This window comes from Melanerpes formicivorus, unplaced genomic scaffold (assembly GCF_026170545.1).
Source record: "Melanerpes formicivorus ecotype bairdi unplaced genomic scaffold, bMelFor1.0.p_v2 SCAF_2, whole genome shotgun sequence".
In the NCBI taxonomy this organism is placed as follows: Eukaryota; Metazoa; Chordata; class Aves; order Piciformes; family Picidae; genus Melanerpes; species Melanerpes formicivorus.
In genome coordinates this window covers 50,617,849-50,679,864 of record NW_027142354.1, presented here as the reverse complement: position 1 = coordinate 50,679,864, position 62,016 = coordinate 50,617,849, and the positions used below count along the sequence as shown (strand labels likewise).

Here is a 62,016-nt window from a genome sequence, read left to right as displayed (position 1 = left end):
CAAGGCTTATTCCTCTGCAACCCCAGCTGAAGTTGTCTTTCCTCATCCTACTGCTCCTTCTTTCCTGGGGCTGAGCTGGGGACAGCCAGTGCCCGCGGCCTGGTAGTGCAGCCTGCCGTGCACAGGGCCATGATGAGCAGTGCCAGCAGCCCACAGCACGCTGTGCCTCCTGGCAGCGTTGGGTAGGCCTGTGGGCACTGTGCTCTGCTGCTCACCACTGTGCCATGCTGAACATGATGGCAGGGGCATGGCACAGGCACCCTGCGGGCAGGAGCACAGTGGGGCAGTGCTGGGGGCTGAGTGCTGGGCTGGGGACCCCAGCATGCTCCCTGGGGCAGCCCCAGCACCTGAATCTGTGTGGGGCAGAAGCAGAGCAAGCTTGTCCTCATGGGTGAGAGGAGCTGAGCAGCAAACAATGAGGCACAAGGCTGAGCTCTGGAGCCCTTTCACCATCCTTTGACCTTGGCCAGGAGGCAAAGCAGAGCAGATACTGTGCAGGGGGAAGCCCCAGCTGGGAGGGATGAAGCCCAGAGCACGTCCTGTGGCTGCAGACCAGCGGGTGCTGGCTGAGCACTTGCTGCTCCTGAAGCCTGAACTCCTTTGCCTGCCCAAGACCATGTATGTTCTCCCCTGGACAGTGGGGATATGCTGTATGCCCCTGCTGTTGGGATGTCATGGGGAGCCAGGGCAGTGTCTGCCTGCTGGCAGAACACACCAGCCAGGCTCAGGGAAGTCACAGGGGAGTAGGGTCTCCTTCTCCCCTATCAGCCTCCAAGGAAGTCACTGGCTGGGAGGTTCCAGTGCTCCCCCAGCCCTTCAGGGCACAATATCCCTTTGGCTCAGGGAAAGCACAGCAAGTGTGGGACCAAGCTCATACAGCACAGTCATATATTCAAAGAGCAGAGACTGGAGTCAAGAACCCATGTGGAGCCAGGGATGTGGTTACCTGGGAGGAACTCTGACTTTTCTGTCCCACACCCCAGCAGCACCAGCATGGGCAAGGAAAGAGCCTGGTGAGTGCCCTGGGCTGCCTCAGGAACAGTCAAATGCCCACTCAGCCCATGCAGCAGGCAGAGCAGAGCAGAGCACAGACTTGATGTGACCATGCAAGGCTGTGCCAGCACATGCCTGGGGGAGGGAGAAGCAGTGGCATTGGGGCAGAGCTGTCTGCAGAGCAGCATGCAGGGAGCTCATCCACAGTGCTGGTGCAGCAACGCTGGGCTGCAGCTGCTGTGAGTCGACATTTTCCCACTGTTGGGTGAAGGATGAAGTTGCTTCGTACTGATGGACAAGCTGAGGATGGTCATGTTGCTTATGGGGATGGGGAGAGGGCCCCTGGAGGGCTGATAAGCCCCTAGTACCAGTCTTGTGCCCACATTAGGTGCAGCTTTCAGCTGGGCTGGTGAATGTGTGCAGTTGGGCTGAGTGAGTTAGACAGCCTGCCCAGGCTCTGTTTGATGTGGGACATTGAAGTAGGAGGTGCTGAGCACCAACATCTTCCCCTTCCCGGTGCTGCTGAAGTAGGGAAGCATGGTGCCATGCAGTGCTGGAGCTGCAGGAGATGATCAGTGTGCTGGGAGGTGACATGCTGTTGGGGCTGCCCAGGGCACAGCCAGCTCTGCAGGGCACAGCCAGCTCTGCAGGGCACTGTCAGCTCTGCAGGGCACAGCCAGCTCTGCAGGGCACAGCCAGCTCTGCAGGGCACTGTCCTGCTCAGGGCCGCAGGCAGTGCTGCCTGCCCCCCAAATCGGCCCCCTGTGAGTCTTGTGGGCTTGGCCCTGGCTGAGGCTGTGTTGGGATGGGGCTGTGACAGCTCTGCTAAGCCTCTTCTCCAGCAGCTGGAGGGAGGTGGGATGTGCTGGAAATGCTAGGGGCTTCCCACCCCGGGGCAGTAGGGTCTGTGGGTGCCAGCCTGCAGCATGCAAGCAGCCAGGTCTTTGCCCCAAGGCTGGTGGGAGGGAGTGCATCTCCCCTGCTCTGCAGGGCTATCCCTGTCCTGGTGGACAGAGCTGGAAGGTGATGGATGGCACTGCCTCTCCCAGCAGAGGATGGGAGGTGGATACACAGCTTCCCTTGGACAAAGGATGGCAACAGACAGGGCCTGAGGATGGGGCTGTGGGACACAGTGTGCCACACATGAGGCAGATGATCCGTGGTTGGCAACAGGTCACCCTGGTGCTCACTGTGGGACTGACTGGCTAGTCACTGGTACATAGGGCAAGGTCTCTCAGCTTGGCTTTCTTATCCTCGTTGGGATCCCTCTTTGCAGATCTTCTCTTTCTTTCTTTTCCCTCCTTTTCAACCATACTTTGTAAATTTATTGTATTATTGCCCACCTCTAGCCCCCATGAGCCTGGCTGCAGCTGAGCAGAGGCACTGCAGGGAAGAAGTGCTTGAGTATCAGCCCTGATGTAACTTTCATGCTGTACTTTTTTCCCACATCTCATCTTATTCTTGCTGGGAGCTCAACCATTTTATGGCATTTTCTTATAGCATCTTTTCCTGCTCAGCTAGGTGGGCAACAGGCAAGGCTGGGAAAGCTGGGGCTTGCAGGGGAAGTGATTTACAGAGTGGGCTCCACACACAGCCCCACTGCCTGTCTCCCTTGCTGGAGCAGAGATAAGATGACAAAGCCCAGACAAGCAGCCAAGAGCTCTGGCAGCTTAATAAGCTCCAGCCGCACCATGTCTGTGCCTCCATGAGCGGAGAAGGAGCCTTGCTGCTCCCTGTCTGCTCCGGCTCCAAGATCTTTGCTGGCTTTGTGTGAGCTCCTGCATGCCCACCATGCTGAGCAGCATCCTCTTTGCCAGCTCCTTCAATCAGCTTGGGCTGGAAGCCAAGCGAGAGCATGGTGAGGACCAGAGCCCAGGGAGCAAGGAGGATGCTGGAGCGGCCGCCCCACACTGCTTGGGAACAGTGTCCGCGGGGAGCTCTCCCTGCAGCGCTCTGGGTTCCCACCAGCCCTTCCCAGCAAGAGCTGGAGGCCAGTGACGTGACCGCCTGTCCCCACTGGGACTTCACCCCTGCACCACTTCCTCTGGACCAGGAATGTGACGTGTAAACAGAGGCGGGAGGGCTGGTGCCGGCACCCGCTCCCACGCTCCGGGAGCCTCGGGGCCAGCACCAGGCACACCACGCAACAGCCCTCACCCACCGGCTCCCCGCACCTTCCGGTGGCGAGCTAGGGAAAGGGCCCGGGGCTGTGCCACCCCATGGAGGAGAAGGCAACTCTAGGAGGAGGAAACCAGCTAAGGATGAAGAGATAGTAGTTGGTGAGCTGGGGACAGTGAGGAAGAGCTGAGGCTGTGGGAAAGGTGGTGATCAGACTGCTGTGTGCCTTGGCTCTTACTTGCTATGCTTCTTCCAGCCATGACTCTCCTTCCTGCTGCTCCTGCCCCTCTGGAGACTCTTTCTTATTCCCAAGACAGGCTCTAGTGTTGCCTGGACAGTTTCACCCCCTCACTACAGCAGATGACAGCAGTGGCTTTGCAGGAACCAGTAGGTTCTGCATGGTGGCATTGGACTGGGCACAGTGGTGGCCAGGCAGGGGCAGTGGGGTCCATCCTCTACTCCAGGGTGACAAAAAGGAAGATGTCAGCTTGTGTGCACAGCTCAGAGGTGGTAGAGGCCTTGTTTGTCCCTGAGGTTTCTTCGACCATCTCCACCACACCACCACCCTATGCCTCAAGTGGGGCCCAGAGATGCCCAGCTGTCCACAAAGACACCAAATTAGGTGATTTCTCCCTTGCTCTGGCACCAGCGGAGGGACCGCCTGCCTGGGTGGAGGAAGGAGCACAAACCAGATGTGCTCTCCATTCTGCACCCATCCCCTGCTCTCAGCCCTCCAAACCTGCTCCTTTGTTCCTGGCATTATAATTTATCCCAGCAAAACCCAGCAAGAGAGAGCAGCATCCCCCTGGGCCCCCTTGGCTCGCCCCCAGCATGGGAGATGGGGGCCGCTAGGTCTCCAAATCTGCCTTTTTGACCATAAAAGGGCAGGCACGCTGCAGCCCCGGCAGGAGGATGGGAAAGGGAAGGCAGAGCTATTTATAGCTGAGCATCAGGACCTCAGCCTGAACTCAGGGTTAATCAGCCTGTGACCAGATTAGGATCTCCCTTGGCCCCTCCATTTTCTCATAAACCTTTGATTTAATACCAGCGCTGGTGAGGGAGGAGGGAGGAAGGGAGCGAGGAGGCACCTCTCCTCTGTGGAGGCCACTGCGGTCTGTAAGAGAGGGAATGGAGATGTTGGACAGGATGGAGATGCTGGGGGAGCTGGAAGGCCCCAGCAGGAATGAGCATTGGAGCTGACCTGCCACCAGCTTGTGCTGCAAAGCGACAGCAAGCAGCATCCCCGTGCAATCACTGCCTGCAAGGGACACACAATAGGCAGCAGAAGCTGCTCTGGGGTCAGTCCCTTCAGTCTCTAGAGAGTTGAGTGAGTCCTTCCAGCAAGAGCGTATTCTCCTTCACCATTCTAGTCTTCAGCACCTAGGAGGGGACACCTTGGGGGTCCTTGGGCAGGATTTACCTTGCCTGGTATCAGCCAGCAATGACTTCCTCCACCAGTGGGAGGTGGCGCTTCAGGGCTGCTTGGGTAGTCGATGGCCAGAGTTGAATCAAAGCTTAGCTGTGGCTCCAGCGCTGGTGGAAATCAGGCTTTTTTTAGGGGCCAGGAGGAGAGGAATGGGCACCTGCATGGCACTGGGCATCATCCTGTATCTCCTGCTCTTCTACAGAGAGCAGTGCACCCCTGAGCCACTCGAGGCAGACCCCTTCTGGCCAGGGGGTTCAGCCTTCCCTCAAAAGCCCAGGTCTGGCCTCGGGGCTGGCCTTGCACGGCTGGGGAATTTCAAGGAGGAAACAAATCCCAAGCGCTATTAAAAAAGGACATTTCCTGCAGAGGCAGCCTGCTGGAGAGGGGAAAGGGCGCTGTGTTGTAACCGCGGGGAGGGCCGAGCTCTGACGCAGCCCCGCACCGCTGGGGAGGCAGCTCACGGCCCCCGAGCACTCCCCCGTCCGCTCCCATCCTCCCGGCACCCACCGGCGGCGGCAGGGCAGGCCAGCAGGGACAGCGGCTCGGCAGAGGCGGAGGCTGGAGGTGAGCAGCAGCGGGTAGGAGCAAGGGCAAGGCCGGGCAGAGCTGGTGAGATGAAGGAGCCTGAGGACTGTCCTGGGTGAGCACACTGTGCCCTGGGTACCCCCAGAAGAGTGGCGGCCAGGGGATGTGGTGGCAGCTGGTGGTCGTCCCCGTGCTGGCCGGGCCAGGAGTCCAGCCATCGGGTATTCTGGTTGCTCCTGAAGCCGCTGGGCGTGTTCGCATCCTCGCAAGGGAGAGGACAAGCAGCCCGGAGCTCTAAGCTCTCCCCCTGGCAGGTACGACTCAGGGGACACTGGGTCCCCCAGCACAGAGCTCCCCCAGTAGCAACAGAAGTGCTGGGAAGTGAAGGGTGGAAGCCACATGGCATGGTGGTGGCAGCCTCCTTTCCTCAGGAAACTGAGACAAACCCAAGAGTGGAGGCAAGAGGGAAGGGGCAGGCCTGGCAGCACTGGCTTTTTTGCCCATCTTAGGGAGATGTGATGGGGACATTAAAGTGAGGATTGGGGTGCCTCTCTTTCCATGAAGACCTCCCCTTGGGCAAGGGTGGGCAAGCTCTGGCAGAGGTTTTTCCTGCAGCCCAGTGGGTTGTGCAGCCTGGTGCATTCCTCCAGCCTGTCTCACTGCTCCCCAGGGACTGCAGCTGAGCTCTGCCGCCTCATACCACAGGGGGAGAGAAGGGTCTGCCCTGTCTTTTCCCACCAAGACCAGGATGGTGGCAGGGAGAAGACAGGGGCTATGCTCAGGCATAGGACATCCTGCATTCCTGGGGTCCTGCCAGCTACCACTGTCGGGAAGGAGTATGTGCCCCACACCCTCGGGCTTTGCACACACATGGCTTCAAGTAACCCCAAAGGAGACCTTTGAAGTGGCTATTGTAGTGTTTCTTGTGTGCACAGAGTTACTGGCATTGCTGTTCTCAGGTGCTGGGCAGCCAAGAGGGCACCATAGCAGCTGCCCAGGAAGGCACTCACGAGCTCGCAGTTCCAGAGCAGTCCATACTCAGCTCTACACCACCACACTGACTGCCATACTCTGTCTTACAGAATTGTCAGCCGTGGGAGCCCCTGGGGACATCGAAGCTGCTGAAGGCATGTGATGACTATACAGCCCTAGAAACAAGGCCAGCAATGAGATGGGTAGATCCAGCACGGTGCCAGCACAGGCACCTCACATGCTCTTTCCCTGGGCACAGGCATACACGTGCTGTGGGGAAACCTGCCCTTGTTCCCAGGAAAAGTGGGGGGCTGGATCCCAGGGCACATATTGCTCCTTGCTGAAAGCATGGCAGCCCCTTCCTGGGAGTGTGCTTAGGGTTGGGGCACTGCCCAGAGGGGTGAGCAGTAGGGCAGAGGCTCTGCAAAGGCATAGGGTGGGAGGAGGGTTCCTGTGCTCTTGGTCCCTATGGCCATTCCCACACTTGGCTAGAGCTCAGGGCTGGCCTGACCACGGCTGGTCTGGAGATATCCTTGTACCAGCCAAGGCTGCTCCCGAACTTCATTCCCAACTGACAGCTGCTGCAAGCTTGGGGCACCACAGGGCTTTTTTACCCACTCTTTCCTACCAAGAACTGGATGTAGAAGAGAGCCCAGTACACTGCACCAAGGCAGGTTCTACCCCTATGCCCATCTGGGTGCACCCAGGCCAGGGGGCTGGGCTGGATGCAGGGGCTCCCACCACAGATGCACCATCTGCTTCTTGTCAGGCTGCTGGGAGCGCCGTGGCTGCTGGAGCCAGGCAGATGTGACAGATGGTCTGTTTATCATGTTCCTGCTCTGCTCAGGATGTTAGTGTTTGCCTGCAAAGGACATTTTGGGTCTTGGCTGCTCCTTCCATCCTCCCTCTCCTGCTTCCACCTGAATCCTTGCACTTTGGTCTGGATGGGCTTCAGCTGAGGGTGAGGGTCCCGGAGGCATCTCTCCTACAGCCCATAGTCCTTGCCCATGGGAAGGGTTGGGCTCAGCCCTGCCACCCTGGAAATGGATCAGACCAGTGTCTGAACTTGGGAAACTGAAGTGTTAGCCTGCTGCAGGCTCTCCTTTGATGAAGACTGGGACAGAGATAGAGGTGGGGAGGAACAGCAGAAGCTTTTGCATGCTCCTCTTATCCTGGGGCAGGGAAGGGTCAGAGGACAGGGAGGGATGTGCTGTGTGATACCCACAGCTCATACCGTCCTGAGGTGCAGGCACACAGCTCTGGAGGGGGCAGATCTCTTTGCCTGCACCCAGCCAGGCAGGCAGACACATGGCCTTGCCGTGGCACAACCTATAAGCACATGGCAGCTGCAGTGAGGGTGACTGTGGGCTCCTCCATGTCTCCCAGCCCAAGGTGCAGTGCTGCATCTCTGGTCAACTGGGAGTCTGAGATGAAGCACTGTAGCTCGGGAAGGGAGGAACTGTGCATCCTGGGGACCTCCAGGCCCACCCACCCACTAGAACGAGTAACACAAGGCACCTGACCACTGGCTACAGGAAAGGGCTCACCCCAAAGCTCCAGATCTCTGCAGAGAGCAAGGGGAAAGAGAACAGTGTGGCAGTTTCTCCTCGCAGCAAAAGGATCCTTGTGTCTGCTTGGCATCCCCAGCCCAGTGCTGAGCACCAGCAGGAGGAGTACCACAAAAATGCAAGATTCCTGTGCAGTGAGGGGGGGCAGCAGGGACACGGCAGTGGCGACCCCCATAGGCCACACATGGAGCCCGGCTGGCGGTGAGGACATCCAGGGCTGGTGGAGAGCCTGGGAAGCCGTGCCCTCAGGGTCCAGTTTTCCCAGGAATCCCTTAGGCACTACATCGGGGATTCCTGGAAATACTGTTCTTGGGGCCATGGCTCGGCAGCTGGAGACAGCCCAGCCCACAGGGAGCCTGCAGAAAAGCCAGTGACCAAGGTATGGAGCCAGCTGGGGGGGCTGCAAAAGAGGGAGGGGGGGAGCCCCTGAATACCCCCTGAAAACATGGGGATGGGCAACCCTGCCCAGGCAGCCCTAGCTGCCCCATGCTGGGGGGTGCCGGATGTCACCATGGGTCACTGCTCAGTGCAAGAGGATGCGGGTGGTGGGCAGGTGGCCTTAACACACTACTCCAGCCCCACACTTGCTACCCAACCACCCTGGGGTCAATAAAGGTCTCAGCTCCAAGTGACTCTGTCTTGGCCAGTCCTTAGGAAATGGGAGCCTTTGGTCTGGTGTCAGCACAGTTTGGGGTGGACAGGAGGGACAAAAGTCCCCTGTGGCGTCCCCCCCGGGGAGTTTCACTCTCACTCCTACACTGTCCCACCACGAGTTTCCCGTTCCTGGCCCTGCCATGCTCCTGCAAAGGGAACCGATCCCTGGTCCCTCTCCCTGAGAGCATCCTGCGCAGTGGCTGCCTTGGCCGGGAGCTGGCATCTCCTCCGGCAGCCCCCCGCGCACTGGGGTCCACTCCACACGGACCACATCCCTGCCAGCACGGGAGCGTCTGGCTCGCTGCTCTGCCCCGACCCCCGCCCCGGAGCAGCGAGCCCCGCGGGGCGGCGCTCGGCGCTGCGGGAGGTGCGGCGGGGCGGGCGCAGGCCGTGCGGACGGCAGGTGGCGGTGCAGCCTCGGCCGGAGCAGGCAGGAAGGGCTGCGCGCCCTGCCCGTTCCTGCTCCCCCTGCCAGCCCGGGGAAGGGCAGCACCCACCGGGCAAGCCCTGCGGGCAGGGGGCGAGGGGCTGCCTGCCCCCGCTCCAGGCACTTCCAGCCCACGCAGCAGCAACACCGTTCCCACGTCACTGGAGAAACAGGCAGCGTCCTCTCCTTCCCCACACACCGCTGGCCTCATGTCCCCTCCCCAGCTCACACTCTGCCTGCCCCGATGCCAGCCTTGGGTACGGGAGACACACTGGATGAAGCCCCAGGGCTGTGTCGGGCAAGGTGCAGCACTGGGTGCCAGGGGACACTGAGGGGTGGCAGGGCTGGTCCCTGTTTCCCAGCCAGGACAGGTGAGAGGGCATAATCCTCCAGCCACCCCTACTTGCAGCCAGACCCACCCACAAAGTGGACAAACATCCATTTTGGAACAGGTCCCCAAGGATAGTCATGTGATGCCCACACTGCCACCATGGCTCTGGCATGGCACACACCGCAGTTCCTGCAGCCCAGTTCCCACCCAGCCCGCTCCAAATCCCCAGACCATGATGTAATTCCATGGTCCCAGCCACCCCCACACCTGTCCTGCTGACTCAGCAGGGTGCAGCTGGCAGCACCCAGCCCACCCAGTGGGTCTCAATCCTAATGCAGGGCCAGGCATGGCCACACACCCCCTGCCCTGCCCCTCCTCAGAGGCAGCCTCCTCCTCCCTGACAGGGAATTGCCAGGCAAACCACGCTGCTGCCGCCCCTGCTCAGCTTGCTGCCCTCTCTGCCAGGGCCCAGAGGCTGGCAGACCATTTGAGGAGCTGGAAGTGGCACTGGGCTGCTGCTATTTGGTTTCCCTAGGCTCCCAGTGGGAGTTGGGGTGCCTGGGATGGGCAGGTGGATGAGATGGGGCTGGGAATCCAAGAAGGCCCCTCCCAGAGAGACCACTCCAAAAAGGGGCCCAGAGTGGGCTAGGATAGGGGAAGCCCTTCCTGCCCTGCATGAAGGAGGGAAGTGGAAATCAGAAAACCTCTCTGCAACTGACAACCCAAAACTCAAACCCACCCCGGGACAGCACTTCTTGGTTTGCTGTGGCTCCAACCACCTCCTTTCAACCCTTTCCAAGCAGTTTGTTTTGATGTTGGTTGTTGTGGGGGTTACAAGACATGCTGGTGCAGAATGGAAACACACACCCAAATGAAAAAAAGACAGCACTTAGCTCAGGAAATGCCAGCTCTAACAGCTTTGATTGATTCCTTCTTTCTTTTCCCTTTTGTTGGTTTTTTTTTTAAGCCAGAAAAAAAAATTATCAAGGCTGATAAATTGTCCCTGAGAGAGGTTTAGGTTTGACCAATATTGGTGACTTCTAACCAAAAGTAAGCCTTTTATTTGAAGAATTCCTGACCTGCCCCCCAGCTGGTCTGTGAACCAGGTGCCTCAGCCCTTGTGCTGAAGCACAAAGCCTCCTTGTCACCAAAGCAGGGCTGGGGTTCACCTCCCTGCCTCTTCCTACCAGCTTCCAACCAGGCAGTTGCAGAGCCCACCCTGGTGGCAGCAACAGTGCCAGCAGCTGTGAGGGAGACCGGGGACTCCAAGCCTTGCAAATGTTCCTCGTGGGACTCACCAATGCCTCTCCTAGCCTTGTGTCCATGGGTTACAAGGAGATCCAGCGTGTCTGGCATAAAGCCTGGAGCACCAACCCATCTGTGTGCCAGGAAAACAGAGGTACACATCTCCTGCCTTGAGAACAGCATGGCCAGGGCTCTGCTGCCCGCCCCAGGATGGCCAGGGAGAGGATAGCTAAAGCTTTGTCTCTCCGTGAGGCTTGGCTTGTGATTTGCAGGGTGGGCAGGGCGAGCACGGGGGTGAGGCAGGCAGCCAAGCACAGCAAGGGGAGTCACAATGCCCTGGGCAAGATGCCACCCTGGCATCACTCACAGGCACTGCACGCTCCCTGCCTCAGTTTCCTCACTGAGGTGGCGCTGGTAGAGAGCTGCTCAGACACTTTGCACAGCTCAGCCTCCACCAGCTCAGTGCCACTGCTGGCCCGTGCCCAGCCTGCCGTGCTGGGAAGGGTGGTGCCCTGAGTCAGCTAGCACAGCCAGCACCACCTGGGAGCAGCACCCACAATACAGCCCCATGCCCGAGGATGGAGTTGGAGCTGCAATGTGGCAGCAATGGCAGAGTAGGGCTGCTTCCACTGGGCTCCTAGGCAGACATGCTCATTCCTTCCCTCTGCCTGGCTTGAGGAGCCCCCCTGCTCTCTAGAAAACATCCAGGAGGGGAAGCTGAGCTGCCACACTTCCTTTTTGGGGCACTTTTCCACCTTCCACCCTTTCTAAGAGTCCTGCATGGTTATCACCTTTACAGAAAGTGGGTGGCCATAAATCCTCCTCTGCTGGTAGGGACTGTCTGCTTGTGCTTCCCTGCCTCTTCTCCATCATCTCCCAGAGCCTGTGTGGCACATGCCATAGCCCTCCAAAAAAATTAAAAGGGGTCTCTTATGGCCTAGCTAGAGACAGAAGGGGCACTGTGCTGGAAGCATTTGCAGCCATTCTGCTGCAACACAGGGAGGCTCCTGCCCACAGGTGCCCAGGGTGGAGGTGGGCAGGAGGGTGATTGTCCCTGCAGGCCGTTATGCTGGGGCAGGACAAGGGCTGGTCACCCTCAGTCCTAGAGGCTGTTGAGGCTGATGAGGCCTTACAAGTCCTTGTGGCAAGACCAAATGAACTGGGGAAGGGACAAATCTCATCCTGCCCCGCTGGGGTGCAGTGCCAGTCCCATTGCGGCTGCACTCCCTCCTCGATCCCGCAGCCGCTCAGGCAGCCACAGCCGATACCTTTGTGCTTCCCTAATAGGCAGCAGCAATCGGCTTAAAACTAATCCCCATGTCCTGCACTGGCCTTGGGCACAGCCCTTCGTGGGGGCTGGGCAATGCCACCCACTGACAGGGCCTGAAGGGAAATAGGGTGATTTTAAGCAAGGAGGTGAAGGGTGCTGGCTTGACAGCCCTCAGACAGCCACTGACATCCATGTGCCTGCATGCAATCGTCTCTCCCCAGCACCTATGGCAGGGCATCTCATTGCCCTCCAAACTCCTGCAGGCTGGCATAGCATGAAAATGCCTAGGTGCCAGCCTGGTGTCCAGCATGCTCAGCATCGTGGCCCTTCCAGTACTGTACTACTGCGCTTCAGCACTTGGCCCCAGGGTGGTTTGGAGAGCTCTAGCTTATCTCCTGCCTAGGGCAAGGCCCCCCTGAGCTGGGGAAGGGCTCTCAGGATTAAAGCTTTTTGCATATGCAGATTTTCAAAGAACTCAGCAGGGCTGGGGGAGGGCCAGGCTGTGTGCTCAGGCACACACACCCAGTGAGAGGCAGACAGGCAGTGGAGACCATCTCTGTCCTAAGGGACTTGCCTGCTCTGCATGGCCCCTGTGGGACCTTCCACAGCACATGCCCCACCTGCAACATCCCTGGCTCCAGAGAGCAGCCCCCCAAGGTCACACTGTCGATCTCCTCTACTCCCCAAAGCTATGCTGACAATGAGGATGTGGGCTTGGGCAGCTCCATTCAGGCAGGACTATGTCCTTCAGATCCTGGGGGGCTCCCAGTACCCCAGGGCTCCCAGCTCCAAAGCAGAGCCTGCAAACCCAAGCCAGGGTTGATCTGCCCTTGCTGCTGCAGCGGGAGAGGATTAGTGTGTGCTGGCGTGGGAGAGGGAGGGGACAAGCATATGCCCCCCCCAGGAGTGCATGCCTGCCAGAGACAGAGAGAAGGGTGCAAGCATGGGGGCAGCTGCCAGGCCATGCACAGGGCTAGGGGATGCAGGTGCTTGTGACAGCCGAAGGGCTCAGCCTGCCCTACACCCACAGTCTGGGCTTGAAGCCACCCACCCTGCTGAGTCAGCACTCAGGAAGGCGTTGTGGCAGCCATGCTTGCCATGCCTGCCCAGCGTGCCTGAACCCCTGCAGGGCAGGAGCTCAGCAGCCCTGCCCTGGTTAAGCAAAGCACAGGCAGGCAGTGTGCATCACCAGTCCCACATCACCAGTCCCACCTACCCCTGCTCAGCCACGGCAGCACCAGGGATCTGGTTGGGAGTCCCTGCAGCACAGCCCTGCCAGCCCAGGAGCAGACCCGTTGGCACCTAGAGCCATGCCCAGCCCAGCCCCGGGGCAGAAGGCACAGCCCTGCACTCTCACTCCTGACCGATGCACTGCCCCAAAGCCCCTCTGTCAGCAGCTCCCAGCCCTCCCTGCCCCAGCGAGCCTGCCCAGCAGCTCCAAACCTGCTTGGCATGGCACAGCACCCAGGCGGGGCTGGCTCACGCTGCCCCGCTCCCCCACCCCGGCAGCCTGGGAAAGCAAACTGCACCCAGGGAGAGAGGAGTCTGTCGCCAACAGGGGAGTTTCCCACTGCCTTTCCCTCCTCCCCTGGATCCCCTGGGGCCTGGGACCAGGATGGGCTTTGATCCTCCTCTGGCTGGCCTTGCCCTGAGAGCAGAGACAGCATCCAATTCACTGCACAGAGGGCAGGGGGGCAGCCGCTACCTACCCTGCTCCCCTCGTGACGATTGCCCACGGGCTGTGGTGAACCAATACTAACAGAGGCACACCTCGACATTGGCACCAGAGGCCAGGCTCCTGCTCCATCATGCCTCCTTCTCTGGAGAAGCAGCCCAAGCCCTTGCACTGGGTCCCAAAGCTGCATGATCCCCATCCCAGGGCTGGGCAGGAGCTCCCGCACAAGATAAAACAGCTTGGGGCTGCTTCAGCCACCCCAGACCATCCAGGAGCAGGGAGGTCCTCCCTGGGCAGCAAAAGGTCCTGCAGCCACAAGCTTGCTGTGCTCCCAGCTGAACTTTGGTCCATGGAGCCAGGAACAAGAGACTGCAGCTGGCTCCCTCCATCTGCCCTTGTTTGCATGGAAACAAGCAGGGAGAGCAAACACACACATGCAGAGAGGCTGGGAGTCAGAGCCTGCACAGGACAGGAGCAGGCAGCTGCTGGGATAGGCCCCACAGACTGCCCAGCTTGTGGTGCCCAGCTGCCTCAAGATCCCCTTACGGCTGGGGCACTTGCAGGGTCTGCACAGCACAGCAACATGCACCACCAGGAAGGTAAAGACCAAAGCTCGTACTTGTCCCCTCTCCCTAGCACTGAGCCCTTCATGGAGTCTGCACCCACACTGTCACCTCTCCCAGCACCTGGCCTGGCCCCAGTGTTCCCATGCTAAGCAGTTCTCAAGGGCAGGAGCACACACACTGCACTTGTTTCCTCTCTGCCTCGGAGGAACACAGCCCCATCCCACCAGAGCAGGACTCCTCCCTCCTACCAGCCACAGACCAGGCTCCTGCTTTTACAAGATGATCTTCCTGCAAACGAGGAAGGGTTGGGCTGTTGCAAGGCTGTTAAGAGTCAGCCCCAACCTGCTCTCCCCGGCTTCACACATCAGTGATCAAAGTCCTGGAGCTGGAGAATCCAGCCAGAGCTGCAGCAGCCAGCACGGATTTCATCACTCAGCCTTGCCCCAGGTCTCACAGCTCCTGAAGTGGGTCTGTCCAGCCTAGGAGGACTAGAAGAAACAGAGCAACTTTGTACTTGTCCTCAATTAATGAGTGACCTATTTAGAAGAAAATCTGGGCTAAGTGGGATGAAGGAGCTGGAGCTGGCTGCTTAGGGGGGCATGGCACAAAGCAGGCCAAGCCTGGGAGCTCCAGATTTGTGTGGGACACAGAAGGCAGTTCAGAGCGTGATGAGAAATGCCTTACAAGTTTTCACAGGTGGGGAAAAGAAACTCAGTCTGGAAATGTGGTACCCTCCTTCCCGAGCCCACGAGGAAGAGGAGGTTTCCTGCCACCAGTTTGGGCCCAGCCAGCCCTGGTGCCCTAAAGGCAGGTAGAAGGATCTGGAGTGAAGTACAGGATGGGAGCGTGGAAGATTCAGCAGGGGTAGGGAGGCTCTCAGCCCCTTTCCTGCCAGGCACCATGGAGATGCTCTCAGGTGGGGGTTTCTCATAGTGCAGGAGTGGAGGCTCCCAGGTGGGCAGAAGAGTTCAGCTGATGAAATCCTGCTGAGAGCAGCAGCAGCAGTGTTTCACTTCAGCTGGCAGCCATGAGAAGTAGGCGTCGCTCCTAACCAGCCAGCACGTTTAAAGCCGTGCTTATCTAACAGGACCTGCGAGTCAGACGTGTGGATCTCCTCCTAGAGACAGCACTGCCCCAAACTGGCAGCCTCTTCTCCTGCTCCAGAGCCTGGGAAAGCCAACTGCCCTAGTCCAACCTCAGCAGCAGCAGACACCACACCTGGGGGCCCTCTGCAGGAAGGAGACTGGGAGGCAGCTCACACGTTTTTAAACCAAGCGCTTCCCACGCTGCTCTCAGCTTCCCATCAGCAACACCTCCAGACGCCAGCTATCAGCAAGGCCAGACCAGACACTGGGGATTTACCATGCTCCTCCTGATGCAAGCTGAAGCAGGGAGCAGCTTATCCTCTCTTTATCTGAGTGAGCAGCAGCGTTATTTCTCAGGCTGGACTCTGGGGACCCAGGAACTGGATGGGTGGGTTTGAGCAGGCAGCCAGACCAAGCCACCTTACTCAGCACCTTTGAACAGTCTCTTTCAGTACTCCATGTTGAACCTGCTGCAAAGCACCACAGGCATTTGCTCATGCTCCAAATGGCAGCAGCAAGCTAGCCAAGCAGGCAGAGACAGGGCTGAGCTGGCAGGTCCATAGAAACGGCAAGATCTAACCCATCTCTGCCATGCTCTGCCCATGCTGCCAGGCTCTTGCAGCAGAGCTAAGACACTTAGCAAGCCTCTAATGCCTTTGCTAGGCCAGCACAGTGGCACTTTCAAATGCCCCTCAAGACAAAGCACTGTAAAGACCCTTTCTCTTGTGGCAAAGATATGGCAGGTCCTCCAGCAACCATATCATTTAGGCTCCACAGACTGCCACAGCCGTGGCAGCCAGGCACAAAGATGATCTTTTCAGTTGTTTTGTGTTCACCTAAGACCATCCATGGGCAGGTTAGCTGAATCAGGGCTTTCCCTAAGGAGGCTGCTGATTTCAGAGCTGCAGGTCCAAGGACACCAGGCAAACCATGGGGAGCCAGCCCTGAAGGGGACATCATCCCTCTCTCATCTCTGCGGGAAAGCTGCCCTGACAAAGCCAGAACACTCACAGCTGCTCCCTGGGCACCAGGGTGAAGGGACTGGAAATGAGCAGGGTGCAGACAGAACTGAGCTCTGGGTTGGGCCAAGGCTTTTGAACACACTCCAGAGCAGACATGCAGATCTCCAGACCAGGGTAACCACCTCAAGACGCCAGCAGTCAGCCCCAGGGCAGCTGGAGAGCTGTCAAGAGAGCTGACGTGGAGCTGGTTCAGCCTTTAACTCCTAGGATATTGGCAGACAGGCTGAGATCAGGACTTCAGCCCCAGGTCTCAATTACCACAGTGAGAATAAAACCAGCCATAGATACACAACAGGAGCCTGCCCTGCCGTTCCAGAAATGGGATTTGGACACAAGACTTCTTTCCTGGAAAGTCATCTCTGAGGTTTGGGATTCCTTCCCATCCCACAAAGCTCCCCTCACAGCACTGATCCCAAGTACCTCATATTCTCAGAGGACTACAGCTCAACCATGTTAACAAACATCAGCAGCTGGAAAGCTATTTAGAGTAGCAGGATTGCTTCCAGCACCGCTTTCCTCTCCCATTACCTGCCAGAGGCACGGCCTGCCAGCACTGGAGGCGACAGCCCCACACATGCTAGAACTTTGCAGGCTCCACACAAGCCCCCACGTCATGCCAAGGAAGAGACAAGTGTGCAAATAGGCATGGCTGTTCCCTGCTTGCTCTGGTATCCTCTATTTCTAAACTAGAGCTTACAGGAAGGCTGCTGTGAACTGGGTGTTTCATAGAGAGCATGGCCCAAGAACACCAGTGCTCGATAGGCACCGCAGCTGATGCTACATAGCGGCTGGCCAGCCCCAGGGAGGCTCAGCACAGCTGCTCCAGTACCAAACTGAATGCCAGGGTAAGAAACAAGCCCCTTCCCACACCCAGCAGCCCCCTGGGTCCCTGATGAGGGTCACCAAGGTGTGCCATACATCTGGTTAGGGCAAGGCTGGCTGCCCTTGCCCACGGGCTGGAGCTCACCATGCCCCAAGCACAGGGCCATTTGCCCCTCAAGCTGGGTCCTTTGCTGCCACCCCAGCTGCTGGGCTTCACCAAGCACAGCTATGCCTTGACTCTGGGAAGGGGGGCAGAGGGCAGCCAGTCCTCCCCCATGCTGCCTTCACCATGTTTACGTCACCCAGCAATGTGCCCAGGGCAGGGCAGCAGCTCTGTTTCCACAGCTTGCCTGGCTGCTGAAAACCAGGAACAGCAAGACAGGACACAGGGAGGGAGGCCAGAAGCTGGCAATACCAGGCTTTTCCTCACGAGCAGATGGGCAGCACCCCTGGGACTTCCCAGTGAGGGGGACACAGCAGAGTCCTCCAGGAACAAGGAGCAGGCACCTGCCTACATGATCTTGGCACTGGTACCCAGCTTGTGTTGGAGCAGTTGCTTCTTTCCACTGTGTCCTGCCCTGTGGAGGACCATAAATACATTTAAACACACCCTGCACTGCATGGCCCATGGTTGCCTGGATATCCCTTGTCATTCAGGTTCAATTGCTTCTTTGGATAAGCCAGCCAAGGAAAGGCTGGCTGGCCACAACTGAGCCAGGGTATGATGATTCCACCTCTCCATAACCACCAAAGGGATCCTGCCCACACAAGCTACCCCTGCCCGCAGCTGTGGCTTTGGGAGGCACAGCACAGGAGTGGGAGCTGTGGGCTGACAAACCTCAGCAGCCTTCACTAGGTAAGGCTGAGTGCAGCACAGACCAGGCCCTGCGAGCTGTTTGCACTTTGGGAAGCAAAAACAAGCCACTTCCAATCAGCATCAAGTTCCCAAGCCTGTGCTTTGCTCCTGGGAACAGGCTGCCAGACTCTGGCAGCGCCTGCTGGTTGCTGGCACAGGAGCTAGCCCCAGCTGCTGCTCCATGCCCAGCTCACATCCCACCTGTGAGCCCCCTGCCAGCAGGTACAGGGAGGGTCAAGAAGTGCAATGTAAAAAGCTGTCAGCAAGAGGGAGAAAGGTCACTGAGCAGTGACTTCTATCCGTGATCACTTGATGGGATTTGTTAACAGCTTCAGGCGAAACAGCCGGGAGCCGGCCAGGGCCACGCCAGCTCTGCTTGCGCACATCGGCGCCGTCCCACGCCGGGGGGCAAGGCAAGCCGGGCTGAACCCTGCGCCTGGGCTGCAGCGCAGCAGGGCCGCTACAGCGAGAGCCCGCGAGTGAAAGCCAACAGCTCGTACCTCTCGGGCAGCCCAAGGGAAGAATGGCCGCGGCCGGGCTCCGTGCCCTTCCTCCCCCTGCCCTTGGGAAGGCAGGCAAGTGCTTCTAGGTGAGCCAGCAGGGATTTCTGGCCACTCCTGCTGCTGTCATAGAGCAGAGGTCCTCCTGGTGTAAAAGAACATGAACCCTTTCCACTGTGCACACTCCTGATGCTGTTTGCAGGCTTTTCCCCACCAGGTAACCCTGAGCCAGGCATGCCTGCTGCCAACAGTCCTGGCACAACACCAGCTGCTGCCATGCCGGCAGCCACCGAGGAGGAACAAGCTCAGCACAAGTCAGAGCTGTGCTGGGAGGAAGCCTCTGGCATGCAAGAATGAGTCCATTTGCTGCCTAAGTGATTTTCCTCAGCTGAAAGGACGTGCACCAGTTTCTAGCTTGACCTCTCTGCTCCTCCCCCACTGCCTGGCTGTACCTGTCTGCAGACCAAGGCAGGCAGATGCTTCCTAGCTCCTCTGACCCAGGCAACGCCCTACCTACAGCTGCAAGCAAATGAAGATGTGGCAGATCCCATAAGCAAAGACGAGTCAGCTTGGCCCAGCCACGAGAAAATGCTTTTGGACACCAGAGCCAGCTGCAAGCCCCAGGCTGGTCCCACTAGGTATAACCCACTGTACCTACCTGGGGACTGTGGGCTTATGGAACATCAGTCCTTGCAGCCATATAGAGAGGGGCTTGAGGATCTTTACAATTACCCATGCTACTGAGAAGCAGAGTTACCAGCTGGTGTACAAAACCCACGAGAAAAGCAGGTGCAGCAGTGAGGGTGAGCCAGACAGACATCAGGGTAAGCTGTGCTGAGAAGGTGACCAGCCTCAAACCCCAGGGGTTCTCAGTTAAACACGTCTTATGGTCTCCTTTGGAAAAGTCCCACTGCACTTCTTCAGCATCAGCAATCCATGGTTGACTCACCAAGGTACAAAGAAGGGAAAGGGGAAGATTAGTTTGCTGTGCCCCTGGTATAGTGGATTATGAGGTCCCACAAAGCACTGAGTAAAGCAAATTGCACTGCCCCACCTCTGCCAGTTATCTGAGCTGTGCAGAGCCAAAGCACCTGCCCTGTGTATTTACAGGGCTGTAAAGGATAAGGCCCAGACACAAAGGTTTTGGCTGTGACAGGGAAAGCTCAGAAGCTAGTCTCCCCTGTCTGACAGCAGGTACAGCTCCTTCGTGGTCTTCTGATGATCTGAAATTGCTTTCACTCAGAAGGTTCAAAGTCCACAACCTGCAACACAGCTCAGGGCTCGCTGCTATTTCGAGGGTGGTACAGGGAGCCAGGAGCCTGCTCTCTGGACACCACCAGTGCACAGAGCAGTTTTGAAAGAGCTTCTCCATCACCTAGGCTTATTGCTGCTATCCTTCAAACTCGTGGTGGGTTAGAAATGAAGTTAATACCAGCTGCATTTAGAACAAACAATCTCCATTATCAACAGGAACAAAAGGCTCCTGGGGACAAACCCAGAAGAGTTAGGACTGAATGTGCTCAGAAACTTCCAGAAGCAGCCTCCTGTCAAAATGCCAAGATGTTCTCTAACAGGAGCTATACCACTCTTGGTTATTTTCTAGACACAAATATTTGGAAACCTTAACACTAACTCTAAGACCACCTCACAAAGTCATTAGTATCTTAATGATTCTACACCTTTATCCCAGAGCTTTGCAAAACAGCTGAGCCCACGGTGGCTCTTTCCAAAACATGGACACAGCCTTCCCTCTACACATTTCCTTCATTGCTAGGAACAACACAGTCCCAGGTCTACTCTGAAAAGCTTTGTTCATGCAGCCCAGCCCGATGAACACCCCGGTGTCTGAGCACAAGTCACTCTCAATTCTCTGCACACAGACCTGGTACCTGCTCCCACTTCCTGTTTAGCCCTGGGTAACAAGGACTGCATTAAAGAGCCACTTCCAGATTAGAACACGCCATGGACACAGTCCTTCCACTCAGGCTCCATTAGAAGGGAGGGCACTTCCTCTGTGTCATCCCTCACCTCACGTTTCCAGAGGCATTAGTGCTCAGAGTAGAGCTCTTCCTCCCAGCCCATTTTCCCTTTTTTGTCTGCCATGCTCATAAACTTGTGTTACAACATCAAGCTGATATGAAATCATGATGATTTCACTCTGATTAAGGAGCAGATGGGGCTGATGGAGCTGGCTAAGCAACAAGTCTTCTGAACTGGAGAAGGCTGTCAAGAGAAAAAAAAAAGCCTTAAGCCACACCAGCCTGGGATTACAGAAATACTCGTCCTGCAGGGAGGCACCTTGCCCAGCCTGCTCCAGACAGCAACTGGGCACCTTCACTTCTGCTGCCATCCATTTCAGGACAAGCACAGCACACCAGGAATGTACAACTTCCACGAGTTGCATGCAAGGCACCTGAAGAAGCCGGCTGAGAGCAGGCAGAGGTGTGCAAATGCAGGGCAAGCTGACATCCAAGCTTCCAAACCAGCCCCCACGCTGAGGGAATTCAGTGGAAGTCAGCAAAACATGATGAGGCTGGCAGACACTGGACAGGCTTGACACACCTATCAGAAGCACACCTAGCTTTCAGAGGCTGACAGTGTTTTCAACAGTCAGGGCTTGCCTCGATACCAGCACCCAGCACAGGAAGCAAGGTGGCAAGAGCAACATGACTAACAGCTCAGACCTAGAGCTGCCTCTTTCTTTCAGAGCCTGTTACGGAAGATGAAAAGACTCTAAATTGCTTTTAACAAGGAATGGCTTAAATAGGTTAAAAGCAATGAACCAGTATGCTGCTCATGAGCACTCCATGATCCAATTTAAGTCATCTTAAGATGGCCTTAAGATGCCTCTCAGAGTTGTTACAAGGTTAATACATTGCTGGGAAACTGTGCACTGCTTAGTAACATGACTAAGAAGCCATGGTCACAGTCTAACGTCATTACCTGGATTCTAGCACTTTCCAGGGGGCACGAGGGTGTAGTGCTGCAGCTTTTATGGCCTCTGTTAAAACGGTAATTACTTACAAAGGGCCCGAGATGGCTTGCATTAGCTTCTGACTTTGCACCAGGACAGTAGATAAACCTCCCAACACAAAACCTTTGCAGGGCTGCAACCAGAAGTCAAGATCCACACAGCTTTTAATGCTTTCAGGTTTAAGTCTTTGTTACAAATAAAGAAAATTATACAGCAAATGGGTGTCAGTATCACAGCATCTCCTAAAGGAAGGTTGCCATCCTGGTCATTGGTCAGCACAACTGGTGCAGGCTGGTTTTCTGCAAAGCAGCACCACATCTGTCACTTTAAGCTCACACTTCTACACAGAAGCAAGCTCACAGTGTCTGAAAGATTAACTGGACTCCACACTCCTGCACAGGAGAAGGCCTGCAGTGAAGGACTGCATTTTGATGCCCCTTAACTTAGGAACTGCTCTTGCTTACAGTGCTTGTCAAGAGCAGTTGTTTCTAGTATTTTACAACCCTTCTCAAAAGCCATGGGCAGAGGAAATAATTTCTTCTTCTGAAACCAAATTGCTTCCTCTGACATCCAAATATCTGATGTCAAAGCAAGAAAAACGGTGCCAGAATTCCAGGCAGCCACCCTGCCAACAGCTGCCAAGAAAGCATTTCCCTTCTGCCAATGCATGTTGTCAGAGGCATTGCCTAGACAGTAGAAATCATGTATAAGGACCTAACATAGTACTCCAGATACCAGTTCTTGGAAACATGGCAGTTTTCATGAGGCACTGCTTTGTAAAGCATCCTTATTTGGATGGGGCAATACTTAAGAGATGAGAAAAACATGCTAGCCAGAAGAATGAGCCGCACCACTTCTTCCAGCTTCCAAGTACCAGAGAGCTCTCTGACTCAGAAGTTTCCAAATGTGCACCAGCATCTCTGAAGCCTGACACACTTTTTGCCTCCCCGTGCTCCTAGATTATCTATGCAAACGTTTATTAGCACACAATGTTCTCCAGCTAAAATTTAACATCTTCTCAGGGCAGATCCTTCTCGGAGGGAGAGTGTGCACAGCGACTGCACAGCGGTACAGCCCTGATCCAGATCACCGCTCTGTGATGAGCACGCAGTGCAAGTGTTCTGATGGTGAAGAAACAGCTTTCAAAACAAAAAAACAACCCTCTTCAAACAGCAAAACCAGAAGCTGGGAGCAGGAACTCTGCTACATGCAAGGAAACTTGTCTAAAAAGCTAACAAACGAACAACATTACACAATAGGCATCTGGCAGCATTTTCAGACATTTTTTTTTAATTTATTCTGACATGCTATAAAGGAATAAATTACACTGTTAAAGAATTACCAGCAATAAAAGTATTTCTTTCTTTCAGCTGGGCTAGAATAGGAGTGAGAAGGGGAGACAGCCCGGGGCAGTAACCAATGTGAACTCTGCGTGGTGCGAGGCTGTCCCCAAGAACAAGAGTAAATCTGGTCATAGCCACTTCACAAGAACTTGAAAAGAAAAATGCCTTGGTTTAAAACCATCCAAATAACTCCATTCAAACTCTTCTTAAAACTAGCAATCACAAGTCAGTCCAGCCGAGGCGTGGAGGGGGCACCGCCCGCGGGCTGCTCGCCCCGAGCCCGCGCAAGGTGCCGTTTTCCTTTTAAGATCCAACCTCAGTACGAGAGAGGGGCTGGTCTCCAACAACAAAGTTATATAAACAAAAAAAAAAAAAATAAAAGCAAGACTGCCCCCCCTTCCCCCTCAAAGGGAAAATAAAAATTACAAAATGTCTTTAAAAACAAACAAAAGAAGAGGAAGAGTTTTACCACCACTACATCTAAGGATGACTTAGAAAAGAAAACACGCGGCTGGAAAACGCCACCGGCCTCAAACCCTCGGGTTTGAAAGGACAGGGGGAGCACGGGGGGGGAATCTCCTCAAACTGAATTAAAACAAGGCAAATTAAAAAAAAAGGGAGGGGGGGGAGGAGAAGGGGGGGGAAAAAAACCCAATAAAATAATAAATCATCTCATTTCCTTACAGAAACAGGTGTGGGTTGGTTTGAGTTTTTAATGAACTTGTAAACAAACAAAGAAACAAACAAACAAACAAACAAAAAAAAAATAATAAGCTCCCGCTTCAAAATGAACCCAAAAAAAAATATCCCAGGTCATAATAGATGTTTACAGTGATTACATTTATCTAAGCAACTTACATACAGGTTCAGTTGTAAGATGTTAACTAAATTTTCGTGACAAATATGCTGCTTTGTATTTTTTTTTTGCCTTTTTTTTTTTCTTTCTTCCTTTTATACCAAGAACATTATAAGAGTTAATGCAGAGTCCTAAAGATTACCTAGTAGTCGCTAAAGTTTCTCTTTTAAAGTCTTCCACTTTTTTAGATGCTGTTATTTTCTAGCACAGGTAAGCAGGCAGAGTCTTTCATACGCTTAAAAACTGGAATCTTTGGTTACTACCATGTCAGCTGGCTTGGTATGTCGCACATAGAAGCCAACAACTTTTAAGAATGTTTTAAGTGTACAACTTCTCAAATAAAAACCAAACCCCAGGGAGGAATTAACCAGAGAGAAAAAGAGTGCACAATTGTGAGCGCTTACGATTTATCACAACTGTTGCCGAAGACTGTTCATGCCATTCTTCCAAAACAATGAGATCTCATAAAGCAGTGTAGTTCAAAAGTAAAAAGGTAACCCAAAAAAAGAAACAAACCCAAAATATTGGCATATGCACAATTTTCTCCACTTGTGTGTGTCAACCATTAGTTTCAACTTTTCCACTTGAAAAAAATGCAATAGAAAACTGGACACCATGTTTCACTATCTCAGTAATATTCACAATTACAGCTGCTACAACTCCGAGCGCAGCGTCGCCGACGCTGCCCGGGGCCAGTTTATACTGATATTAAGTTCTTTACACCAAGTAAATGGTTGCCCACAGCCACTGGCAAGTGTACGTATGAACTAAAATTTCTAGGATTTGGGGAGTGACAAGTCCTGCTCCGATCTGCTCTGCTCTGTCCCATCCTCGCCACGCTCAGAAACCTGCAAAACAAACACAAGGGCAATTTACTGATAGGGGAGGAGAAGGAAACACAGCCTCCGCGGCAGGAGAATTAAACGTCGGTTACGGACGTTCAAAGGGGAAACGCCGCTCCCTCTCAGAACCCCAGGGTCCCTGGCGCCCATTCCCAAAGCTAATCGATGTTGCCACCACCCTTTTGCTCACACACACACACACACACACCTACAGCTGCACTGGTAAACAGGCTCATGCACCAGCTGGATGCCACATTCCTCAAGGAGGAATTCAGACCAACAGTTTGAAAACAAGATGTGCTATTGCCAGTAGGAAGCAGGATGTAATTTCATAGGATTGTTTTCTACTTGTCTGCAATGTCTCATGTTTATATCCTTGAATGTCAAACTGTCATCTGATTGCAGTGGTGCTCCTCAGCGCAGCAGTGTCACACAGAAGGAAAAGGAACAAGAGTAACTTACCTTACAGTAACTGGCGTTCGCTACATGCCCACATGTATGACACAGGGCAAACCCGATCAGAAGCAAGGACCTTTGACAGTGACTGGGAAACCAGCATGCCTTATGTCCTTGGAAGGGCAAGTGAAATAACTCATGTGACAGGGGAGACGGGGTGTCAAGAAGAGTTCTTTAAAGTTCAGTACTCCAAATGACAAGTTCAAGACACTGTGGAAAAGGGAGAGTGAAGGAATACATCCACAGATGTCAACCAGTTACTGCAAGCTAAGCCAGTCTTCCCTTCATGTGACTGCTTATACACTCCTTTGTGGTGACTCAGGTAGTAGCACTGTGCTTTAGAGCTAACAGGAGTCTCAAGCGAAGATTACTTTGCCAAGCAAGCTTCCCTTCTGGATGCCCTCCAAACAGCATGGTATTCTGTTGGTGTACAAATTCATCTGAGCAACAGCTCTGAGTTCTTGCCACAGAAATCTCTCCACAGTGAAACACAGACAAAGCTGACCTCAGCTATAGCTTGTGCTGTCATCCAGAGAAGCAAGTGCAAACAAGTTTTAAACAGCCTGACATTCAGTCAAAAAAAAAAAGGAAAGAAAAAAGTATCTGGATAGCACCCAGAACACAGCTTCAGCTCTTCCACAACTGGCTGAAGATACTTTAGAAGAGACTGAAGAGCTTTGTTTGAGCCCCATCTTAATGCACTGAAGGACAACTCTTTATCCAGCACTAGCAATTCTGTATCAAAACCCACACAACAAAACACCCTGCGCCAGAATTAAGACAGCCAATCCCACTGGAGAGCAAATTCTCACAGAGGCCTCAGTGATTCCTTCATTCCACTGGCATGAAGTTGTCCACAAAAGTTACTTGATGCATCCAACCAGAAGTTATGCTGTTTTTCCACTTAGTCTTCAGCAGTGAACACTGACTCATCGTTTGAGCCACTTTCTCCATCCAAGCAGCCAAAATGAAGTCGTCAAAGGAGGAGTGTGCTCCCAGTGTGGAAAGAAACAGATCAACTCATTGCTTTAGAAGCCTGGACATTTACAGATCAAAAGGGGATCCTGAACCTGAGGACAAAGGACATGCTAACAAATGATATGCTGCTATCTGTGAAGATACCTCTAATCCAAGCTGTTATGGGGCAAGAGAATGTCTAGTTCTACAGACAGCAACAGCGAATGGGATTCAACCCACAACATCCCTACTGAGTCCCTGTAAGACTACACAGGAGTGTTCCCAACTACAGCTGTCAGTGAGATTTGAAACAGTCACACAGCATACAAGACTGCCAGCATGGAGAACATGCTGAAGAGTTTATGGTGGCATCTCTCTAACAAATCTTCAGTACACACAGGGCCAGCTCAAATCTGCACATTCATCACTCCTTGTCCCTACAGGATGTTACCCAAAACTTTGATAATCTCAGTGCTATGTGAGGGATACTCAGATTGCTTTATTATTACCATACTGCAGATGTGATCATCAAGGGAAGACCAACTGTACTGTCACATTCCAAAGAAGCTTCTCTACTTGAGAAGTGTTCCAATTTTTTCTTTAATAAGTAACTGCAGAGCCAAGCAGTGAAAAGCATTTAGTTATCAACTAGCTACACCTCAAGTAGCAAACCAATAGTCTGAGAAACACTGCCATGACCACAGGTGTCCAGTGAATGTTAATGGTACCTCATACAGGTTTACAGAACCCTACTTTGAAGTGAATTCAAAACACCTCTCTCAAATGGAACCATAGACTTTACCCTGGAGATTGACTGCCTGAGTCAATTTTATGGCTGCAGGAAGCTGACTGTAAACATTAGCAGACCTGAATGACTGCTGCACTGTTGAGATCAAGAGCTAAGCTTCCCAGAGTCAGCAGAGAAGCTCTGTCGAAACAATTCACCTCTCCCAAGTTCAAAAACCAGGTGATCTTGCAGTTACAGAAAACACTGCATGGGGTTCCAGAGGAGGACAGGAAAAAAAGATCAAAAAAGCCCACTGACAGAACAGGCTACCCTGGAAGCAAAGAAAATATTCAGCCTGAATAACCTATAGGACTCAGTGAGATAGTTTAATGTGGAGTGTCTATAAAATGAGCACACTGTCCAAGCAGTCTGGCTCTGGACACTATCTCCCCACCCTCCCCAATGATAAACATCTTCAACAGGACTTGCACTTCATACAGTACACTAAGATTTTGATCAATCAAATGAACCTGTAAATTGCTATTTCCAGTACTCCTGTTAAACTGGACATGGTTAACCAAAGGGGTATAATTTGATGAAGCCTTTCAAGCCACTTCAACAGAGGCTTTGCTACAGCAACTCCCTAGGAATTTAACTTAGCTCTGGAGAAAATAAGCAGGTAGTTCATGAATCTTCAATGGGGCAGCAACATGTGACCCCTACAGCCTCCTGCTGGAACGTAGCTGGTTTCAGAAAATGTTTTAACAGGCAATATTCCCCACAAAAAGGTGTATGGAGTATTTTAGAAACCCAGAATCTTCACTCTGATGAAGAGCTATTTTAGGAAGCTGGGGAAGTCCTCTGATGTTTGACAAGCACTACTTCAATGCTTTGCTGATATTACAGTGCGATCAATCCAAAGGTCAACAACTTTTCTTCGTGATGAGGAGGGGAGAGGAAGAAGTTGTTCCCCCAGAAGGCTGTTATTTCATGAAAGAGTCAGTGAAGTTCTGCCAGAAAGCAGCTTCTCCATGGCTTCAGTAATGGGCCTTAGTACCACAGGACAGTACAATGAGGAATCTCCATCAAGAAACAGAAGTGACCGGTAAGGTGCAAGCGTAAGGCAGCTTCCCTGCTACTCGTATTTGTCAGCTGCAGCCTTGCACTCTGTCACTGAATCATGACAGTAAGGTGAAGGCAGATAATCATTAGAAAGACCTTTTCTTCACTTATGGTATAGCACTTGGTCAGAGGCCGCCTGAGTCAGAAGAGCAGCGCCATTAAACCTCAGAATACTTCACCAGCAGAACAGTATTTCCAGTGCATACAAATCGATCTTCTGGGCAGTACAGATCATCACCTCCTTCAAGACTTCAGCTTTAGGCACAAGATGCTGTGAAGAAACTGCATGTTTGCTTAGCTTTCTCCCTGCTCTAACAGCCAATCTCTCCATATCCCAGCGCTGGGCTGGGCTCAGTAGTGGATTGTGAACTTCAGTCAGAGCGTCTGTGTTTCAGGAAGCAATCTAAGCCCGGGTGCTTAATCACAAACTCTGCTACGTACTGGTGTTTCAGCTGAAGGAACTGGTTTGCAGCTTTCAGTGTTGTAACACCTGCTGGGTCCAGCAAAACGAGTTGGACTCTCTATGCCACAAAGAATCTGCCATTAATGGTACCCTATGGATTTTTTTCCCCCCCCAGGAAACTAGCCAGGGTGGCAGGTAGCTCACTCCTTCATTTTTGTGGATGAAGCCCTGTATTTTTGGACAGCTATTGTGACCAAAGCCACCTGGCAATGTTTGAATGTTGCCACAATTGATGAGAAACAGTGTTTTGGTTTATTTAAAACATCTCTGCATTTCATTTGACTTCCTAGTCTGCCATGGTAGCTTACCCTTTTGGTTTATACATATAAAAGTGATATGCCAAGACAAGAATGTACTGAGGAGCAGCAAGTACTAGCAATGCCTCAGTGTACAGCAAACCCAGCTTCTCTGTTCTCATTCATACAGCCTCATCAGCTTCAGCCTTAGCCATGGCTCATCTTAAGGAGTACTTCATTACAAGGCGGGCTGTAACAGTCACTAGCTGCAGCAGCTTCATGACATTGCCAGGTTTCCATCCCAGACAAAAGAAGTAAAAAATTTCTAGAATGTGTAAAAAAAATCCCCAAAGAAAATGAATGTGGCTTTTGAGAACTCATTCTGCAGCTTTACACAATTACATCCTGAACATTGCACAACATTCCCCTTTGAAACCACAACCTTAAATACAGTGAAGAACCTGAAGACCCACCCCAGAACATCCAGGTACTTCAGAAAATTGTGACTTGGCAGTCCACAGCAGTTTGGGGTTACTCCTCCTTTCAGGCAAGGCATTTTGAGCTCAGTGGTCCTTTCTTTTAACTCTGGACCAAATGTCTCAGTGTAATCCCACTGGAGGAAGCCAGCTGATTCACAATTTTCTGTTCCCAATGGTGGAAGCATACAGACCAAAGGCAAACCCCCAGCACTGTGTTTGGCACAGCTGGAACAGCGCAGAACCCAAAAGTCTCTAGATCCTTCCCTAGTTCATGAGAATTACCCCTTCAGAAGTGTTAGGTCTAGGATTTTGGATTGTAGTATGCATTTATATATATATAAATATATATATATATATAGGTATAGAGAGAGATTAAAAAATAAAATACAAATGTCACATCCCCAACACCAAGTCAGTTTCTGGTTTGTTGGAAAGTGGTTAATGCAGGAGCAAAAGATGCAGTGGTTAAAATGACCCAATCTCCCCAGAAGAAATGATATGAAGAACAAGGACATTTTGGTACAAAGTTAGTAGTCAAATTCTCCAAGGACGTCTTTTGGTTTTTGCTTTTCAAATTGACAGCCAAATGTGTTTTTGAAACCACCTCCTTGATCTAACACTTAAATTGCTGACAGTGTCCAAATTAGTGGAATTTATTGTTTTCCTGTAACGTCACTTGGTTCTTGGCTACTAACCTTTCATGTTACTCTTGGATTTGTCAGTTTGCTTGCCTGTGGGGGTTTGGGCCTGCTGCCCCTGCCCACTGGAAGAGGCTGCCTGCTGTGCTGCTTTCTGCTTTAACATTGTCCAGTCGAATGTGTAGTCGTATTGGTGGTTCAAGGTCCTAGAAAAGAGCAAATTGCTTTACTGTGACACACCATTTCTTTACTGCCAATAGCAACCCCCTGCTGAAACTCCAGAACTAGAGGTTAGCTCTTTTTGTAAGCTGCTTTGGAGATTATCAATGGTTTCTACGTGCTAAGTATTACCAACTCAAAGGGATTCTTGAAACAAGCCCAAACACTATAAGGCAGTATTTTCTTCATTGTTTATGCAAAAATCTGCATCTGCAGGAGCAGCACTTGCTCACAGCTCAGCTTACCCACTGCCTGCACTAAGGTTCTCAGCTTTTTTGTGGGTTTTTTCAGTACAGTTTCAAGGAAAGACTGCACACTATTGTACATCATCAAATAAAAACTGCTTTGAATTCCAGAAACCTGAAGGGACTCTTGGGAGATCAGACCCAGGCCTTGTTCTTTTGATAGATGCTGTTCACTCCACAAAGTTGAGTTTATGTCCTGGTTTCTCTAACAAGCTCAATGAAACAGCACTACTCCCTTCCATTGAAGTCCCTCTCCTGGGCGTCACTGCTAGTCTCACCACCAACCTCCAAACATGAAAAGCTTTAAATACTCCTACCAAGGGGTCAATTTCTTGCAAAAGAACTTGAAGCATGGGCTCAATCCTCTAGCATTAGTGGCCAGACCATTCAATGCAAAGACAAGGGAATCTTTTCCCTCATGTTTAACACTGCACAGCATTTTTCAGGTCTTTTTACAGAGCTTTTCCAATTTTGAAATAAAGCAAGGTGCAGAACTGCCTAGGTCACACATATATGGAGCAACTTTCTGCAGTGCAAGTCTCCCTCAGCAGCTGCCAACCAGCAAAGCAGTGACAAGTTTTCTGTACTTTTCCACTTTGAGACTGACCTGAAAAGAATACGGAATAATTGCCTCAGATACATGTAGTCTGGTGCCTCTTCAAAGCGCAGGCCACGACAGTAGTTCAGGTACATGGCAAATTCTGCAGGGAATCCCTGTAAATCAATGTGAAACATGGCTTTCAGCAAAATGCTACTAACAAACCCTGTAAGAAAGCAAAAAGTTCTCTTTCTGACTATAACGGCAGAGGAAATACTGGTTGAAGGCTCCTAGGTGCAAATGCCACTTTGCCTCTAGTTACTCATTTATGCTGTATTTCAGAAAGTGGATTTCATCAGCAAGGTACCAGGTACACATTCATAGTATCATAGTATCAGTCAGGGTTGGAAGGGACCACAAGGATCACCTAGTTCCAACCCCCCTGCCACAGGCAGGGACACCCCACACTAGATCAGGCTGGCCAGAGCCTCATCCAGCCTGCTCTTAAACACCTCCAGGGACGGGACCTCGACCACCTCCCTGGACAACCCATTCCAGGGTTTCACCACTCTCATGGTGAAGAACCTCCTCCTCACATCTAGCCTGAATCTCCCCACCTCCAGCTTCATTCCATTCCCCCTAGTCCTATCGCTACCTGAGATCCTGAGAAGTCCCTCCCCAGACTTCCTGTAGGCCCCCTTCAGATACTGGAAGGCCACAATTAGGTCACCTTGGAGCCTTCTCTTCTGCAGACTGAACAGCCCCAACTCCTTCAGTCTGTCCTCACAGGAGAGGTGCTCCAGCCCTCTGATCATCCCTGTGGCCCTTCTCATTCCTTCCCCAGAACTGTTACTTAATGCATGCTCTGCAATCACAAGATCCCTGCTACCAAAACCTTCAACATGTATTTAATGCACTTCATTCATCCCAATTAAACCCAGTTAATAAACCAGGTCTCTGAAACTAGTTGTAAATTGTCTCTTTAAAGATCCCACTCATGTTTCCTGGATAATCTGAGCACACTGGAGAAAATTTAAGAGTTACCACTCAAATGTGAGGATTTAACCCACAAAAACACTTTTCAAAGACTCCCTGCTTTGCATATTTAATGCTATGTTAAAGCCTACATGTGGTTAGTAGCATGTAACATACTGCTGTGCTACAAAAAAAAAAGAACAAATAATAGTCCAAGAGTATGGAAGATGCTGTCAGGGCATATAAACATTCATGACTAGGGAGTGTAGTCCACGGTGCTGCTGTTCAATGTGCTAAAATACACTGTGTATTCTCAAGGACCTTTGTTAATAAGCATATGGCTGTCCCAATTCAAGAGAAATCTTAAGACCTGAAAGACAGTGTTGAAAAAAAGTAATTCTGCAACGTGGCTTTACAGGTCAGTTGAGACCTCACTCTACTACAGCCTCTTTCAGATGCAGAGGACAATGTGAACAATCTTGAAGAGGCAGAAACAAGTGTATCACAGTATAACTAAGGTTGGAAGAGATCTCGAGGATCATCGAGTCCAACCTATCAACACAGACCCCATGACTAGACCATGGCACCAAGTGCCACGTCCAATCTCCTCTTGAACGCCTCCAGGGATGGTGACTCCACCACCCCCCTGGGCAGCACATTCCAATGATGAATGACTCTCTCAGTGAAGAACTTTCTCCTCACCTCGAGTCTAAACCTCCCCTGGTGCAGCTTGAAACTGTGTCCCCTTGTTCTGGTGCTGGTTGCCTGGGAGAAGAGACCAACCTCTTCCCAGCTACAACCACCTTGCAGGTAGTTGTAGAGGGCAATGAGGTCACCCCTGAGCCTCCTCTTCTCCAGGCTAAACAATCCCAGGGGCAAGCTATGCAGAAGACAATGTGAACAATCCTGAAGAGGCAGAAACAAGTATATAGGGACGAGCTATCCAGCTCTACCTTGGTTTTATTTATCCAAAAGGCCACATGTAGAACTTTCACAGAAGTTGTTGAAGGAATGAACAAGCCTAACTCAAGAGAGCTGGGGAGCTTGCACAGCCAACAGTCACCAAGAACTGCAACGATGGTGGCATGAATTATGCCAAGCAATAGCAGCAAATGACTGCTTTGTTACGTTCAGTCTTGCTGGGTGGCCAAGCACAAGGCACCCGTGACTGCCAGAGCAGCATTATTCAGCAGCAAATGCGTGTGAGGCTATCGAATGTATTGGCTCTAGCTTAAAAAACAACTCCCAAGAACAGAACCTCCATTTCACAGCATGACATCATTTGGAAACTCTTACCTTACACAAAACCTCAACAGGAGTGGACATTTTCTTTTCACTGATCTTTTCATACTTTTGCTTCTTTGTTGCAGCCTGTGGAACATGTAGGTCACAACGTAAGAGATATTGCACAACACCAAATTAACAAGGACAGTAGTTAAAAGGAAAAAGAAAAATAAATGACAAGAATCCTTTGGTCAACCAGAAGTATTTTATGTGAAATCTCCAAGTCCCACACACTTATTGCAAAGAGAATGAAGGTCAATCTGGTATTAAGATTTGGACACAGTTTAATACCATTTGTCGCAGTCTAATGCTTCCATCACATGGCACAGCTCGTGTAGTTCTAGCTGCTGCTTTTGTCCATTAAACAGACCAGACTCGCATTTACATTTGCCAAAGTTCTATTAATTCCCACTCAGTGGCCTATTCAAGGGCTGCCTGCATGTTTCAGTAAGCAGCCATTACATTCATTTGCAGCTGAAGAGTTCTAGTGTTTCACAAGCTGCCTGTCTTTTTAGAAAACTTGCAGCTGCACCACCATTTGAGTTACACAACTCTCACATGGAGGAAGAGCAACAATTAAAACATGAAAACAAATCACTGAAGTCTCTACAAAAGAAGTAAGAAGTATTTCCATGCTTGTACTTGGCTACCATACATGAAAATCATAGTATCAGTCAGGGTTGGAAGGGACCACAAGGATCACCTACTTCCAACCCCTCTGCCATGGGCAGGGACACCCCACACTAGATCAGGCTGGCCAGAGCCTCATCCAGCCTGGTCTTAAACACCTCCAGGGACGGGGCCTCAACCACCTCCCTGGACAACCCATTCCAGGGCTTGACCACTTGGAAGAACTCTGTTGCAGCTAATTATTATCCAGTTGTGCCACCAACTGAAGGTACCACTGAAGATGAACCTTACAGGCGAGAGAGATTATTTCCGTGCTCTCTACAGATATTCAAAAAGCCACCACCAATGGGATTTTCTACCTCCCAAAAAGGGCCTCAGCCTACAAGACACTAATTTGCAAAGATGATGCAAGATACTTTTTAGCATAAATTTAAGACAATCAAACAACACATATTTTGCCTGCTGCTCAAGAAGCAGAACAAACCTTTCTTCTACCTTCTATAAATACCATGCTTTGTAGAACTAAGCTGAACATTCTACACAACCACATACCCAGACTAGCAGGCAGCACAATACCCAAACATGGGAAGAAAAAAAAAAAAAAGGGTGGGGAATAAGCAACATAACCTACCTTTAATCCTTGCCAAGGCAGACTGGTCCTGTTAAAGTACATCAATACATAACCTAGAGACTCCATGTCATCCCGACGACTGCAGAATGAAGAAGCACACACTGAGTTATAAACCTTGGCAAGTCCTACTTGATTCCAAACAGTGCAAGCATTCCAAAATTGAAACAAAAATTAAGGCATAAAACCTAAGTTTTGGTGCAAAGGAAGGTCTCTTTCTAATACAGCTAAGACATCTAGGTGTTCAGGATTCCTCTGGCAAGAAGTCTTCAAAAGCTGGAAGGAGATCCTATTGACTTTTCAGGCAAGGCATTCCAGCAGGCATTGTGCTTAGGAAGTTTCCAGCTGCAGTTACATTAGAATGATTTGGGAAACAAAAACTTTGAACAATAGAAAGTGAAACATTAAATGTCTTCCCATTCACTTAAGTAGCTTGGATAGAAACTAACATTTTACCTGCAAGAACCACAATGTGTTATATGAGATGTATGACGTGAGTCTTAACTTCATTAAAAAAGACTTCTCCTTTAGCCTTGTCTCAGTCTGGGCCCAACACTGGACACCTGGGCCCACAAGGTTGTAACTTTTCTTCACTTCTGTCAAAAAAACCTTGAACTGCCTCCATGGTTTTCAGAAGACAAGCAATACACACAAGTGTATGCACCAAGCTGAGAGGTGCCTCTGCTTTCTTCCTACAAGAAGTCTGTCTCAAGGCTGCTAAAGAACTCCTAAGTTATCCATCCATAGACTTCAGTGAGAATTTGCACAGAATCTCTCATATATGCTGCATATGCTCCAGATCTACACTGCAGCCACACTGAACACCACAATACTTTGCTACTCAGCTTTCTCAACCACTGAAGCTAGTGCAGTTCACTGAAGTGGAAAAAATGCTCCATGATTTTTTTTCCCCTCTTGGCAAAGTTACCTATTCCCAGCTGTGGTAGAATCAGATTTTACCTCTGACTGCCCCTCTGCAGCTGGCATCTATTTAATATGAGAAAGAAAAATAACTTGGTCTTCCCCTCCCAGCTCCTGTATGCAGAGCCTGAGAGGTATTGCTGTTGCTTTGCCACCTAGGCAGATCTGCAAAAGCTTTTAAATAGTGAAAGAAAAGATTATGCACCTACTACCCTACAAGGGAGCAAAAGGCTAACAGTGGTATTGCAAACAGGGTGATACCTGTGGGTGAGGGTAAACCAGCTCCCTTTAAGTGAGAACAATCTGTAAGAACCTGAACAGATATACCTTCAATTCCTGATATGAAAGACATAGTAGATGATGCTTTATGCTATAAAAACTACTAATACCCACCAGAATGCTTGCCTGTCACACCCTCAACTGGTGTTACAGTTCTCTGGCTCTTGGACAACCAGCTCAGGAGTTATCCCAGAGAAAAAAAAGCAAAACAATCAGCTTGGCTCCCTAAACTATTTCACCAAAAGGCCAACAAAGCACTAGCTGCACCCAGGGGTCAGGGAAGAGAAGATTGGTTCATTCCTCTTTACAGCAGCTAGCTCTGAGCTGATCTCAGCTGGAACATGAAACCACAGACAAAGACAGGGGGATGAAAAATGACACAAAGACCACAAATTCCTGCCTGAAAAACTTGCTAAGGCTATTGGAATTGCAGATTTTAATCAACAGGATTCAGCAAACCAGTATGGAACCATGACATGAAATTACATTTTCTGAGAAGGCAGTGGTAAATTCAGAGGCAATAAAAGGATGAATAGCCTCCATCCCCCATCCAGTTCATTGTCTGAATGCTTAATTTCAGGATTTTGTAGCAGGAAGCATTTATTTTTGTAAATCTGTAATGGGTATGTCACATCTGAGCACGTACTGATAAAAGTGATTTTCAGGATTGGGAAACACAGGACAACTCTCCCCATTACTACACCAAGGAAAGGACTGCTGTCCTCTCAAGCTGTCATTACATAGAGGAAAATATGTTCTCTGAGCTGAAGTACGGCACCAACAGCTGAAATATTTGGTCATAAATTTCAAGACTGGTTTCTCTTGAATCCAGGATAGTTTGCCTCATTGTTGTCTTGATCCAGATGTTTAACAGCTTTTAGCATGCACCAAGGTACATTTCTAGCTATATTAGAATTCCCAGTACCAGCAGAGATGGCACAAGGACTAAATTATAAAGCAATCATTCTTTGTAGTGCCCCTACTTCACTGTGAGGTGCTAGAACATCTATTTCCTTACCAGAACAGCTTAAGTTCTATGAAATGCACTCATTTCAGAAATGACATGTGCTATTTACCATTCTTGACCCATAGGCCAAGTAGGCTTAAATAATAATAGACAAAATACACTTAAGGAACCTTAATGAAATTAAAGCAAAGAGGAAACATGGAGCATTTTAAAGCACTAAATATTTGTAAGTTACATCCTCTTGAAGCTGACCACTAGCAATTCTGTCATTCCCATCTCTATTAAATTGAAGGTCAGAGGCATGGGAATTCATGGAAGTTTTAACTATGTCCAAGCAGCCTCAGCATCACATAGTAAAGACACACTGCTACACATTACAGTATCTGGGCATAGAAATAGGTTAGGAAGAGAAGAGAGGCATTGTTTCGTACCCTATGAGTACCTAACATATACTTCCAAACAACCTAAAGTGCTACTGTACTAGCAGTATGCTTTTGATCCAGATGATAACATGCCTGTTGATTAAACAAAGCTCAAACATAACTATATCCAGACATATACACATGGTCACAACTATGACTGTGTATACCAGAAACCCAGTGTGAATGAAGTATAAGATGTTTAAGTCTTGCTTGCAGGCAAAAGGATAAAGTTTGCTAACTGGAAGTAGAGAGAACAGGACACACACCAGTTTGGGAATATCCCTCCTGGCTAGAGAATGGCATTTCAAGCCAGTCAGCTGTGGCATCCACAGGTATCAATACCATCAGGAAAGTGCTCCATTTTATTTGTGAATTACCTGGCAGATTCACAATGAATGTACAGCTTACCCTTTAAAAAAGCCAAACAGCCTCCACCTCATGCCTGCAAGACTGAGACTCTCTTCAAGAAGCAAATTAGGAGCTTGCACAGGCAGTCAAAAAGAAAAGCACTTGCAAAGGGGTACACACACTTTTCCACATAAAATTAGTTCAGGCACTTCAGAAGCTTACAAATAAGATCATCTTGCAGCCTCCTTTCAAAAGCACAGCAGTAACCTCCTTGGACTCACCTCTGCTCAATGCCAAGATGTGCATTGATACTGGCATACCGAGCTGTGCCAGTGAGATTTTTGTCTTCTCTGTATGGTATGTGTTGCCTTGTCCTGTTGTCCCGGTACTTTTTGGCCAAACCAAAGTCAATAAGGAATAACTTAAAGAAAAATGAAAATAGATTATATTCCCATGCAGTGCAAGGAAATAGCCAACCTCTTTCACTAAGCATTAGCTACATTGTACGACATCCACACAAATACAACAGCCTACAGTTAAGAGGAAGCAAAGTAACAGTGCAGAGTCATGGCTAGCTTTAACTAGCCAGTTCAAAAAACTCAACAGTGAATTAGTTCAAGCCTCTTCTCAATCCAGTGGAATAGATTAGATTGTGCTACTCAGCATCTGTAACTTAGTGCTACAATTATTCTGTGTTACTGTTGTAGTCTGTATCACATTAGCTTGACAACTACAGTGCACAATTTAAGAAGGAAACTGGTACGTGGGAAAGCACCCTCCACAACCCCCCACTCACACTGCGGCACCTCACACACACAGATCGTTAAGGGCAGCTCAGCAGCTCCATGCAAATGATGCACATCCTGTTTTGCTCTCTAGGTCTCAAAGAACACTGGCCACTCTGCAGAGCGTAAGACCAGAGCTCTCACGCAGCAAACAAGACGTCCTGCTTCCAATCACACGCTCAATTTAGGACCACCAGAACACTATCACAGCAGCATGACACACTTGATGATATCAATACAGGCAGGAAGCTAGAGCCTAGTACACAGAACCCAATGCAGGTTTCTAATAACTGAGTTTGCCTGATTTGATACTAAGCAGTAACTGAGTGTGTGCTAATTAGTGTGCTAACAGCCACCCTATCTACAAAGGTTAATACTGACTGTACCTTCTTGTGACAAGATTTCAGGACTAGGCAAGAAAAGCTGAGGCAGAAGTACATAAGGAACATTCCAAATTCTAGCAAGCAGTCTTCAAGCTACAAACCATCAGGCTGAGCTCTGGATTCCAATGCTGACTACAAGTCCTGCAGATCAATGGATTTTGTAAAAGTAACTTGGGTAGGGGAAGGAGATGATGGAAAGGAGACCTGAGTGAGGTTCAGTTAAGTTCTCAGTTGAAACCTATTTGGTATCACCTTAAAGGTGATTCCAGAACAGAGGATGCAGCTTTAGATGTAAACAACTACTGGAGATTAATATGCAGGTATATCTACATCCAAGACTGAGACGAAGGATCGCTTTGACACACTGGAAGCGCTGTGATGCTCAACATGGAAGTATCAAAGCTGCTGGAAGTTTCTAAATTGCATGGCAGCAGTGTTTTAGAACATTACTGAAAGAAGGTTTTCCAACTATAGTAGTCTAGGAAGGATAAAAACACTAAAAACCTCTTAAACTGTATGTCTGAGTAGAACACCTTGAGTTGAAGTCTGGCTGTGATTTATGTGCAATCACAAGCACATTTGCTTTTCTAGCAAAAGTCACCCTGAAAGGCCAGAATGCTTTGAGCAAGAGGATATAAACCCAAGTTTAAAACCAAAGGCACTCCTTAGTTTAGTAAAACGGGGATCTGGTCTTTGTTGCACACGCCACGGCTACCACTAGAGGTAGTAATTCACTTAGAGCATGGACATGTTCTCCAGCTACCAGGAAATGAGCGATTTTGATACTAAACTCCTAATGCAGACAGTATAAAAGCTTCTCTGTGATTAATATACTGCAAATGCAACTTTCCTAAAAGCAAAGCCTGAGCTAAAATGCAATCCCTTGTTTTGCGATCAGACCTTTCCAATCTGATGACAACCTCTGATGTATAGTTTCCAACTGCTACTTTTGCAGGGCCTTTGCCCATTAGTTTTAAGCACATTACTATGCCTTGAGGAGGGAAAACCAACCACTATATACATTGGTCATTTTCACTGCACATTCAGTTACAAACACTTTGGAGGACTCAAAGTCTTTATGTGCTTTCTGTAATCCTGAGGATCTTGCTGTTGATGGTACAAAGGGACAAAGTCACAGCTCATGAATCAAAACAGGTAATACAGAAGAGTGCCTCTAACAAATAGCTGTTGTCTCACCCTGTTTAGAAGAGTTGGTAAGACTACTGTCTTTGATAGAGTTACAAAAGCAAATGATGCTCTGCTTCTTCCACCACCCTAGGATCTCTGGATATTAGATCTGAATGATATGATTCTGCGTTTTCACAAGAGGTATGGGTAAGAACTCCGAAACACCCAAAAAAGGAATCAATTCTGCAGCACAGGCATATTATACACTAGACAAGCAAGTGGATAACATTTTACAGCACTGATTTCTCTAGGGAAGTTTACTCTGTTTCTTAGTTTACGCTCAATCTGTATTTCCCACTCTAGCTGGATGGAATGCGAAGGATTAAGTCCACCTTGCAAAGAGTTAAGTTGGAAGATACAGCCTGATTTGGATGAGCACAGAATGTACCAATGCCAGCCAGCAGGAACACAGATGCATTCCCACAGATAACCTCGTACCACCTCAACTCTGTTTGTTGCACGATCAGCAGGAAACTGGAGAAGTAGGGCAAAATTTTTGCCAAGAGCAACTATAGAAGTAGATCAAAGTCTCTGCCTCAACTGATAAGAAAGTTTCAGAAGCAGACAACAGAAGCCTGTCAGCTTGCGTACAGCAGCTAGCTGCCTGGGATTGAATACGTGAAGACTGTCGCTGTGGAAAGCTACGGACCGATTCTATGGCCAGAATCCTGAGCTATGATTCATATGCAGCAATTTCCTGCTAAGAACCGGCATATGTTTTCATTTCTCTTCAATTCATCTTCTCTTCAAGAGTCAGGAGTACTCCATTTAACACCACAAGATAAGCTCATGCTTCTCCCAGACACAGCTTGTTGATTACAAAATTCCATTTGTAATTGCAAGGGATGGAAATGTGAGCGTCCTCAGTACACGTTTGGAAAGGTTTGGAAGCAAAACTGCAAGGCACAGAGTCTGGCTGAAGCAGTACCAGAACTTCTCCACATGTATTCATAGACACTGCAGGAGCCCTACAGAAAGGCAAGCAGAGAGCCCTATGCGGAGGCCACGGTATTTCACTAGGGTGAATTCTTTGACAGGGTTTTAAAGGACAAAACTCAACTCTCTTTCTGCATCTGAACTCAAGCACGTACATTGAGCCCTTTTTAATATCAAGTTTAGAAGTAATTCCACCATTTAAACAAGCGCCACAGGGAAACATCTTAGTAATGTTACATGTTTGCCAAGTATGTCTGAATAATGCCAACATAAGAGGTGCTTTTGCAAGGTCTACATTCTCCAGGAAAAAAAAAACAAAAAGGGGGGGGGAAAGAAAAGGAAAAAAAAAGGGGGGGGGGGGAAAGAAAAGGAAAAAAAAAGAAAGGGAAAAAAAAGGGAAAAAAAAAAAAAGGGGAAAAAATAAAATGGAAAAAAAAGAAAAAAAAAGGAAAGAAAAAAAAATTTAAAAAAAGAAAAAAAGAAAAGGAAAGGAAAAAAAGGAAAGAAAATAAAGAAAAGGAAAGGAAAAAAAAGAAAAGGAAAGGGAAAAAAGAAAAGGAAAGGAAAAAAGAAAAGGAAAGGAAAAAAGAAAAGGAAAGGAAAAAAGAAAAGGAAAGGAAAAAAGAAAAGGAAAGGAAAAAGGAAAAGGAAAGGAAAAAGGAAAAGGAAAGGAAAAAGGAAAAGGAAAGGAAAAAGGAAAAGGAAAGGAAAAAGGAAAAGGAAAGGAAAAAGGAAAAGGAAAGGAAAAAGGAAAAGGAAAGGAAAAAGGAAAAGGAAAGGAAAAAGGAAAAGGAAAGGAAAAAAAGAAAAGGAAAGGAAAAAAAGAAAAGGAAAGGAAAAAAAGAAAAGGAAAGGAAAAAAAGAAAAGGAAAGGAAAAAAAGAAAAGGAAAGGAAAAAGAAGAAAATGAAAGAAGAAAAGGAAAGGAAAGAAAAAAAGGAAAGAAAAAAAAAGGAAAGAAAAAAATAAAGAAAAGGAAAAAAAAGAAACAACAACAAAACCAAAACAAAAATAAAAGCACATGAATTTGGGGGTTGAGGTTGGAATAGGAGACAGTTCAGACCTGGTTTAATCCTGAGAAAGATGGGTCCTGAGAAGTACTAACAGTCATGCTTCTTTTCCTCTTCCCCACTGGAGATTCTAAACACTGAACAAACAATAGAGGGTGGCAGTGCATCAAACAGTATTGCTTACATTGCAACAACGGCTGGCGCAGACAGGCAACACCGAGGCGTTCGAGAAAGAACAGGGTAGCCAAATGCCATCCTTCTTCCACCAAGCACTGTACTTTTCAAAAAAGCTAGGTATGTTCTTTTTGCCTTTTTGTTTTTTTGCCTTTTTTTTTTAATAAATATTTTTTTTTAATTACTTGTTTTCCAAGGAGAAAATTTGAACGATCTGAGAAGATCAATTTCAACTTTGAGCCGCTCCAAAATGGCACTGCCTTGACCAGGGATAGCAATGGTGACATTTGGCTCTATTAAAAAAGGAAATTGAAGTTTTGCTTACAGAAGCATCCTTTGGCTCCACAAACTGCCCTTGCCCCAAAAGACATTTAGGAAAAAGTAAATCTTCAGTAAGGAAGAGGTAGAAGGCATTTAGTCACCTTAAAGTTTACTTTCATAAGCATGCAGGGCTTATTTCTAGCAGAGATGGAAATTTTAGCTTTTAGGGTGGGAGCAAAATTTCTCCCAATCACCAAATTAAAATTTGAAAAAAAAATCAATTGATTTTTGGTTTTTTTTTTAGAAAAACAGAACTGCCAGGAAGCTACTGGAACAAGATTACCATGCTGTTCTAGTTCTTTGTGGCTGATGCTCTTTCAACTCTGCATAGTCATCTCTAAAAAACCCCAAACTACACTTAGGAAAAGAAATGAAGTACTGCATGGTGGCAAACTGTTCCCTAGATAGGGCACTTGGTCCCCAACTGAAACAACCCCTTCCTCATTTTGGTTGTGTATAAACCTATCAATTTGCACTTATGTCAAGAACTACCTCCCTATCTCTAAAGCCTTGCAACAGTAATGAAGCCCAAGCCCACAGACAGTGTTTACCACCGTATCTTTGGGTGGCTCCCTAACTAGTTTACTAATGGGGAAAAAAACCTAATGGTTTACAGGCAATTTTGGCTTTCATTTCAGCTGATGCAAATCTAATGTGTTCCTTCACTAAAGTAAGCACAGCAGCAATTTCTAGGCCATTAATCCACATCAAGATGAAACAAGAGTGCAACAATGCCAACCTCGCATGACTGTGCAAAGTATAGAAAAATGGCCCAAAAAGAACAATTGGAAACCAGAAACTAAAACTAGGAAAAAAAAAAAAATACTTGGAAGTTTTCAAGTTCCACTCTAAGTCATGCCAGAAAATTAAGGAGCCTAATTGCTCGACACAGCAGGGAAAAAAATAGAGTTCTACAGAGTGAAAGTATGAAACTTGGGAACAAGCAAAGTTTAACAGCAACAAGATTACATGAAGACTGCCTTTCAGCTGGACTCACGAGCTTTTCCAACAATGGCTGGACCTAAACATTCAGTGCACTGCACCTCTTCAGACAAGAGCTGATATCTCATGTTAATCAAGCTTTCCCCTTCTTATATTCATGGCCCTGAAGTTGGCATTCATACAGGCAAACAAAGGTAAACATTTTAAACACTAGTAGTGCCTACAGAGATGAGACATTCTTGGACAGCATATAGAGAAGATAAGTGGGAATCTTGCTTCCAATAAACAGCTTTATCACATACATTTGTCCTGAAGTTAATTTCTATTAAGTAGCATGCTTAATGCACTGCCAATGCTGCCTGTCTGCCCGAGCTCGACATACAAATTGCAGGATTAAGTTATATTTCACTTATGAGAACTAAAAATAAAAAGTTTTTGCCTCTATAAGGTTTTCAACAGGAAACATGCACTCCTGACTAGGTTTACCCATCCAAACAAGTGCAACAACCTCAGTCCACCCCCTGCTTCCCCCCAAAACACAGAGAGCAGTTTGTTGTATAATGTATTCAGGTACTCTGCAACTCAGCAGTTTTCAATCAATATATTTGCATAATTTCATTTCTATAAAGGCAACTGATCTACATGTTAGCTATTAGTTGGATCCACATTCCTGATGGCTGAAGAGTTGTCTTTACCAGTCTGTCACTGCAAAATTTAATGCCCTGATGACTGGTAGGTCAGGAGCTCCCACGTTGGCACAAATTCTTTTCATCCCGGGAAGCCAGCCCCAAAACCAGGTAAGATTTGACCTCATCATTGAGGAAAAAAAATGCTATTACAACAGTCATCTCAATAATGAAACTCCAGTATTGAGAAAAGGAGCCAAGTACTAGCTAGGGTTAGTTTATCCTGCTGCAAGTCTAGAAATTATTTTGCAACCCAGTGCATCTCACAGGTTCAGAGGCCCACCTGTGCCTGCCACTGCATTTAGAAGCAGACACTGAGAATCCATGTTCTCACATCCAAGAACTATGGTTTAGCATCCAAAACATCAGTTTTAGCAATGAGCTTTAAAAAGGTTTTGCAGTGTGAATCAAGTACCATAGCCATTCCCTTTGGATCTTTTAAACAAAGAGCTTTAGACTAACCTTATTACAGTGACGCCCAATACCCATTAGGAAGTTATCTGGTTTAATGTCTCTGTGTATAAAATTCTTTGTGTGCACATATTCAATTCTACTGATCATCTGTGAAAAAAAACAAACAAACACACAACAACATCCACAACAAAACAGTTAAGATTTCACAGTAATGCAATTCACCTAAATCTTCAATAAAAGCATGAATTTTTAGTATTACTTTCCTCGTCAACTTAAGTTTCTTAAAGAAAACCAAGGGGTTATTTTATGCTGTTCAAATAAATCTTGATGTTAAAAGTCCATAATCCTGGTCAGGAAATGGCAAATTAAATACCTGAAGCCATTTCCTAGGCATAAATGTTCAGGTCCTAACTGTAATGTCCCACTAAAGAGCAGTTTTTCTTACTCCAAACTAAGGTTTTCTGCACCTACCACAAGGCAGTTTTAAAGCTCATTTCCTTCCCCCTGTAGCAGTTACTCATGTATCTGGGCATTCATCATCATGTGTCACTTTTCCAGGTAGTAGTTTTCATGGAGCATGTTACAACTTGATTGTGGCCTGCACTGTCCTATCTAGGCTACCATGATCCAGGAGTAACAGTCATCAGTGAAGACAGAAAAACTCTGGCACATCTGTCCTAGCATACAGTCATGCAATTTCCTGTGTGTGAGATCACAGCAGACATTTCTGTGGTAGAGCTTTCCAGCTACTAAAACACTTTTTAGACAGTCTTTAGCAAGTTGAATTGTTACAACATCATACCCTTGACAGCTGTCCTACTGGACAATGCCCTGAAAGCCAGTTCTGTGCACTGATATCACACATCCCGTCTGTGTTTTCCCAGATGACAACCAGTTAGCGTTTATAATCCAAAGGAATACTGCACAAACCCCATGCAGATTCCCTGGAGATGCTGTAACATCCAGGCTGTAGCTAAATGGGCAGGCAAATGGCTCTCTAAAGCAAGCATACCACTCTCTTAAGGCAGCTGAGAATAGGGACTGCTGACCTTGTCTCCATACAAATGCCTTGGCCAAGAGCCTGGGATTCTACAAGCATCTGGCCAAGTGACAACTTGGTACTAACATCAATTACGTAATATTAAATGAAATTTAAGCTACCATTGAAAATTCAACTTGAGAAACCCTTTCAAGTAGCTGAAGACAGCACAACCCAAGGCATTTATTAAATTGCAAGGAAAAAACAACACAGCTGGTCATTTCAACTGCTGTACTCATGACCACATTGAAAAAAACATGAATTGCTAGAAAAAGACTTAGCAGGCCCCAGCTTTAGAAGCTTTGATTAAATCTAAGGTAGAGTGGCATCTCCACTAACAGCGTTAAGAACTGCTTAAGCACTGCAACCAACAAAATTGTAGTTTCTAGGTCACAGTCTGGTACTAGAAGTTACAGGAGGCTGTGAGCACAGTGATATTCACTAACAACAGCCTCACAGATTTACACATGGCTCACCTGTCACCACAGCTGGACAACATGCAACAGGTTTCCATCCATTATATCAGAACCACCATAACTGGAGAGTGCTTCTAATGCCACCCCCATGGCTGATACTGGGTGTGAATCCAGCCACATGAGTTTCAATACATTGAAGCTGCACTTGTTAGATTTGCAGCATCAAGGAAGTGGTACTTGTGCTGCATTTCACTGTAGGTCTACCTTCATTTTCTATGCCACAGCACAGAGAAGCCACCATCACTTTGTTGCTGTGCAGGTCAAGTGTTCACTTAGCTATACACAACACTGAAACAGAAGATTTAATCACGCTACACCAAGTATTTCAGAGGTTTCAGCTCCCTCTGGTAAGGTTTGTACATACCTGGTCTGCTAACATAAGTACTGTTTTCATCGTAAACCTGCGAGAACAGAAGTTGAATAGGTCTTCAAGGCTGGGCCCAAGAAGATCCATAACTAGAACATTGTAGTCCTTTTCTTGGCCATACCACCTGAAACAAAGAAAATTACCCAGTGTTAGCAGGAATCCTAATGCCGCCCAGAATACCATTAGACCTCTTGGCTGAGGGCCACATTGCAGATTACTGTTCAACGTTGACAACTGACTTAGAAACAAGGCTAGCTGTAGCTTATTTTTCCTGGAAACAAAGTCTGAGGACAAAACAGAATACAGACATCAGTAAGTGTGTGTGCACATTTAATTGTCCCTCAAAAGGAAACACTCCTATGCTTTAACAGCAACTGAAATATCAAAATACCCAAAACAAAACGCAGTAAAAGCAGAAGCCAACTCATGTCCACATACTGCAGCCTGTGTACAAAGTCTAAGGGCAGGAAACCTTCCACTCCCACCACTTTCCTGTGTTTAGCTTCACAGAAACATCTTTACCTGCTTTAGGTTTTGTTTTCAGGTATGACTTCTCTGCAACACAGCAAAGCAGCTCATGAAGCTAACTCATTTGCTACCTCTTCATTCATTTAGTCATCCAAACTCAACTAATGGCAGTCAAGTTCTGTGTCCTACTAAGTAGAAGATTAAGGCTCTTTTATCAGGTTTTAGCATCATAAAAGGAAAAACCCTTAAGTCTCAAAGCAAAAATACAAATGCAGCAAAATATTGCCTGCAGCCAAACAGCGATACCCACCCCCAAGCGTCAGATACAGCAGTCTGGGGCAAGAAAATAAATGTCAGTGCTGGGAGGAACAAGCAGAAGGCCCTCCCATGTACATTTTCCTTTTAATCCTTGTGTGGTATTTCACAGTTATTTCACCAAGGTGGAGTCACTTCTTCACTTCTGCAAATCTTGGCTGTGAATTTACATACTTAAAGGGGCACTCAAAGACAGAACCTGAACGTTCTTTACTGTCCTTCTGTGCATTCCAGATACTTACAGTTAAGTAAGAGGTGTGTGTGGAAAAACCTCATGGACCTGTGCTGAGTACCAGTGTATCATTGAAGATTAAACACCTTATGGATCAGAAGGCTGTATTTTGCCTCTGCTAGGCACCCAGTCCTTACACCAAGGGCCTCGTGCTTGCAGTCAGTGGACAAGGCAGTGACCAGCTCCCTCTCAGAGCAATCCTGAAGTTTCCAAGAACAGTGGTACAGACAAGATACAACAAGAATATACCTCATAAGAGGAAGCTGATTAAAAATAAAGAAATAACCAAGATTCAGCTCAAACAGTAGTAGTGGGGGCTTGAAGATCTGTATAGACATTTTATTTCCACTTTAGGCAATGAATCCAGGAGGCTAATGCCTAGTTGTCTGGAAAATCATTACCACTGATAAACCCGATAAATGCCTTGGTACTCACAGGATTCCAAGCTCAGCCAGAGTAGTAAAGTAAAATGTTTACTAAATTGCAGAGAAAAGATTCTATATTTGGATTTGTTTCAGGAACTACTGGCCTGTGCTGTCCCACTGTCTGCATTACAATCATGCACTTTGTAATGCACTGTTATAAACTTCACTGAAGTTACACAGGCGGTGGATCATACCCATTGTTTTACAGGTCAGCCTAGGACCTTTATTCATGCCCTACATAAGAGGGGATGCAGAGAACACATATGTTGAAAGCAGTCATTCAAATGGAAGAAAACTATTGACATTTCAGTGTTTATGATCATACCAGTACTGTAAGTACTATTTACCAGTTTTTCCTTCTAAAAATTCATTCAATATATACTGTACTGTACATAGATAATGTACAATAAAAACCACCCCAACCTACAAGTGACTCAACTAGGAATGCATGCTGATTGTATTATTTGATAAAGTCTGTCCTTTATGTAAAGGTTAATACTCACACTGCAACCTGGCACCAAGCCATGAAACGTAGGCATTTTGAAAAGACCTGCCCTAGCTAGGCCCTTTTAAGGAGTGATCAGAAGCTAGTTCCAACCTCAAGAGCAAGCAAGAAGAGTGTTTAAAAAATGCAATGCAGAGGTGAAGAGTCAAAACGAGACGTTGAGCAAAGTCCTTAATCAACAACAAACCAGCCTCAGTTCAAGAATTACTGACTATGCCTGTAAAGCTACTTCTTGGTTCCTATCAAAGTCACCCATGCAAACCACTGACTAGGTTTGACAAGGTTCTATAAACAACTCCAGAGGTCACAGTCGAAAATGAAACATTATGGTCATCCAGTGTAATGAAAACTGAACCAAATTACCTGCCTAGTTATTCTGTCACATGAAATTTAGGTTTGCTGGGCAAAAGTCTAAAGAATGAGCTGAATCGAAGCACTCTAAGGAGTAAATGAGGGCCTAGACAAAATATGATTTTCTTCAAGAAACAGAAGTCCAATTGAGATGTTGAGTGTGATTGTTCGGTACAGCAACGGTTCAGTGCCCACGAGAACGCGTTGTAAGGGAAGGGATCAAAGATCAGTCTTCAGCAGAGCTAAGGAAATTTAGTTACAGCACTGCAGAAAAAGTGAAGCTGATGAAAAGAAGCCTACCCTGGGAGCTACATTTAAAAATGCATTTGGCTCCTCTCTCTCTCTCTCTCCTTAGTAAGTGCAGTACTTCAGGTTGATTGCACAACCTCCATTTGGCCTATTTCTACATACATACAAGGAGATTTTAATCTCCTGATCATTTTGTACTGGTGGAAAGCAGAATCAACTCTGCAAGACAAAGAAATAAGAAGGGACCTCTTAACATTTCATTCTCTTCTTTATCTACCTGCCTGTAACTCCTCCCAGATGACTGCTGAATCATTTAATTTCAGTACTGGCAACTGAAACTTCTGCTAAGGTACTGGAGTACTTTGTGCTTTATTTACTTTGCTAACACTCCAAGTAAGTTTTCATTTCCCTTGGAAGATTTCCAGGGAAAATGAGATTAAGAAGTAAGGCTACATCATGTCCATTCAAAGTGTAGTAGCTGCTACTATTGGCAGCTCTGAGTAAAAACGTTAGAAGTCTTGGCTCTCCTTACAAAACCTTGGATTCTATGGTAAGTAAGAGCATGGGCAAATCCTCTTTACTCCCATCTTCACATCACCAACATAAGATGGCATATATATTCACCTTCTGGATGAGCACAATTTTTGAGCACTTTGGCATGTAAGTTCCAATGGTACTGGGCTAAAGTACAAAACAATATGGCAAGAAACCAAGCAAAATTCTGGGGGAGGAGGGGAAATTCAAGAAGAGTACCAATGTCTCAAAGAGATCATCAAAAGTTCTAATGTTGCACCAGCAACAGTACTTGAACTACTATTATGGAGCAATGATCCACACAAAGCCCTGGGCAACTATTGTATTTGGCACTAGGACCTCAAAATACAAGTAACCTATATGTCTGTCAGCTCCATGGACTTTTCCTGGCTAAAGCACACTTGGGAGTCCTCTCTCCCATACTAAAGTCAAGGAGACAATAGCAGCGAGACATTTTAAATAGGAAGAGTTTTGGAGAGGAGTGGAAAGTGGAGCAAAGATTTAACTACTTGATGGTTCACTTCAGATGGGTAATGACCCTGCAGAGTTACATACTGTCCGTTATTTCCAGACATAAAGCTAAATTACTAGACCAGGAAAACTAATGCTTTCCCTGAGTGGTTTCTCTCCCATTGACACATATATCCTAGAGAATGTAGTCTGTAGCATAGGTCCATTTACACTTATGTCAAAAAGCCCCACACAAAGCATGACTATCAGCTTTCCCAAAGAACAGCGTGAACAGGATGAATACACTGAAGACAACAGAAACTATTAAAAGGACACTATTCACATGAAGAGCTAGGATTTATCCTTGAACTGGCAGCACAATGCTAACACCTGATAGAGCTGTTGAGAACCCTAGTCCCCATTTGAGCTGTAAGGCCTGCCCAAGCTCACAAAAATGCTTTGTCACTCTACCTCATCTCATCTGTTTAAAGCTGCAGATCACATTACTGCAGATCGCTTAGAATACAGGAAGTATCCTTTATGAAGTTCTCTATCAAAGCATGGTTAAACAGTGACTTCAGTGACTCATCTAAAGTGAAAGATCAAGACTTGCCAATCAACTTTCCAAATCATGTTTAGCAGCTTGCTACATTGTCCCAGTACAGGCACACAGCTCATTTTCCCAGTGTCTTGGATGTCCGTATTTGTAGCTCTATGGTGAACAATGAAATCACAAGACACAGCAGTTCCATGCTGGACCACATGATAGGTGCATGTTTGCTTGAACTCATGTGGGGTGTTCTTTCAAATTCCCTTGACTAGCCTTTGAGAGGAGCCAGTGAAGGACTGATGCACATGTAGCACTTAGTAGAAAACACTGCAGTCATGTCTGGCCAAGCCCCTGAGTTCAGAACTACATCTTTCAAAAATGGTATGATGTCACTTTCAGCCACCATGCATTTCATAATCAATGTCAATGACAAAATAAAGGGTTGACAAAATGTTTGTTGATAGCTTGATTTGTTGCCTCTTTTTTTGGTGGGTTTTGTTTGTTGGTTGATCTTTTTGTTGTTGGGTTTTGGTTTTTTTTGTTTTATTTGTTGGCTGATCTGGGTTTTTTAACTGAAGAAACATTTGGTTATTATAATATTCTCTTCAGATCTGCTGTATCTGCCTATAAATATACCTTAATGCCTAATATGCCTTATTGCTGTCTACAACTACCTGAAGGGAGGTTGTAGCCAGGAGGGTGCTGGTCTCTTCTCCCAGGCAACCAGCACCAGAACAAGGGGACACAGTCTAAAGCTGCACCAGGGGAAGTTTAGTATCATAGTATCAGTCAGGGTTGGAAGGGACCACAAAGATCATCTAGTTCCAACCCCCTGCCATGGGCAGGGACACCCCACACTAGATCAGGCTGGCCAGAGCCTTGTCCAGCCTGGTCTTAAACACCTCCAGGGACGGGGCCCAACCACCTCCCTGGACAACCCATTCCAGGGCTTCACCATTCTCATGGTGAAGAACTTCCTCCTCACATCCAGCCTGAATCTCCCCACCTCCAGCTTCATTCCATTCCCCCTAGTCCTATCACTACCTGAGATCCTGAGAAGTCCCTCCCCAGCCTCTACTAAAACTGTTTAGGCTGGATGTTAGGAAGAAGTTCTTCATAGAAAGAGTGATTGGCCATTGGAATGGGCTGCCCGGTGGAGTCACCATCACTGGAGGTGTTTAGGAAGAGACTGGATGGGGTGCTTGCTGCCATGGTTTAGTTGATTAGTGTTGGGTGACAGGTTGGACTTGATGATCTCAAAGGCCTCTTCCAACTTGGTTAATTCTATTCTATTCTACCATCAGGCTAAAAGGGTCAAACTGAGTTAGGTTAACTAGCAAAGGGGTGGGCAACAGGCTAACAAAATTCAGACACAAGCCATGACATCACAGGCCATTCCAGAGTATTGTACCTCTTAGACAATTTTAGTAGAAAACCAGTAGTTTTATCCATTCCACTGGCACTTGTAATTACAACAAAAAGGTAACAAAACCAGAGCGATTGTCAAAGCTGTGCAAGCTAGACACATGAGTACAAGGGTTTGGAAAAGTCACATTAAAAAATGTGGAGTTCAGATTAAGATAAACTAAATTACTGGGTAACTGGAGAACTGTTTATCACTGATACAGAAGTCCCAAATTCCATGCATTTTGAAACCACAAAGACAGTAAAGGCATTGTCACTGTTAGAATAATAGCAAGACATTTTGTCTACAGCTTATCATACACAAAACCACAACATCAGCTCAGTCTCACAAGAAACTGTTCCTACTACCACAACAACTGTAGCAAGAATATTTTCTACCAGCTTCATAAAAGTTCTCCTCCATCAGCACCTGCTTTGCCAGGTAACCCATCCTACACAAAAGGCTTCTGCCCATTTGATCACAAACTGCCCAAGTGGAGGTTGTGGCAAATCAGAATTAAGCACAGAACTGCAGGTGACTATGCTTTCATGAGACCAAAAAAAGAAAGCATCTCCTGATGTCTCACTGCAAGGAAATGCAATGCTTCTGTGATGAGACTTGGATAGCTCATCTTCAGACTTCCAGAAACCTTTATAACTACATTAACATCAATAACAAACAACAAAGAGATCTGGACTTCATCAATATTACATAAACTTCTCCACTTTGATAAATCACAATGTGACCCTATGACTATTCTGTGTAGCCCTATGCAATTGGTTTCCCAGCACCTGGGATTTCAAGCATCAAGTGGAAGAATTCATATGACAAAAATGGAGATTGTTGGAAGAATTAAGGTGGCTAAAAAATACTAATAAAAGTGTATTGTGAACAAGCAAGCTGGAAAGCACTTATTACTAGAACTCCCTGAAATTATCTTATTAGCAAGTTTGACAAGTCAGCAGGTACATGAAGGTGAATATGCAAGTCTGCAAGGACTCATGAACACAAAAGGATTCAGACATCCTACAGAAAACCAAATGACACTGAACTGATGAACACTCTGGAACTGTATTCCATTTCTGCAAGCACTAAGTCATTTATACAAGTCTCTGAACTAGACATTAGTCAGATGATGTGACTAAAGAGAAAGCACAGACCTCCCTATAATCATATAGCTCTAACATTAGGCATCACTGAAAAACAGTAAGCCATCCTAAGCAGTAAAAGTTTTCTACACAGAAATTGTGAAGCAATTGGTATCAATGCTAAAGGCACTGACATGTAAGCCCAGTCACCAACATTCAGGAAAGGAAATCCAAATTGGAACAAGGACAGAAAAGAGACTTCAAGAAAGATGGGGAGGTGGTGACCTCTGTAATCATGTATTCCAACAGCTCAGCAAGGCAGCTACAGAGTTATGCAGCTATTCTTTACAGAAACATGAGGACTGCAATAAGAAGGTTACTAACAAAACAGGAAAAAAAAGGAAAAAGAAGTAAATAGGAGCTGACTGCCTGTGGCTACAGGCATTTATCTTTAGGCACAGCAGCTTGCTTTCTATTCAACAACAGAATCATGAGTACAGCCCTGCTAGCCTAGAAAGTTTTAACATTAGACCTGATTGATTCACAAAAAGAATAGCACATAATCCAGAACAGGTGCTGGATTTGGACCAAAGTGGTCCCTTCTGGTCCCACATTCCAGACATCTCAGGACAGAGATCTCCTGACAAATAATGATGTTTCAGACACACTGGGAAGTCAAGTCTGCCTGCAAAAATACACTAATTTGTGTTCTAATAGATTCTGAAGCAGTACCCAAGAAAGGTAAACTACCATCATAAGATTAATGTCTAAATTGGCATTTTGTGTTTCTAGTTTATCTCCCCTAAAGCTGGAAAAGCACGTTTTACCTGTTAGCCAGCTAGGAGAAATGTAAATGAAGCTAACACAATATGGCATGACTGAAATACTGAAGTGGAATATTTAGCAGATGTCATCTAACAGTTGCCATGGTGAGTATGAATTAGGCCACCAAAGTACTAAATAAAGAAACAGCAACGAGCACCCTACACTATGAAGTTAGATAGACTCTATAAATAACATTCTGTATCATTTTTTTTTGTAGTTATGAGAGAAATACAAACACATGAAGTATGCCAGTGCAACTCATCCCCTACACAGTAAGGCCATTTCATCTGCTTAGTGTCACGTCGCATACATACTGCCATGTAGCTGACTCGCTGCTTTGCCGGCTGTTTGTTGGAATACATTACACCTGGTAGGGCATGAGGAGAACCTAAGTCAAGTTTCTCCCACAGAAATCAGAAGGTAAGCCATTAATCCACATTAAGCACAGGAAACATCACTGAGGAAAAGTGTTTCAGTAGTAGCTCCGCCGTCGCCTGTTCCAAACAAGAGTAGCATTGAACTAAAGCTTCCTACTTTTGCAGCTGCTCTGCAAGGGCTGAACCAAAGCAAGGAGAAACAGAAAGAAAGGAGGAAAAAAAACCCACCAAAATCCAACAAAATGAAAAATGGACCATTTGTTTTCAAACTGTGGTCTCTCTTGGATGTTTCCAAGGAATCCACAGAGACCAGTTAAGGAAGGCAGAAGTTTGAACTGCTATAAAGCATGAAGGAGATTGTTTAAAAGGCATTCTTCTCTCAGCAGAAAAATTTCATGTATTAAAATACTAGCTTCCAATTTTACTCTGAGCTACCAGAACAAGAGCCTTCCTCTTATCTAGATACTAGAGTGGTTCTGACCTTCAGTTTGCAGCCTTAAGTAATAACAGAACCTTCCTCCCCCATGCTTTCAGGGCTAGATGAAAGTGTCAGCTTTACCCATGAAAGGAAGATAGGAAAAAACTTTTCAGACCTTATCTGACTGCCAGTTTTGAGATTGTTTGGGGTTTTTTAAGGGGGAAGCATCAAGATGTTTGGGGTTTTTTGCCTCTGGGTTTGGTGGGTATTTTTCTGGTGGTGGTTATGGGTTGGGTTTTTCTTTTGGTGCATGTGTGATTTCGTTTTTCTTGAATGCTCTGGGAAGTTCTTGGGGAAACAGTTCAAAATGAAGGTTTTTTCAGAGGTGTATTTACAGATTTTAAAGTACTGTTACAGAGATCTAAATTTGAAGTGCTCAGGGAAAAGTCCACTGTGAGAACAGCCCTAAGATTACCACACTTGACCATGTTTTTCCATTACATGTACTGCTTAGTGCAGATGAATACTGGCAGAGTCTGTTATTAACAGATTATCCAAAAACATGGCAGTAAGCAACCAGAAGAACAAAGACAGTGGATCATAAGATGTTAGGGGTTGGAAGGGACCTCTGAAGATCTCAGAGTCCAACCCCCTTGCCAGAGCAGGACCACAGAATCTAGCACAGGTTACACAGGAACACATCCGGACAGGTCTTTAAAGTCTCCAGAGAGGGAGACTCCACAACCTCTTTGGGGAGCCTGTTCCAGTGCTCTGTGACCCCCACAGTGAAGAAGTTCCTCCTGCTGTTGAGGTGGAACCTCTTGTGCTGTAGTTTATATGCATTACCCCTTGTCCTATCCCAGGGTGTAACTGAACAGAGCCTGTCCCCTCCTTCCTGACCCCCAGCCCTCATATACTTAGAAACATTTATTAAATCCTCTCAGTCTTCTCTTCTTCAGACTAAAAAGCCCCAGGGCTCTCAGCCTCTCTTCACAGGGCACATGCTACAGTCCTTTCATCATCCTGGTGTTTTCTGCTGGTATCCAGGGAGAAAATTCACTCTTGGAGAATTTGTTGTTAAAACTTGTTATTTTGATCTGAAAAGTACAGATTTTCCCACCAAGCACAATGATACATATGGAAAGGCTTATTGTAATAGCCACCATTGTGCTTTATTTTATGAAGTACTGATGGGTTTGCTCATTTTGCATGGAGGCAAAGCAAACCAGGAACTGCATTATGGAAGATTTATGGAAAATGAAGTTATTTTAAAATCCCCTTCGTTCACCACCACCTCCCCTTTCTCACCATATCTGCCCCCTTTCCACCCCACCTGCCCCAAATTCTCCCTTTTTCCTCTCAAATCCCAGAGCACCTGAGCTCTGTTGGAGTCTCCTCCCACCCCAGGTGTGGCCACTTTGCCCTCCCCACCCACTCCCCTTTTTAATCCCCCCCCAGGAGAGGCAGAAGCCCCAAGCTGAGCCCGTCTGGGCTGAGGGATCCTCCTCTCATCTCTGGTGAGTCCCCATGGTGCACACTGGGTGATGGTGGTGGTGACAAAAGGCCGGGGGGCCTGGTGGCCCCCCGGTTAGGTAGGAAGAGCATTGATGGTCACTCAAATATCATCCATGGGTTCTAGCTAGGCCTCCTTACTGGGGCTGAGCTCCTCTGTGTGGTATCTTGGCTGGTTGAGGGCCTTGCCCCAGGCTCTGGGAGAGGTGCAAAAACGGTGGTGGTGGAATAGGAGCTGTTTAGGCAGAGTAGAGGATGGTGTAGAGAGAGCAGGAGCTGCTTTGGTAAGATGATTTGGGGTGGTAGTGGGGGGAACAGGAGATCAGGTTGCTCAGAGCCTTGTTAAGCCTTGCCTTGAGTATTTCCAGGGATGGGGCCCCCACTACTTCCCTGGGCAACCTGTTGCAGTGTTCTAGCACCCTCATGGTAAAGCACTAGGCTGGGAAGTGGGAAACCTTTGCAACCTTCCTTCTGGAGCAGCTTTCTTAAAAATGCTGCCAAATGCTTCCCTCAACACCACTTCAACCCAGCCACACTTGTGTGAAGCTGATGTGCAGTTTCCAAAGCTTCCCCCTCTATGGTTGTCCATAACTGCTCTTACCTTGGAGGAGTAGGTTGTCCTCTTTTTTTTGGCCAGAAACTTCACAATATCCTTCACTACTTAGGAGCTTGCACAGGGATATGTGGGTGGCAATACTGAATTTCTCAACACAAAAACATTTTGCAAGAACTTCCTGCACTGAAACCTTCAGAAATGTAGGGATTTATAGATTTACTTCTTTGAAAGAGAATGTTGCAAAAGCCAAACATGCTAAGTCAGTAGCTTTTGGGTTTTAAGTCTACAAATGACTAAACTTAAGTATCACTTTGCTGCACAGTATCTCCTCAGTGTTGCCCACACGAGGACACATGTAGCATCTGTTTCAACATCCACTAGGTTCTCCCTGCTCCTAACTGCAACATTTCACCTAATACATCACCACGAGCCACAGCTGGTTCTAAGTACAGCTGCTTTCAATTTGAAACTGCTGATAAGGAAAGCAAGCTATCCCATAGTATTATCAGGAGAGGAAAAAAATATCTGAAGCTCAGTTTTCTCTCAGAATTATGCCTGAAAGAGTACCTAAAGGCCACCTGAAAGGCCACTAACAGAAGTTGATAAATACCATAAATGGCAGAAATCAAAAGTGGTTGTTGCAGATGAGTCAAACAATTGCTTTTGTCAAGCATGCTTTAACAGTTACACCACAAACAAAACAACACTCTAAATCACCACACACTCTTGCTGCACTCCTCCAAGCCAGAACCAAGAAACCCAGAATAAAGGCAGATAGTCCAAACTAACAGGATCAGTGTCCAGTTAACGAGATTACAGATAAAAAATGCTTTGCCACTGAAAAAGAAGGGGGAGGGAAGAGACAGCTGATGGCTGAGAACAATGAGAATAAGCCCAGCAGAATACTGCAGACTTTGCATTGTGTCCTAGAGGCAGATCAGATTGTTAGAATGTTAAGCTTGGTTCAAGAGCCTTTGGGGAAAAATTAAGGTGCCAATTAACTGAAATCTGTACATCAAGAGCAGACCACAGCTTAGAAATACAAGGTTTTGTGAGGTGCCAGTAAGAATTCAGAAAACTTTGCTGCTCTTCCAGAAAAGAGCAAGTAGGGAAATCAATGATTTGCAAGTCTAAACTGGTTTGGAATATTCAGAGAAACAAAGACACTCCAATTTCAATTATTTTTCCTATTTTCTGTGCAAGCAGCCAAGGCCTCTGTTCACCCTTCAGGACAAGTGAAGGTTTACAGTTGATCCCCCAGAAGTAATACTAAAAGAAAAGGTCTAACTTCAAAACTGAGATTTTGCTCTTTATAGTTTTCTTGCACCCAGCCAGAAAGGCAACCAAATCAGTCCTAAAGGCTACTAACAAAATTGACTCCAGATAGTTTAAGTGACACTCCAGATGTGCGACCTTATTGTAGAGTCTGCAATCACATTGCAAGGGCAGAATTCAGTTTTAAGAATAGGTGCTCAAAGTGAGTAAGCAATGCCTAACTGATGTATTAGTGCAGTTTTGTGAGGCAGAGAACCTCAGCACACCACTTCAGCGTGGCAAACCATGTAACACAACTTTGAATAAGCTGATCTTGGCCACTGCATTACTTATGCAGATGAAAAATAGAGAACAAGTTCCCTCACTCTTGAGTGAGGAATGCCTGTTTCCCAGAATTGTAGCACTGAAGTGATGATGAGCCAAATTTACACAGCCTGGCAGTGAGAACAGCTTAGAATGATTCATTAATTTTCTAGCTAATGCTGTTTGTGCTGTTGTTGTTTGAAGGTGTCACCTCACAGAATCTTTAACAAATACACTGCAAGACTTTCAACTTGATTCATCCTTTCTAAATATAGCAAGGCAGAGAACAGCTTGACAACTTGACAGCATACCATTCTAAAACAATGGCAGAAGGTGCATTATCAATTACACATGCAAAGTGTCCTGAGCACAAAGTCATACATTCTCCCAACCAAGCTACTGCCAAAAATGAATGAACTGACTCGAATTTCATGCAGTTATTTCACTTTGGTCTTGCTCTTTGTAGTCATTCAAAGTCATCTCCTTGTTAAGCACCTCAGTGATGTATGGCATTTGGCAGGCCAAATCCTCTCCCCTTAGATTCAAGGTACCATGGATTCTGCTTCTGCTAAACATACACCTTTTAGCATGGCTCAGCTGTGCTGGGTACCATGCTCAGCTTCCTCTGAAAGCTGATTAACATAAAAATACTCTTTTAGATTTCTCCAAGCATCACCAGATGTCATAAGGCAAGAAGACCACTAGTAATAGAAGCCTAGGCAAAGAACATGCCAAGCAGCATCTGGCACAAATTGATTGAAATTCAATGTTGCTTCTGGAGAACAACAAAAAAAGGCCTTTCCAAAATCTCTCAAAACAGGTTTCTAGGGGGGAAAAAAAAATCCTACAACGATTAACAATGGGAGAACTTGAAAGTGAGAAAGTTTAAAACTTGCTGGCATCAGATAGACCTCACACCTTCAGCACAGTGAATCAATTGTCTGTGAATCAGTTTGAGCTGTTGCAAATGTTAAGTATTGCCTCAGCTGTCCCTTCTTATTCAGATTCTTGTAATCTTGCATTATTTGGGGCGGGGTTAGGGGGGAGGAGGAAGTGTGTGTGCGTGTGACTGCGTGCAAGAAAGGTTGCAGCTCCCCTGTGGGGATGAGACATCTAAACCACAGTCACCAGTTACACAAAGTCAGATACAGCAATAAACACAGAGAAAACTCAAATATGACTGCTGTAATTGAAGATGCAAGCTTCAAGTTTCTCGGGGTGCAAGATTACTTCCAGTATTTTGGCTTCAAACAGAATGCTCTCAAAGGGTATTTTAACCATATCCAAGAACTTGTAATAGTAGCTCACCTCTGTTGCACCAAAAAACTTGAAATATGTGGCACTTAGGCCTTGTTACAGCACCAAAGATTCATCTGCTTGTTTGGAAACAGTCAGAATGGCTGCTTTTCCAGGTTGTGACAAAACACCTGGTAGCTGCTTGCTTTGGCTCTTCTCCCAGTTACCCCTGGTTTACCATGTAACAACTACATTTCCCAAAGTTCCACTTCTGTTACTTCACTTGTGAAATAAGGGCACTCCTTTGAGGAAATGAAGGAAACTGTAGTCTAAAGCTTAATCCTATTGTCACATAAACAGCTGTTTCAGCTGTATTCTGTTTAATTCAGGTAGGTTTATTCTAGTCCTGCAAAAGGCTGTAGTGGATGAGGACAGATGGCCAAGACAACACTTTGTCCTCTGCTATAAAGTTCACATTCAGGGCTACAGCCAGTTTTATGTGAGGGGGAAAGGGGAAGCTATTAACTTCAGAAGTGCAGGTTTTGTTTAGGTTTTGCTAAAATGAATACATGATCTAGAATATATCATCATTATAACCTCACAATAGGCCTACAGCCCACTAGTGATAAAGGTACAGATCCAACTAAATCAGGGAAGGGAGAACAGATCAAATGTAATCCACTGTTTGACCTAACATCTATAGTGAAATCATTTCTGCACCTCACAGAGTAAAACTACTTTATGCCACAGTGCAAACATGAGAAATATTAACTTTAAAAGTAGTTATCAACAAAGTTTAAAAAGCAGAACACCTTCTTGTACAAAGTCTTTGTGGAGGAAAACTTCAGTTTTACTTAATCGATTCTGATGCATAGATTCAGTAGCTGGGAACTAACCCAGCACAACACCTCGGTCTCCAGAGAAATAACTCCTCCTAGAGTCTGCTGCACCAGTTTTTCTTCCAGATCAGGAAATCATTAGACACCACTGAAAGTTTCAGACAGAACATGAAACAAGGAAGCTGCATAATGAGCAGTTGGGAGGGATTAATGCTGGCACTTTAACTGCACGAAAATCCTAGTGACGCATCTGTTGTGGGCAACAAGAGAGGGGCTGCTGCCATTTCCCTCCTGGTCGAGGTTCTCTGCAGTCTCAAGCCTTTCAGCACATAACTATGAAAGGAAAAGATACATGCCTGAGCACGTCCCTTGTCCCAACAGGAGAAGGGGGAGGGTTAATCACGTCCATCCGCCATTTTCTGAGCGGAGGAGGAAGACATGTTGAAACAAAAAAAGAGGGGGGGGGAAGGGGAAAAAAAAAAAAAAAAGGGATAGCAAGCAACAAAAGAAAGCAGCCATTTCCAGCACCGGCCCCAAACTCTCAGCAGCAGCGCTGGCTCTCACCGAAACACTCACATTTTGTTCTAATCGCGACAAAGGTTTCTCGCCGCTCAGGATCTGCTGAAGATCGCACTTTCGAAGCACGGAACGGATGGGTAAGAGGATACCGAACCAGCTCTAGTACTTGGAACGGAGCATATCTTTTCCCCAACAACCCAATCACTCCCCAGACAAATCTCTCTTTAACGGTGGTGTCCTACCTCACACTAAGGCTAAAGAAAAGTCACTGTACCGGCATATGCAAGTGGTTCCTACCGTATATGTGGGATGCCAACTCCTCCCTGCAGAATCTTGTATAGTTTGCTTTCATACAGCAGCTGGGGATGTCTAGCCTTCTGAGACTCCAACTTTACAGCAACTTCCTACAGTGAGAGAGAACAAGGAGTCAGAGCAGAGTGTCCACCAAGCACAGCCTTGCCACCACGGCTTAAGGGGCTGAGCACTTCGAAATACTGTGATACTGTGAAACACCCCACACGTCCCTGCTGCGAATGCACCGAGGGGCAATTTTGGTAAAGCTCTCTGTGCTCAGTGTCCTGCATTTTGTGGTATCTTCCAACGAAATCCCATCGTGATGATCTGTACATAAATATCCATCCCAGGCCACAGAACTGAGCTGAAGATGTAAAGTCTTTAGATCCGTGTAAGTGAGGAAGAACATATGTGGGTGTTTCTTCTTTACAGCTCAGTCATGAGGGGGAGGAAGAAAAAAACAAAAAAGGAGAAAAAAAAAGAAGAAGGAGAAAGAGGGGATCTTCTTTGTTTCTATTACTGTTGATGAAAACGAGATCAAGTGTTCTCCAGCTGAGGGGAGGGGGGGCACAGCTGACTGGCAGGAGAGGGACGACTCTGGCCGCTCAGAGAAGACAAAGTATGTTTTCCCACAATGGTGGTCTCCTCTCCCCATCGTTCGCAAGCGAGCTGCGTGGCTGCTGGGTGGGGGCCCTCGCCCGCAGAGCTCTGCTATGGGCAAGGGCAATGCCTGCCCGCCAGCAGTGAAGGCCCTCGGGCGGAGGAAGCCGCTCAACCCCGGGGTCCGCACCTTCCCTTCCCCACCCCGCGGAGGGCGGCTAGGCCACCCTGGCTAGGCAGGGCCGCCCTGTGCCCGGCGAGCAGCGATACCGGGATCAAAACCACGCTTCAAGTTGGCCTGGGTAAGGTTATCGCCGGTCTCTGGTTGCCCCCCCCACCCCCCCAAGATGCGAGAGGGACCGCGCCGGCGGGCCCACGGAGGTGAGGAAGTGCGAGCCGCCCTTACCTCCCCATTCGTGATGTTGATCGCCAAATAGATGTCCCCGAAGGAGCCCGACCCGATCTTCCGCACCAGCTTGTATTTGCCTCCAACGATGAACTCGGCCTTGGAACCGCTGCTACTCGCCATGGCGAGAGACGGCTGAGGGGCCCTCCCGACGCTGAAAAGCTCGGGGGAAAAAAACTGGGCTCTACCACCGCCCTAAAACAGGGGAACGGGGCAGGGGAGGAAAAAGAGGGGAGGGGAGGGGGGCAGAACAAGGAAGACTGCTCCCCGCTGCTCAGCTCCAGCCGGGCCCCTCCGGCGGGCGCCCCCCTCCGCGGATCTGTCCCGCTCCCCGGCCGGGCGGCTCTCGGCTCTCGGGGCACTCCAGAAAGACAAGAGGCGACCTTCGAGGTGCTGTGAGGGTAGGGATCAGAAATGGGAGGAAAAGGGAAACGCGAAGCCGCTGGCTCCGCCGGGTCCCGGCCACCGCCGGTCCCTCACTCGGCCGCCGCCGCCGCCATCTTGTCTCTCAACCACTGCTATCGCGGACACAAAATGCCCCCAGTCTGCAGCCGCCGCTTCTTCACCGCGCGGGGCACGCTGGGAACGGGGCGGGGCGGCTGGCGCGCGTGCGCCGGAGGAAGACCGCCCCCTTCCGGCACCGCGCCTGCGCGCGGGGCAGGGAGGGCGGGGCCGAAGGGCGGGGAGAGGGCAGAGCCACGCCACTCGCGCAAGCGCGTGCCCCGCACGCACCCCAAGCCAATCAGCGGCGTCGTTCTCTGCCCGCCCCTGGCTCGGGGACTCACCGCGTGCTCAAGGCGCGCATGCGCACCGCTCGAGCCCAAGGCCGGGCGGAAGAGGCCGGCTAGAGGCAGACGTGCGGCAGACGTGCCCTTACCTGCCCCTTAAAGAGGCCGCCCGCGCTTGTGGGCCTCTGCCCAAACTGCCTCGGGCTGCCCCACTCGGGGCTAAGAGCAGCGG

The 62,016-nt window shown here is 47.9% G+C and overlaps 1 protein-coding gene across 4 annotated transcripts; it reads right to left on the bottom strand.

The window, feature by feature from the left end:
• Window positions 1–22,293: 22,293 nt before the first annotated feature.
• CSNK1A1 (casein kinase 1 alpha 1) lies at window positions 22,294–61,628 on the bottom strand. 4 transcript variants are annotated; one of them, XM_068160011.1, is made up of 11 exons: window positions 61,057–61,627; window positions 60,054–60,160; window positions 45,322–45,448; window positions 43,491–43,589; window positions 40,959–41,042; window positions 36,886–37,025; window positions 33,671–33,749; window positions 32,422–32,496; window positions 30,220–30,326; window positions 29,206–29,354; window positions 22,294–24,076 (listed from the first exon to the last, which is right to left on the bottom strand). In XM_068160011.1, the coding sequence occupies exons 1-11, from the start codon at window positions 61,177–61,179 to the stop codon at window positions 24,069–24,071; spliced, it is 1,098 nt and encodes a 365-aa protein (XP_068016112.1). In that variant the 5' UTR covers window positions 61,180–61,627; the 3' UTR covers window positions 22,294–24,068. The 4 variants fall into 4 exon arrangements, with proteins under 4 accessions (XP_068016112.1, XP_068016131.1, XP_068016138.1 ...); XM_068160030.1 differs by having other exon boundaries at window positions 29,242–29,354; XM_068160037.1 differs by lacking the exon at window positions 40,959–41,042 and having other exon boundaries at window positions 61,057–61,624.
• Between the last annotated feature and the right edge of the window lie 388 nt (window positions 61,629–62,016).

What these genes read in the sequence shown, in the direction of transcription:
- CSNK1A1 (XM_068160011.1), bottom strand. Translation starts at nt 61,179, where the DNA reads ATGGCGAGTAGCAGCGGTTCCAAGGCCGAGTTCATCGTTGGAGGCAAA. An exon ending in GTTGGCATCCCACATATACG is followed by an intron (nt 45,449 to 60,053) that starts GTAGGAACCACT and finishes TCTTTGTTTCAG; the next exon opens with GTGGTATGGCCAAGAAAAGG. An exon ending in TGCCTTGGCAAGGATTAAAG is followed by an intron (nt 32,497 to 33,670) that starts GTAGGTTATGTT and finishes CATGTTCCACAG; the next exon opens with GCTGCAACAAAGAAGCAAAA.